The sequence below is a fragment of the Lytechinus variegatus genome, chromosome 15 (genome assembly GCF_018143015.1).
Source record: "Lytechinus variegatus isolate NC3 chromosome 15, Lvar_3.0, whole genome shotgun sequence".
Taxonomy (NCBI): domain Eukaryota; kingdom Metazoa; phylum Echinodermata; class Echinoidea; order Temnopleuroida; family Toxopneustidae; genus Lytechinus; species Lytechinus variegatus.
In genome coordinates this window covers 4,798,851-4,870,939 of record NC_054754.1, presented here as the reverse complement: position 1 = coordinate 4,870,939, position 72,089 = coordinate 4,798,851, and the positions used below count along the sequence as shown (strand labels likewise).

General features: G+C 36.8%; 1 protein-coding gene across 1 annotated transcript; it reads right to left on the bottom strand.

Moving 5' to 3' along the window:
• Positions 1 to 18,993: 18,993 nt before the first annotated feature.
• On the bottom strand, positions 18,994 to 48,381 carry LOC121428981 (ZP domain-containing protein-like). Its single transcript, XM_041625877.1, has 9 exons — positions 48,375 to 48,381; positions 47,363 to 47,398; positions 44,553 to 44,861; positions 39,796 to 39,974; positions 39,072 to 39,251; positions 38,208 to 38,425; positions 36,902 to 37,001; positions 19,704 to 19,899; positions 18,994 to 19,148 (listed from the first exon to the last, which is right to left on the bottom strand). Exons 1-9 carry the CDS (start codon positions 48,379 to 48,381, stop codon positions 18,994 to 18,996), a joined length of 1,380 nt encoding a protein of 459 aa, XP_041481811.1.
• Between the last annotated feature and the right edge of the window lie 23,708 nt (positions 48,382 to 72,089).

Sequence of the window (72,089 nt, the reverse complement as noted above, 5' to 3'; positions counted from 1 at the left end):
ATAGGATTTTAAGCAATTATAAATCATGGCTGTAGGCATCGGGGAGGGGGGGGGGCAGTTGCCCCCCAGAAATTTAGAAAATGTACATTTTTTACTAGAAATTTTCACAAAAGTCACAAAGAGTATGCGCCAACTAAATCCTTCAATTTAACTTGACAAAATGCAAAAGCGCCCCCAAACAAGCCTGTATTTCAATCGATTAAAGTTTCAATCGATTAAATCTTTATTCATGAAATGTGTCTTGCGTAAAAGTCATTGGATGGAATATTTAAGTACTGCTCATATTCCATCCGATACAATGCACAGGCTTAATTCCGGTCCGTCTAATGGCTTCAGATCAAGGTTATTGGTGAGTAATACACATGATTTATAAACATGATAAATGAAATGGACAGCTATTTCCCGTTATAAATCTTCATTGAAAACGACATCATCTCGTTTTTGTAGTATATAATTTTAGAACGATTATCAGTCGGTATCATTCTAATTTGGCAGGTGATTACTACAAGAATCGGTAAAAACGAAACATTTTCTGAGAGAAAGGGAAAGAAGGGGAAAGGGAGAGAAACTGAGAGGGTGAGAAAGAGAGATAAATTCAGATCATGAGATTTCTTACCTTGATGAGATGGTGGACACTGTACAAGAAGATATAGGAAAATGGAAAACAACATCACCGCCATTTTTAATTCGGTGCCTAATGGACCTGCTATCTGAAGACAATATGTAGAAGAATACTGCTGATCACCTCGGATGCCACAACTATCCTGATGAAATTGAGCGAGTGAATGAAAATAGAGGCTATAGTGTGATATTGTTATTAATCGCACGCCGAAATGTTAACAAACACTATGATGCAGAAATGAAGCTCTATTGTCTAGTTAACAGCACCCCAAACGGTGTTATTGGACAATTGACAGTGTTTGTTTAACCGTTTGTACATTACGTGTGCAATCGCAGTAAATAGGCATACTTCAATTCAACGTTTGTTTTAAATGAACTTACTATTGATAATGTCTTTGTTGATAATAATTATCAAAATAATGGAAAAAAGACATTGATAGGGCTATCACCGCTAAGTACTGTAATTGCATTTGTCATTTGAGTTAAACGATTTAAATGATTCATTATTTCATGTTTATATTGCATGAAGCGATATTACGTTATCTCTTTTCCGAAAACGACAAGACATAATTGCCCCCAATAAAGCACAGCCAATCTAAAGTGTATATGCATGATCCATATATCATACACCACGGGTCCACGACGAGCACGAACGGAAATAGTTAATGGACAAGTCAACCCCAAGAAAAAGATGATATTAATAAAAAGAGAAAATCCAACCTGCATAATACTGAAAATTTCATCAAAATTGGATGTAAAATAACAGGATACCAAGATCCATCAGGGTAGCAGTATAGCAAGCCATTCGGCATGCCAACCGGTGTGTGTTGCTCCTCACAGCTGAGCTCCAGCGGTTCGTAAGTCTCATAAGTTGATTTCTCAGGTTCAATGATGATTGCATAAGGATTCGTAAACACGGGTCTAGAACATGCTAAACGAGATGTAAAAAAAAGTTAATTTCATGCCTCTATCAAAATCAGTGTGAGACTGCTTATTAGATAACCTCCAAAATATTAAAGATAAAATCAGGGAATTCGATACAAATGACTATGCATGTTATGAGAAAGAGAATGCCATGCTATGACGTTTGTTACGATCTTATAAGTGAATCGTGCTTATCGTGTAACTCGCCGGGTATTAAGTTCGCGGAAAAGTGTTCTATTGCAAATATACTGTACGCGCGCACATTGAATGGGAAGTACATGCGAGAAAATCACTTCAGAACACAGCACCAATTTTCCAAAATACGTGAGTATTATTGATAGAATCGTACTTTACTCGGTTATGTAATGTTAGGGAGTAATTACGGTATATAATTACGGGCGTGAATTATACAATCTATATGCACTTCATTCGATATTCGTATATCGCCAACAAATAATGGATCCTATGCGTGCATCCGGTGCGTTCGTGTAGAAACAAATGGCACCAAACAACACAGTGGCAGTGGGCGCACACACTGGACACATTTAGCGAGTTACTCTATAGCAGGAGTTTACAGTTTAAGACCGTAACAGACGTTGTAGGGCACGCAAGAGTCACTCAGACGCCCACTGACTTCCGTTAAATATCGCAACCATTCGTAAGTAGTAGGCTATCATTTTTTCTTATTTAAAGCAACCCTTCTAGAGTTTCGTTTTTTATTCACCGAGAAGAATAGATTCCACAGTACAACAAATATACTGCGTCAATTGTTTATCATTGCAGCTTAACGAATCGGACCTAAAAGAAGAATAAAATAATTTTGGTCGGTTCCGAGAAAAACCGAAAATCCAGACTTCTAAGCCTCCGAATTTCGAGGACGGACATCTGTGATAAATCCATGTAAAAACACAAGTTGATAGATAATTTAAAGCAATGAAATAATATAAAAGTATAAATATAAATCTAACGTCTGCTAGAAATTAATTTGCTAAATTACCGTGTATCCTTACACTACAGTAAACTATTTAATCATTCAATTCTATTTTTGGAAATCAAGAATTAAATTTTTCATATGCATATACAGAAATTGTTAACAAAACAAACTCATTTTCTGACATCAGGAAATTAATTCTTGGTCACAGGAATAAGAGTTCTTGATAATAAAATTAATTCTTAGTATTTTATAAATAAATAGAATTCTTGAGAAACGACTTGCCATATACGTACGTCGGTAAACACTGGCTAAACTATCAATGTGAGACAGGGTAAAAACCCGACGTCATTTTTTGTGTTCTTTTCCCCCTTTATCTGGTTCCTTTTCGCTCGTATCTATTTCGTCTTTCCACTTCCCCTTCGTGATCTTTCCACTCTAATCTTCAAATTATTTTCTTCGTCTGGACATATCTTGGCGGAAAGTATGGGTGCTATGGTAATGAAAGATAGGATTTTAAGCAATTATGAATCATGGCCGTAGGCATCGGGGAGGGGGGGGGCAGTTGCCCCCCAGAAATTTAGAAAATGTACATTTTTTACTAGAAATTTTCACAAAAGTCACAAAGAGTATGCGCCAACTAAATCCTTCAATTTAACTTGACAAAATGCAAAAGCGCCCCCAAACAAGCCTGTATTTCAATCGATTAAAGTTTCAATCGATTAAATCTTTATTCATGAAATGTGTCTTGCGTAAAAGTCATTGGATGGAATATTTAAGTACTGCTCATATTCCATCCGATACAATGCACAGGCTTAATTCCGGTCCGTCTAATGGCTTCAGATCAAGGTTATTGGTGAGTAATACACATGATTTATAAACATGATAAATGAAATGGACAGCTATTTCCCGTTATAAATCTTCATTGAAAACGACATCATCTCGTTTTTGGAGTATATAATTTTAGAACGATTATCAGTCGGTATCATTCTAATTTGGCAGGTGATTACTACAAGAATCGGTAAAAACGAAACATTTTCTGAGAGAAAGGGAAAGAAGGGGAAAGGGAGAGAAACTAAGAGGGTGAGAAAGAGAGATAAATTCAGTTCATGAGATTTATTACCTTGATGAGATGGTGGACACTGTACAAGAAGATATAGGAAAATGGAAAACAACATCACCGCCATTTTTAATTCGGTGCCTAATGGACCTGCTATCTGAAGACAATATGTAGAAGAATACTGCTGATCACCTCGGATGCCACAACTATCCTGATGAAATTGAGCGAGTGAATGAAAATAGAGGCTATAGTGTGATATTGTTATTAATCGCACGCCGAAATGTTAACAAACACTATGATGCAGAAATGAAGCTCTATTGTCTAGTTAACAGCACCCCAAACGGTGTTATTGGACAATTGACAGTGTTTGTTTAACCGTTTGTACATTACGTGTGCAATCGCAGTAATTAGGCATACTTCAATTCAACGTTTGTTTTAAATGAACTTACTATTGATAATGTCTTTGTTGATAATAATTATCAAAATAATGGAAAAAAGACATTGATAGGGCTATCACCGCTAAGTACTGTAATTGCATTTGATATTTGAGTTAAACGATTTAAATGATTCATTATTTCATGTTTATATTGCATGAAGCGATATTACGTTATCTCTTTTCCGAAAACGACAAGACATAATTGCCCCCAATAAAGCACAGCCAATCTAAAGTGTATATGCATGATCCATATATCATACACCACGGTTCCACGACGAGCACGAACGGAAATAGTTAATGGACAAGTCAACCCCAAGAAAAAGATGATTTTAATAAAAAGAGAAAACCTGCATGATATTGAAAATTTCATCAAAATTGGATATAAAATAACAAAGTTATTACACTTCAAAGTTTCGCTTAATTTCACAAAACAGTTATATGCACATCCTGATAAGTATGCAAATGAAGAGACTGATGACGTCATTCACTCACTATTTCGTTTGTATTTTATTAAAATTTTCTCATTGTCAAGTGAAACAACGATCAGTTCCTCCCTGAACATGTGAAATTAGCATCAGAGGCGGCAGAGTGAAGTTGAAAGTGGGGGGGGGGGGATTTTCACAGGAAAAAGGGTATCTTTTCTTTCGAAAAGGGCACTATCCTCATAAATAGCCGTATTCATATTTTTTTAGGTGGGATGGGGCAGCACACGTGAACTTTTTGGTAAAAACTCGAAAGCGAGGGCGTGAAGCGACAAAGCTCATCATTGAGGCGCTCTTGTATTTATTCCATCGGGCACGAAAATTTTTATTCAGGACAACTAATATCTGATATTAAGAACAGGTACCTATAAGAAGGCAAAAGGGCACTCGTTCACACATAACAGGTCCTTCTCAGGTCTAAAGGACACAGAACACGTTCGTGTGGAACATTTTTCTTAGATAAAAAGGGACTCTGATACAAGTAAGGAGCATGAAGGCAAAGGGCATTTGCTAACGGCATAAAGCGGGTCCTTCTCAGGTGAAAGGGGCGCAGAACACGTTCGTGAGGAGGAATATTTTGGTAAAATTTGGCACTGATACGAGATGTGGCACTTGCTAACACATACAACGGGTCCTTCTCAGGTGAAAAGGGCACAGCACCATTAAATGATAAAGGCGTCAATCACAATAATCTTTATGGTTCATATTTTAATGACAATGTACCTCTACACAGAGCTGGCCGGATAAGGGCCGGTGACAACGATTCGCATGTGTAACATATACAACACTGCCCGACAGATGAGGGCAGCAATCGACAATGGCGTGACCACTTTTTCTTTCCCTCTACTAACTTCTTTAACTTTCTCTTCTATTAACTTTCTAAATTACTGCAATTACCCATCTGACATCCAAATAGCTTGTTAATTTTAAAATCAAATTTAAACCATATCATCACATCTAAGCTATGAAAAACTCAACTCAACTGTTAAAATATAAAGCAATACAACTATTTAAACAATAACAGTAACAGTGATGCAAACTGGCCTTCACATAAAATCCACTAAATTCAAATGGAGACATGCTCAACAGTAAACATTTTGACTCTGCTAATAATCATTGTCTTATCAATTACTCAAAGTGCCTGTAACACTAATACCAACTATAGTGTACATACCAGTTCTCCTACATGAATAATGATAGTCTTAATGATAATTCAAAGTACATGTATCACTATAAATAATCATTGTCTTATCACTAATACAAATTACCTGTAACGTATCATCAACTACACAGTACATACCAGTTCACCAACATAAACGACATACAACTAAATTGAAATAGCACCATAATTACTTTCTCCACCTATTATCCCCCTATTATCCCATCAAAATACACAACATGTCATAGACAGATAACAGCTTACCATGGCAACCTTTTTTCTTTCTTTTTAACATAATAGGGAACTGAATAAAAGCCTACTTCTTTAAACAATGAACAAGCTATATAAATACAGCAACTGATGATAAAAATCAATTTCCACCAATGCAAAGCATTACCCATATAAATCAGCCTAAGTTGTTGGTAAAACGCACAAGGCAAAATATAAGAGTCTCGACACCATGAACTAAAATCAAAAGAATAAGCATTTCCTTTATACAAATTCTTGAAATAAAAACTGTACAAGGGGCATGCAAACTGCTTCCTATCAATCTCTAAACATAATTACAGTAATAAGTCCAAAACTTACCAAATGCTGTAACATATATATAAGTCAAATAAAATCACTATAAAATCATGAATGTACTGCAACTTTTGACATGTATATAAAAATGATAAACAGATAAATAAGTAGAAATCACCAAAACATACACACATTTGTACATAATTTCCTACCTGCAACGTTAAAAAACAGATACACAGATAAGAAATAAGACAAAAGTCTAAATTGGACAGCTGATAAATGACATAAAAATAAGTATTAACTGATAGGATAATATACAAAATGACCACTCTCAATAAACCATCAGCCAAAAGGAAAAAAAATATTCAAAACTACAGTCCAAGCAATTCACAATAAACAATGCATAAATAGCTAGCGTCATATAGCTGCAAAACATAGCAATCCTAACCAGACCAAACAAAATTAAGGGCATTAACTGGGGGGGGGGGGGGGGAGGGGTACAACAATAAAGGCTTATCAATGCAAAATACATGTATCATACAACAATGTCATCTGCATGCTATACAGTGCGTATCAAAAAAAAGTTTACACTTAGAAAAAATCCTGTAAAATTATATATTTGTAATATCCTGAGGATTTTTCCACATTTTAAGATTGGTACAGATCCAATTAAGCAAATGACGATATAACTGTCGAAAAATATTTCCGCTTGAGTGAGCACCACTTACTTTTGAAAAGTTGGTGAAAAATGATTTGCGCAGAACTTTGAAATAGTTATGCGAATAAAAGTAGACCTTAATCATGAAGAGCACGTGGAAATTAGCAAGTAAAATTGATATGAAGATATCTTTTACCTTTTTAAACTTGTTTCCTTGCCCAAAACACTTCGAAGAGTGCATTGCGCCCCATCCCACTCCCCCACACACCGAGTCCATCGTGACGATATTTGCTTTACACTGAGCTGTGATTTACATGAAATGGCTTAGGCTTGATTTTCATTTTGTTAATCATTGCCAAGCTTGGGAAAAGTGTGGAGAAACAAGTATTAAATGAAAATGAAATGTAAACCAACTTTAAATGATAAAAACTTAGTGAAAAATGCCGGAGAAGTCTGATATAAACTTTTGTTCAGATTCAGTTATGTCCTCAGATCCAGCTGGCACAAAAAGGGTAAAGGTTGTGCTTACTAAGTGTTGAAATTTCAAATTTGGGCGGCAAAATTGTTACAAAATGCTTGAATGTATCCGTTTTATTTCAATTGGCTAAAAGTGCTAGGGAAATTTACGAGAAATGCTTCGCAGGGTAAGTTTGATTTCACCCTTTCCCCTTGACACAGCGTGAAAACAAGCATTTCTGCACAAACAGATTTCTGCGAGCTTTACAAAAATGGACAGTGCTCACTCAAGTGTAACATTCTGTCAAAACTTTTACCTTCATTGGATAGATGAGACCCAAACCCATAATTATATGTGAAAAAATTACCCACATGTTGTATATTTATTAATTCCCAGGGCATTTTCAAAGTGTAAACTTTTTTTTGATACGCACTGTATAAAGTTCAAATAAATGAAACAATCTTATACACCCAAATTAATTTCAGCAAAAACAAAGGGAAAACAGGCATTTATGAAAACACACCCATGCCCATGCATAGCAAGCATCTGTTAAAAATCACACTACATACAAGATCATACACATGTCTCATAACTACAAGCAGCCATCAAACCAGTTTAAGTAGTACATCACTACACAAAATACTAAATAAACAACAATACATGAATAAGAAAACCATATTCATATAACAATGTTTAATTAGCAGGGTCATTCTGAGCACAAAACAAGTAGTCCATACAAACAAAAGTATAAAAACATTTAAAAAATACATAAGGCCATCAAGTATACAATAATATCAATGAGATCAAATTTCGATCAAAAAACAAGTGTCCATGATGACATCAAAATTTATGAAAAACCAATTAAGCTGTCCAGTATTTGCAAAACAGAAGCAACCAAATCCGAGGTAAAGGCTTAGAGTCAATAGTTCATCCATCATGGTACATGTGAATAACATGGTCCAAAAAGTCCAGAGACTCAATCATGGGTAGCGGTTATAAATGTAGTCCGGGGGCGTCCATGAGGGGGTCCCAATCTCAAGCTGAAAGGGAGACCTGGCCGAGTACGAGCGATCAATGGAAGGGGCATGGCAAACCTTCTTACGTCAGACACCATGGGTGAGATAGAGACCATCCTGGAGTGCACATGGGCAGGGATGGAGGCAAACGGTCCAAGGGTAGTACAAGGAGTCCTATCAGGGGGGCGTCCAGGAGGGTACTCAACCTTCAAGGAACAGCGATGGTTTGGTTCGCCATTGAAGTTGGTGACCAAGCAATCCACAGGCTTATGAGTAGAGGACGCATCTGCCAGAGAATCACCAAGGTGGCACTGGTCGGCATTTGATGATGGTACTTGGGAGGACTGACCACCGGATTGAGGTTCCGGTTGGACTTTGGTGATCTCGCTATCAGGATTGACTTCAAGAGCAGTGGAGGAACCATCAGGGATGTACGTTCGGGGTATCTTAGAACAAACAGCATCCTGACGGGCATCCACAGTGACTTGATTATTGGTAAGTATTGGCTTGACGTGTATGCAAGCTTTTTCATTGACGTTGAAGCTGGAGGAATTTGTCTCCACATTGGCTGCAGGATCAGTGTGAGGTACCTGAGATGTAATGCTATGTTCGCCAATGGGAGGAACGACTGACGAGACGACAACTGAGAGCGCTGTATCGAAACGCGCAGGGGCCGGCGCTGGGCCATAGGTGTAAGAGGACCCATTAGCAATCGTGACCGAACGCCGAGAAGGACGAACAGAGATATCATTCACCTCTAAGAAAGGGATACCAGCTCGGGCTAATTCGGTATCAGCATCGACGACTAAGCCTTCAAAGATGAATTCATTATCATCCCTTGTAAGTACGAGCTGCGTCTCTCCAACAATTACATAAGGCAGGCTTGAACTATCAACATGACACATACCCGAGGACGTGTCAAAGATAACAGCACCAAGACTCAGAGCAGTTGAGTAACCTATGAAATTCTGTGATGACCCACTGACCAAGATGACCCACTGACCAAGGTGACCCGGACACACTGCTGACCATGATACAGGTCAATAAATGGAAGTATCTTGGCCTGCTTAGGCAACATAGACGAGTCAGCCACTGGACAATGTGGCAACGAATGGTATCCTTGATGTAATCCATCAGACTTTGATGAATCAGCATTGTCATTAGTACCGCCGAGAGCAACTTCAAGAATTAGAGGCGACTCATCTGACTCCGACGAGTCAACAAGGCAACTAAGAGGACTGTCACAATAAACATGTGACTGATGACTGATTCCAGAAACATCTGAATCTGTTGTTGGAGCACTACCAGGAACTTTGACACAATCAATAGTTGATAAATTGTCAAAATCACTATCATAATCTAAATCACTGTCACAATCTGACAAATTCTTGTCAGACTCATACTTTTCATAACAATCATTCACTGTAAGTTTTCGAGTGTATCCTAGTAGACTTGCTGCTTGGCGAGCTTGCGCAATGATATTATTCTCATGTTGAGGGAGGTATTCACAGTCACCGATGTGGTGGTGACTCGGGCGCTTAGCTGCTAAACATAAAGGGCAACTATATGGATCTACTGGTACTAGACCTATCGGACCTAGACTTACATTTGGCCTACTGTTGTTACTAGTAGTATGTAAAACCTAAACTGAGGGAGGACGATTGTTAGGAATAGGATTGTCCCATATGGGCTCATCATCAAACTCATACTCATTGTGATTGTGATCAAACTCGGACTCATTACGATTGTCAAACTCAACTAACTCAGACTCCATCTCCGAAATCTCTCTACAATCATTTAACTTCTCACTCTCAGCATAATCATCAAAATCATCATAATCAAGACTGTTACATTCATTCGCATTCTCAGTCACTCTTTCATTCTTTTGATTTGTATTAATGTGTAAGTTATAGTGATTTAAGAAATCTACGTGAGGGCGGCCGCGGGTTGGGGCCTGGGGGCGAGGTTGAGGGTGCAACCTCTCATGGGTAAAGCCATAGCTGAGATTACCTATCACGACCACTTTTGGCCGACCGACTGACTGCTATTTTGAGCAAATGCCATCATAAACAGACAATGACAGGGCTGATCCCAACTGCCACCACACCATTAAATGATAAAGGCGTCAATCACAATAATCTTTATGGTTCATATTTTAATGACAATGTACCTCTACACAGAGCTGGCCGGATAAGGGCCGATGACAACGATTCGCATGTGTAACATATACAACACTGCCCGACAGAGGGCAGCAATCCACAATGGCGCATAACACGTCCGTGAGGGGACATTTTTGGAAAAAAATGCACATATACGAGAAAGGGGACTTGGTAACACTTAAATAGGACCCTCTTCCGATGAAAGTTTCTGTCACTGATCCCTGTAATGAGAGAGGATTTAGATTAACATTTTCTGCGCGAATCGTTTCTGATGGCCTCAACATTTGTTGATTCTGTATATATACAGTGCGTGGCATAATTGTACTTGATGCCCCCAGGGGACATAAACGTTTTTACCTTGTGATACTCCTTGATTTCCCGATGATTCTTCGTTTCCAAAATGTAAACATTTCTTTTATCTCGCTTACAAAAAAAAAATAGAAAGTAGTTCCGGTTTGCGCTAGCGCAAATGCGCAAACAGGTGCATCTAGATGAGCGCGCATCCTTGCCTCCTCATCTATCCTCTTATATTACTTGCACTTGATGCCCCCAAAATTGATGAAAGCGGTGATCCGGCAAGTAATCCTAGTCGTGATTGACAGAATTAACCTTGATAGCTAGAGAATATACTCTCTATTATTACTTGTACTTGATGCCTCCAAATTTTCCGTCATAACATCGTCGAATCAAATTAACCTTGTTGGCTAAATTAACCTTGATAGCTAGAGAATAATCTCTCTATTATTACTTGTACTTGATGCCCCCAAAAATTTCAACAAAATTAACCTTGTAACCAAATTTAACCTTGTTGGCAAAATTAACCTTGAAAGCTAATGTAACCTTGAGAGCTATAGCTCGTCTCTCTTATATTACTTGTACTTGATGCCCCCAAATTTTCCAGTTATTCAGCACGTTTATTCAGAAGTTTACATTCCACTAACCCCATTTTCCCCTCTTTTTCTATTTTCTAGCCGCGCAAGCCTTCATAACATCGTCGAATCAAATTAACCTTGTTGGCTAAATTAACCTTGATAGCTAGAGAATTAACTCTCTTATATTACTTGTACTTGATGCCCCCAAATTTTCCCGTTATTCAGCACGTTTATTCAGAAGTTTACATTCCACTAACCCCATTTTCTCCTCTTTTTCTATTTTCTAGCCGCGCAAGCCTTCATAACATCGTCGAATCAAATTAACCTTGTTGGCTAAATTAACCTTGATAGCTAGAGAATAATCTCTCTTATATTACTTGTACTTGATGCCCCCAAATTTTCCCGTTATTCAGCACGTTTATTCAGAAGTTTACATTCCACTAACCCCATTTCCCCTCTTTTTCTATTTTCTAGCCGCGCAAGCCTTCATAACATCGTCGAAATGAATTAACCTTGTTGGCTAAATTAACCTTGATAGCTAGAGAATTAACTCTCTTATATTACTTGTACTTGATGCCCCCCAAAATTTCAATAAAATTAACCTAGCAACCAAAATTAACCTTGTTGGCAAAATTAACCTTGAAAGCTAAGGTAACCTTGAGAGCTATAGCTCGTCTCTCTTATATTACTTGCACTTGATGTCCCCAATTACTTTATTTGTTGCGCGATCAACCGAATGGATATCAACTCGCTGATGGTAAACAAGGTCGGGTCGAGGATCCACGCGATCGAATCAAGGTAAAACGTTGATGTTCTTTGGGGGCATCAAGTACACCAAAAGGAAACCCGTATTCAGAGATAGATTTCACCATTAAAAGACACGTTTTTACTGTGAATTAATTTGATACTTCATTCATTTCTTTAACATATTTAAGCACAAGAATTGCCAAAGATGTTGCACATGTATAATTTCTCATATATATATATATATATATATATATATATATATATATATATATATTCATACATAATACACACATACATAAATCTGAAAAGCATGTTTAGCCGGATTGAAAAGTGGTTATCTATGGTACAGAAAGAGAAAAGGAAGAAAGAGTCGTATGAGAAAAGTCCTTCACTTTCATCTCCTAAAACAAGAAGCTTATGGAGCTATGCTAGAAAGAAAAAAATCAGCCCTAAAATCAACGGCATGTCCTATATCATGTATATTAAAAGCAAATTGTTTTGGTTTCAATTCAAAGCTAAATTTTATTCGAAACGCCGTATTACGCTCGCGATTTTGGGACCAATGCGAACAACCCCTATAAACACACACACACAGTGACACACACATACCCCGACACCCTCACAAACTATGAACTAAACGTACAACAGGGCTGCCAACGTTCTAAAATACGATACGTCGGGGACAGCTTATTCAGAAGTAATTGGTGTAAATATCTTACGAAATATCTTAAAACCTATTGGCACGTATTCTGAAGTTGGGTTTAACTTAAACTCAGAATTAAAGTTTTGGTTTAAGTATGGATAGCCAATTGTTAAATAAATCACTTACGGTAGATATATCATATTTCAACTCATTTGGCTCTCAAATGATTCATATTGTCTAGGAAGTATAAATAGATAAATAGATGATTGTCTTCACCATCGATGAATCAGGAAAGAGCAAATTAAACATAAGAAACATACAACATAATAATAATAATAATAATGGGTATTAAGAGGCGCTAAAAACAAAAAGTACCATAGCGCGTACAAAAGTAGGAAACATTTAATATTTGCAATGATTACAATACAATATTTAAAAAAAAAGGAAAATAATAATTATTGAGGAAAAAGGTATGTCTTAAGGGATGATTTGAAGCCAAGAACACTGGAAACATTTCTTATTGAAAGAGGGATAGCATTCCAAGTCTTGGCAGCTGCTACGGCAAACCGTTTTTCGGCAGAGGAGAGTTTTGACAAGGGAATGCAAAGTCTGCATGTGTCAGTGATTGAACGAAGATTACGAGAGGGTGTGTATAATTTGATGGTATTATTAAGATATTCAGGTGCTAATTGATTTAGAGTTTTGTATACATATAAACAGACTTTAAACTGAATGCGTTGGAATAGAGGTAACCAGTGGAGTTCCTTAAGTAGGGGTGTAGTATGAGTTCGGGATCCAAAGCCAAAAATTAAACGAGCGGCACGATTCTGTATAACCTCAAGTTTTCTTCTATCTCTAGCTGACAAAACAGTATATAAACTATTACAGTAATCTAACCGAGAAAGGATAAGTGCTCGCACAGCATGGTGACATGTCTTATGATCAATAAATCTACGGATCCTCCACAAATTGCTGAGATGATAATTACAATTACGGACAACCTGATTTACTTGAGCAGACAGTGTGAACATGTTATCAATGCATACTCCAAGAACAGTAGTTTTAGTGGAGATGGGGATGCATTGACCATTAACATTAAGCTGAATATGTGATATTGATTGCAGATGGCGGGCAGAAGAACAAAGAGCTATGAATTCAGTTTTGCTATTATTCAGCTGGAGATAATTAGATGACATCCACCTACTAATTTCTGAAATACAAAGAGAGGTTTTCGCAAGTGTTTCATTTATATTTTCAAAAGAGCGCGGGTCAAAGGAACAATACAGTTGTATATCATCTGCATAACAAATATACTGTAGACCATGTTTATTAATAATGTCAGAGATGGGAGTGATATACAAACTAAACAGAATCGGCCCGAGAACTGACCCTTGGGGTACCCCAAACTCAGTGACCCACGGGTCAGACAACTCCCCGGCTATGCTTACCCTAGATGACCAACCAGTCAGGTAAGACTTAAACCATTTAAGAGCTAGACCAGATATGTGAAATCGAGATTTTAAGCGATTCAGTAGTATGGTATGATCCACGGTGTCAAAAGCTGCACTTAGGTCCAATGAGACTAAGAAAACACACTTATGCTGATCGAAAAATGACAGAACGCCATTCTGCAATTTCAAAAGGGCTGTCTCATTGCTGAAATAGGATCTATATGCTGACTGCATTGGATCGTATAAGCCATTATCATTTACGTGTTCTGTTAGTTGAATTGATACTACCTTTTCTATCACTTTAGCAATATGTGAAATATTAGTAACAGGCCTGTAATTACATAATGTGTCTTTATTCAGATTGTTTCTCTTCATTATTGGTGTAACTATAGCCTGATGAACACCATCTGGAAATGTACCCGATGATAATGAGCTGTTTACAATAGAGGTCAGAGTGGGAATATTGCAATTGACAAGTTTTTTCAAAAGCCAAGTAGGTTGAGAATCTGATAAAGAAGTGGCATTAGACATATTGCTCACAATGCGTTTGATATTATCCTCACTGACAACCTCAAAACAATTCAGCATACTTTCATGAAAAGAACTGACCTGATTTTCTACACTTCTAGGTTCAGATGTATTTGTGACATTGTTGCGGATATCACTTATCTTCTTGACAAAGAACAAAGAAAAACGATTTGCTAGATCAAGAGGATTATCATACTCAGGGAGAAACTTAACATTCTTGTGGAGCAGATTATTAACAACATTAAAAACTGTTTTGACATTGGCTTTACATAGTAACTCCGTATAGTATTTTTGCTTAGCCTTAACTATGAGGTCGTTAACATGCTTGTTAGCTAGCTTAAAAGATGTGTGATCAGTGTCAGAAGAACTTTTGATCCATTTCCGTTCAATCCGTCTTCTTTCTCGACGGGCAGTAAGGATTTCCTCATTGAACCAAGGATTGCGAACCCTTGTGGAGCGGAGACATGATTTCTTTGGAGCAAACTCATTAACGCAGGCTGCAACAGATGTGTTATACGCAGTAAGAACTGAATCAACATCACCCGCCGAGGACAAGTCATTAAGTTTGTCAATCAGTGCCTCACTAAATCCTTCAATGTCCATTTCCTTGAAGTTCCTGAAAGTCTGCTTAACTTTCTTAACCACCGGCCGAGGATACCAGAGTACAAACCGGATGCAGTGATGATCAGACATGAGACTCTGATGAATGACAATGTCTTCAATCATGCAGCCATGACGGGTAGGACTGATGTCTGCAGAGTATTGTCCTTGACGATTACTCTCATCTCTGGTCATTACAAGGTCCAAAGTGTGACCCATGTTATGGGTAGCTCCGATGACATGTTGAACCAAGTTAGCAGATTCTATGATGGATAGGAACTGAGCTACATCAGACTTTGAAGGTTTATCGACGTGAATGTTAAAGTCCCCAAGAAGAAGAACACGCCCAGCCAATCGTGATATCTCAGCAGTAAGGTCATCGAATTCTCGAAGAAAGTCCGCTGTACGGAGCTGATTCTGCACAGAAGGTGGTGGTCGGTAGACTACAAAGAAATGCACTTGACCTGCATTGCTAACAACGTGTGCAAGCTCAAATGTAGAATAGGTCATAGAGTTGTCCATTTTTATAAAACATAATAAAACTTTTGACACTTTTGGCTTCCCATAATTTTAGCATAGAGTTATGGTATGGTCTAAGTTAAACCTGACTTCAGAATACGGGCCATTGTGATTTAAATTTGATTGATATAATAATGCGCATGTGAGTAGCAATATATTTTTGTTATATATTTTGGAAGAGTAATACAGTGATAAACGCCTTAAAGATTAAATTGTTTAGATTGGAATAATTCTTCACCTGTTAAATTTGAGCCTAATCACAACCAAAGCCCAATTTCTAAAAGTTATTTTTATTATATGATTGCAGCAGACAAGAAAAACAACATATTCGATGAGCGTGAAGCTTACCAAAAGCATTCAATCATGGTGAACGAATATGAAAGGCTCACGAGAGGCACAAAATAGTCATCCGACATAATCAACGATAACTGTTATAACACTTCACCATAATATTGAAATACACACTTATCACAAAAGAACACTGTCAAATTTTCGACCTATTCTCTTTACAGAATGGAAAGGAATAAAAGAAATATGAAGGACGATATTCAATCATTTCATAATAAGATATACGAATTTAACCCATCTGGATGACAATCCTGCAATTGACCGTGTCATGATGTGATTAATAATTTATACAGTTCGTAGACGAGTTCTTTGTCCGATTGATTCAAGTATGTATCAACTGATAATTTTGAGCGTGTTTTGAACAATGTTTCTTTCTCGATGGTGAGTGGGCCAAAATATATATAAGATTGGAAATATGAATTACAGCAAATCCTAAATGGTTCAAAATATTTTTAGTATGGGTACTAGAATTCGACGCATATCTTAAACGATGAAAAAAAAAACTCAGCACGTTTGGTACCTGAAGTATTATCTACTATCCAGGTGGGTGTTTTTTAAAATGATACGAACGGCTTTAGAACTGACTGATGACCCCTGTGGTAAATGGTATTCCATAAAATATAAACGTCGGAGCCCCTATATGTGGGGTCTTCATGAAATTTTCTGTCTCTAATTTCTTGTTCTTTTGACAGTCTGTAATGTTCTCAAAGGACCATGACTTGGTCTATTTATGAAGTGAAGTAGACTCGAGAAAAATGGGGGTCGGACGTCCAAAAAGGTTGATTATTTTATGGAATTGCCGACTAGACACTAGATTTTTAAGAGTCGCCAGTCGTTCGTTAAGTCGCTCGTGAAATGCGATCTGCTATATGAAACGCCAACCAGGAATATTAATAATAGTCCTCGCAATTGAAGCATAAAAGCAAAAAATAGCACAGTGAACATTGAACACTTCGTATGGACTCCCCAAAGATCTATTACCTTCCCAAATTTTCACAACTTTGGGCCATGGCATTGATTCAGACTTCAGAATACGGGCTAATTTAATTTCAGTTTCAATCCTACATCTTGGAAATTCTGGGAATAACGGTTGCCAAGAATGAATTTAAGTGTTTATAGAAGCCAATTTTGGTCGATAGACTGAAATCCTAAGTGCCAAGCTGGTCTAAAAATGGTAAAATAAGATGAAATATTGCTTCGATATGGGTATATTGGCTTAAAACCAAATCCATAAAAACATTTAGCAATCCCGTTAATGGGCAAAATAAAACATGTTGCTGCGTAAATTGAAGAAAAGATTAGTTTAAGTACACTACATAATTCCTATTTAAATGGACTGCAAGAGGAGAAAGAAAACATCCATACGCATTCACCAACAGAATAGTATATTGCACTGATCCTAATACGTATAAAATACAGATTTACCTTCTAAATCTTACCCATAATTTCAGTTTTCATATTCAGAAAGTTCCACAATATCTAACACGATTGCCTGTATTAATTGAAATAAAATTGAAATGCAATTTAAGATCAAGCTAGATGATATTTGACTATTGCCCGGTGACAATAAGTTAAAATCCTTTAACATGTAACCATCGTAACTGTAAACGTATCACCAACCAGCTGTTTAGAAAAATTACAATTGATAGTAAAATGTCAAATGCATTGTTTTTAAGTTAATGATAGATATATAGGCATTTATATAGCGCTTTCTAGAAATATTCTATTCCGAGGCGCATTGTTATTATTTTTATTATTACCCCGGCTTTAGCTCGAGCTGCCTTTAAGTGCTCATGTATTCAAGGAATTAATCCCACCAGGTACCCATTCACTTCACCTAGGTTGAGTGCAGCACGTTGTAGATAAATTTCTTGCTGAAGGAAATTATGCCATGGCTGGGATTCAGAAGACTAATCCCACTGGGCCACAACGCTCCACACAAGGTATACATCTCAGATTACATAGAATTCGACAAGTGTCATTTTTATTCCACTCAAATTGAATACTATCATTTGTGGCACATTTGACATATATGACTACACATTAACACAGCAAATGACATAAAGAACTTTCTTGCTTATAATCACATGTTATAACGAGAGAAGAAAGAAATGAGGAAAATCTAATAGTATCTTGGTTTACGATTTGAACAGTCATGATAGTCATGGGTATGTGAACTAGTGATTTTTTCTATGTATTCAAACATTGTTGCTACAATTCTACTTATTTAGGCATACTCTCTTCTATGTTTACATTTATGGACGATTACAATATATGTGCTTATGTGAGCAGAATTATCTCCAGAAGTAAATATACTACAAACCAAAAGCTTTGTTTTAATTGCCAACGTGAAGAAAAGTTGAAACGCGAAGTTCTTGATATTGGTTTTGCCATTAGGAATGTAAACTAACACCAAGAAGAAGACAAATTGATAGTGACCAGGCCACTACTGGATTTATCTCGAATCCTAACGATTTATCTCTCAATCTTACAGAATTTGAATTCAAATGTTTATATTTGATAACAAAAAAATTAATGAATAAATATAAACATGTCTTCACTTATGTATGAACGGCATATTCGAATTAAAAAAATATGCTGTAACTTTCTAGGGGGGGGGGGGCACACCTGTGTAAGAACAATATATATTTACATTATAAAAAAATATTATGGCTCTCAAAAGGAGGGCACGGGCCGGATACCCCCCCCCCCCCCCTCCCCTGGATTCGCCATTGGTCTTGCCAATTTTTTTCAGATCTATGATGATTGTACATTTAAAGAATCAGAGATATGCCATCCTTCATTATTACTTTGACATAATAGTCCAAGTAATTTATTTCCATTGTAAATCTTCATGATCCTACTCGGTAGTATCCACCCTCTGATAGCCAATTAGTTCAGGACGACGATGACGACGCATGCGCACAATCACAAGCGCCATGATGACGGTCAGGGAGAAGATAACACAGAGGGCGCTCACTGAGACGATCATCAGAGGGTCATGATATTCGGGTCCTAGATGTTTAAAATAGAATTTCAAATAATAAGGCATGAGCTAAGAAAAGGTTACAATGTCGGTTTGCAAGGTTATAAAAGGTGTAAATTTTTCTTTTTAGTGTTAATGATGAACGGTTGGCAGGTATGTGTTAAGACAGGCTTTAATCTTATCTTTAACGTATAATCTTGTTCTTCTGACAAGAAACGAAACGTTCTGCTGTTTGAGTAAAATGCATTGCTGTTGTTTGTTGAAACTTAATAGCGACCAGTCATATTTGACTATACCGCCAACTCGTTAGGCCAACTGTTATTTTTTTTCGACGTGTCTTTGAGTAAAATGCAAACGTGCGTGAGCCAATAGACTTCAATTAGATTCTGTGTGCGCGCAACACAAAGTCGAAGACGAGCTCAGCGCGGTCAAGCGGGTCACATTGTTTGGACTTTGCCTATTTATTATTCTTTGATGACTTCTTGTTTAGATCATGTAGTAGGCCAAGCAACTCTCCAGCATGAATATTCAGGACGCAATAATGGTGACAAGCTGACATTAATAGAAGGAAAGAAGCTACTCACCGTCATCGGCGGTATCAAGCAACATAACCTTGTTGGAACGCGAGGCATCAGAAAGAGGACCGCTGGTGATGGTATGGGGTTTGGACCGGTAGCCGGCGGGCTGGAGATCTCGGCGAGATCGCGAGAGGCACCCCTGCGTGCAGCGGGAGCCCGAGTCGTTGTTGTCACAGGTCAGGATTGAGCAGTGGACGTAGACCTGAAACGAGAAAATACACCAGGAATCACTATGATTTATTACTTTGAGTTTTGATATCCTGATATAAGACACTTGTCCTCATATAACCAAGGAGATATCACCTCCTTGATATAACAATGAATTATGAAATCCGAAAGTAAAGTAATACCTAGGCCTTGCCATGTTTTTAACGAATACTAATATGGATATCGTGGCTGGATCGTGGGCGCACGCATGGTACTTTGGGTCGTGACCTCTATAACCCTATAGTGCCGCGACGGACCGTGCGTGCGACCACGACATGAGCATATAAATACCCCGATCTCCGAGTTTTCCAGTTAGTTTTCCAAGTCAGTTGTTTGTTCCAGTCAGTCAGTAAGAGTACAGTCAGTAATGAGCACGTCGAGTCAATGGACATCTAGTGGTAGCCATCGCCCGCATCGATCGGTCATCATCAGCAGCTTCGTTGGAGACTTCGAGGACATTACCAGACGCGGATCCTAAGAAGGACTGATCAAGGTAAACCCTCGTCTCCTTAACTATACCTAAGGCGGGCAGAAGGTTACTACAAATTGGCGCTGCGTCTAAATTCGAACCTGCGCTGGTTTAATAATTTTATAAAAGTAATTCAGCGCTTAAAATAGCTTTCCTAAACGTAGATTTAAGTATACATCACTTCCAAAAAGGAAAGGAGAGGAAGGAAATATCGTAGGTTTATAAGATAATCGTAGATTACACATATGTCATTTTCGGTAGGACCCGCCGCCTCCGTAAACGTTTTATCTTTTTACACAACTATACCAAAAAGATTAGTGTTTTAGGGTTTTCATTTGCCGTTTTGTGCGCAGTTTTTACCCTTACACAATTCCCTTAAACCAAAATTGGGTGTGTCGAGACGCCACGTAAGGCACGCGGAGTTTAACAATCCATGCATATTTTCTTTTGTCCGCCGCTCCCCGCGTCTATTGTTCGTTAGTTGGGAGCGCATGCCTTGCCAGATTGTTGCTTAATTGTAGCTGATTGCGGTAGATAAATCTACCCACCCCCATTTTCACTGACCCTTTTCTTGAATAGTTAGGGTCTTATTAAAATAGTAGTTAGGATTTAATTGAATGAACTTTAGAACCGCAGTAAAACTAAATCAATAGCTGACTTTTGCTGTTGGTGATTTTATAGACTCTCGGTGAAGGATTCATTGCTTTTACCTTGTCCGTATATTTTTCTCCAAAATTGGCTGGCGATATAGGATTTTATTGCAAGCTGAATATATCTCGATGGATAAAAATTCGCGCGGATATTCCAAACATACTTAATTGCTTCCTTTAACTTTTACGATTGGAGATTAGTTCCCGAGCGACAGCGAGTTTGTATTTGTACATTTAATATTTGTTTTTGGCGCCGTATACTGTTGCCAATCTGAAGAGTAGGGAGAGGGATCTCTAATTGTTTATTATATTGTGAAGGATTTGTTTTTGTGCTATACGGCTACCAAAAAAATATTGCAGTGCAAATAGTTGATCTTATATATTTATCGTTATTCCCATCCCGTTCGCATTACTTTTCTGATTTCAGTAACTAATTCGCCCTGAATTATTTAATTTGTTACATTTTGGAAAGTTGGTTGACTAAAACAGTGTTGCCCTCTTGCAAATATATAAGACGGGTTTCTCGCGCCAGATAATTTATTAACTCATTTTCTTCTGTAATTAGTTAGGAGTTGGTATTTTTCATATTCAGTCACTCATAGTTCCCATATGCAAGCGTCTCTCTACCATTTTATCTAGAAAAAATAGAAAAGGGGGGGAGTGGAGTGAGTCAGAATTATTTGTTATATCGAAAGGTCTTAGAAATTGAATAGTTTATTGACTTGTTCCAGTTTAGTTTGATTTGCCCCTGAGTGTAAGGGTGGGCATTTCACTCTAGTTGGACTTCTTAAATTCGCAGACTCTCAACCAATCATATTAAATTTCCCTCGAATTAAAATTATTGAGCATGCTTTAGTGAATGAATTGATTAGGGATTTGTTTCATACTAAATATTGCTTTAGTGTTTAAACTTGTTCGTGAATTAAATCTTCATACTTGCCTCTCTACATTGATAGCTGTAGGCTCCAACTCACGATAGCAAGTTGGAAATAGTATAGTTATCATAGCCATAACTGAGTAATTACAAGTTGGAATTGGGGATTGTCCACTGAATTATTATAGTCTAGGAGCCAGGGGGCTTTATTCAGAATTTTTGGTGGGGAAGGTTTGACAAGCTTATCCGGGGTAAAATTGTGCGCTGATTTCAAAAATGCCACTCTTATTGACCGTACTCACGCCATTTTGGTTATTTTGGCCAAATTTTGGCCAAAAATGACCATTTTGACCACTCTTTGGAAAATGGTCCCTTAACAGACTGCTTTTGTAGCCACATGCAATTAAAAGGGTCTATCTTAAGTAAAAATGCACGCAGATTCCAGATAAAGTGCTTTCATTTGCCAAATCACAATAGCAGTGGTCATTGTGGCCATAATTTGGCCAAAAATGACAATTTTCATGATTTTTTTGGCCGAAATGTGTTACAAATATTGATCAGAGCTTCGACTGGATGTTTTTAGAAATCCACATTTATTTTCAAAATGTGCGCTGTCTCATAACCATCAACCTCATGTAATTTATTCCGTCAGTTTTGACCTATGAGGGTCATTTTGGGTACTTTAGACATAACTGACCATTCGCACAATTTGCATTATTAACTGTTCAAATAGGCAGGAAATTGAGGTCTTCAGCATGTTTTTTCTTCTTCCCTTATAAAATGAGAATGCATTTAAATGTCCTTCATGTGTAAAATTTTATGCTGATTCCAAATATATCAGTCTAAATGACCATATTTAACAGCTTTAGGTCATTTTGGTCACTTATGACCCTTAAAATGACCAATGACATCAGTTCAATTTATCCAAAAATACTGTGAATGTTACCAGAATCGTTACAAGGGCATACTGTGACACCTAACATTGGTGTATTAATCCTTGAAATTGAACATCTCAAAAGTATTTTGACCTCATGCAATTTATTCCATCAGTTTTGACCTATGAGGGTTACTTGGCGTACTTTAGCCACAACTGACCATTCACGCAGTTTTGCATATAATAAACTGCACATAGACAGGAATTTCAGGTCTTCAGCGTGTTTTATCTTCTTCCCATATAAAAGGAAATGCATTCAAAAGTTCATCTTATGTAAAATGTGATGCTGATTCCAATTATATCAGTCTTAATGACCCTATTTAACAGCTTTAGGTTATTTTGGCCACTTATGGCCCTTAAAATGGCCAATAACATCAGTTCAATTTATCCAGAAATACTTCGAATGTTACCAGAATCTTAACAAGGGTGTGCTGTAATACCCAACACTGGTGAATGAATCCTTGAAATTGAACATCTCAAAAGTATTTTGACCTCATGCAATTTATTCCATCAGTTTTGACCTATGAGGGTTACTTGGCGTACTTTAGCCACAACTGACCATTCACGCAGTTTTGCATATAATAAACTGCACATAGACAGGAATTTCAGGTCTTCAGTGTGTTTTATCTTCTTCCCATATAAAAGGAAATGCATTCAAAAGTTCATCTTATGTAAAATGTGATGCTGATTCCAATTATATCAGTCTTAATGACCCTATTTAACAGCTTTAGGTCATTTTGGCCACTTATGACCCTCAAAATGACCAATGACATCAGTTCAATTTATCCAAAAATACTTTGAATGTTACCAGAATCGTTACAAGGGCATACTGTGACACCTAACATTGGTGTATTAATCCTTGAAATTGAACATCTCAAAAGTATTTTGACCTCATGCAATTTATTCCATCAGTTTTGACCTATGAGGGTTACTTGGCGTACTTTAGCCACAACTGACCATTCACGCAGTTTTGCATATAATAAACTGCACATAGACAGGAATTTCAGGTCTTCAGCGTGTTTTATCTTCTTCCCATATAAAAGGAAATGCATTCAAAAGTTCATCTTATGTAAAATGTGATGCTGATTCCAATTATATCAGTCTTAATGACCCTATTTAACAGCTTTATTCTGGCCACTTATGGCCCTTAAAATGGCCAATAACATCAGTTCAATTTATCCAGAAATACTTTGAATGTTACCAGAATCTTAACAAGGGTGTGCTGTAATACCCAACACTGGTGAATGAATCCTTAAAATTGAGCATCCCCAAAGTTGACTACCTTGGTCATTTTGGCCACCTTGACCCCCCCCCCCCCCCGGCCAGCCCTGCTCATTGTGTATGTTAATTCAGGTGATATCGAACATGGTGAGGAGAAATTTTGGATTGCGTTAATATTAGCATCAATTATTGTTAAATGGGGAAGTTTGAAAGCTTCTTGGTGGAAATCAATGAAATTATTCCACACAGACCATAACTATTGGACCCTGTGGTCATTTTGACCACGTTTCCCTCAATATTGACCAGTGACCATGGACCCTAGGAATCTCCAATTAGTGGAGAGATCAGCTAAGAGAGAGACCTTGCATGCTTTGATGAGTCAAAAAGGGCTCAAATGCTGGTCAGTATCATGCAGCATGAGCTACCAATAATCGGTGAAGAGTGTCGATAATTGTGATAAAATCCTTTACATCGTGCATACATAAGGTTGTTTGACCATGGCACTGTGGTCATTTACATGATTTTAGCCACCTTGACCACACAGTAAATGTTTATGGAAACCTCACATATATGGGGCAGTAAATTCAGGAATGAGACACTTTAGCATCATTTACATGTTATTTTAAGACACTTTTCTAGATTAATGTAGATTAATGATTCCAAATATATTAGTCTTAATGACCATTTATGAGCTAGTCGTCATTTTGGTCGCTTTTGGTCCCGATAATGACCAATCACATTTGCATGTATCAAAGAGGATTCAAATGTTGTTGTCGCTCCGTATTATTAATAAGATGTATTATATCAATTATTGATTTCAATATGATATGACTAATAGCACATTATCAAAATTTTGAAACCAATTTGGCCATTTTGACTATCTATCGCATGTATGACTTTTGTAAATAAACATGACAGGAGCAATTGTGGAAATGCGTTCAATCCCTTTCGATTGGAAATATTAAAAGCTCACCTTGAGTAAAAAAAAATGTGCCAAATACCTCACCATTTGGTCATTGTGTGGTCATTGAGTAGCCATAACATCATTCCCTCCTTTTTTATTTAAATTATACAGATAACTATATTCTAGATCTAGAGGAAGGCACTAATCCTGAACTCAAAGGTGCGTCATTACAAAGCTATTGGTCAAAGTGGATTTCACGAATAGATTTAACCATGGTGCATTTTTAAAACCTTTGCCATTTTGTGTAATGCTTCACAAACCTCACATTGGCATGGTTGGTAAAGTTGAAAGTGAAAAACTTGCCCTAAATTGTTAGAGTGACCAAAATTCGGCAGAGTATAATTTCATATAGAGAATGTATTTTATTACCCAGTACGTCTTCAAAAGAATTAAGGGTAAGTTTGCTGCTCACCAATCATGCCAATGTGAGCTTTGTGAATCACTATACAAGAAAAAACAAAGATTGTAAAAATGAATGATAGTCAAAACTCTTTGTGAACTTCACTGTGACCTATTTTGCTTTGTAATGATTCTCAGTACAATTTGACTTTAAAGAAGGAAAATAATTCTGGCTATTTAGGAACATACAGTGATCAAAGGGGCCACAGTAGACAGTCACATGATATTTGGCACAATTTTTACTCAAGGTGAGCCTTTAATATTTCCCATGAAAAAGGATTGAACGCATTTCATCATGTTCATAGACCTACAATTGCTGCTAAGTCATGTTTATTTCAAAATTCACACATTGGATAAACGGTCAAAGTGGCCAAAGTGGTCACATTTTGATTATGTACTATTAGTAATATCATATTGAATTAAATAATTTGTCATTGATTATGATTGATACAACAAATCTTACAAAAATATAGAGCAAGAACATTGGAATACTTTTGATACATGTAATTGTCATTGCTAATTGTAGGGACCAAAATGACCACTAAGTAGTCATTAAGACTGATATATTCTAAATCATTGTAATAATCTGGTGCAGAAAGTTTTTGTAATATGTCTTATCTAACATCATTCTTGAATTCGTTTCCATGAATTACAGAACGGTTAATGTGCCTAAAATCATGAAAATGACCAAAGTGCATGGTCAAACAACCTTATGTGTACTTGATGTAAAGGTTTTTATCACATTCATTAAACTCTTGATTATTGGTGTAGTAGCTCAAGCTGAAAATAATATTAAGCAATATTTGAGCTCTTTTTAAATCAAATAATGTGTGGTCACGAGAAATTATTGAGGAAAGGTGATCAAAATTACCACAAAGTCCAATAGTTCGGCCAATAACACTGATTTATATGGAATCATTGCATTGATTTTCACCCCAAAGCTTTCAAACTTTTCCAATTTAACAATAATTGATGCTAATATTAACACAATCCTGAATTGTCTCCTCACTATGTTCACTATAGGCTAATTTAGTATACACATTGGGCAGGGGACAATCTGGCCAAAATGACCAAGGTTGTCAAAAATATTTTTGGGACACTCAATTTAAATGATTAATACACCAGTGTTAGGTGTCACAGCACATGCACCCTTGTAACGATTATAGTAACATTCAAAGTATTTTTGGATAAATTGAAGTATTGAACAGATGGTATTGGTCATTTGGGGCCAAACAGTGGCCAAAATGACCATAATCTGTTAAATGGGGTCATTAAGACTGACATATTGGGAATCAGCTTGAAATTCTACACAAGAACGACATATGCATCATTCCCATTTTATAAAGGAGGAAGATAAAGCACACTGAAGACCTCAAATTCCTGCCGATTTGCACAGTTATTATGCAAAATTGCACGAATGGTCAGTTACCCAAAATGGTCAAAAGTCAAAACTAATGATATAAATTACATGAGATCAAAATACTTTTGAAATGTTCATTTTAAAGGATTAATACACCAATGTTCGATGTCACAGCACATCCTGGTAACGATTCTGGTAACATTGAGGTATTTTGGATAAATTGAACTGATGTTATTGGTCATTTTTATGGCCATAAGTGGCCAAAGTTACCATTAGGTGTTCAATAGGGTCATTAAGACTGATATATTTAGAGTCAGCATAATATTCTATACAAGATGGACATTTAGATGTATTCCCATTTTATAAGGGAAGAAGATAAAACACACTGAAGACCTCAAATTCCTGCCTATGTGCGAATGGTCAGTTATGTCTAAAGTACCCAAATAGACCCTCATAGGTCAAAACTGATGGAATGAGGTCAAAATAATTTTGAGATGTTCAATTTAAAGGATTAACACACCCCAATGTTAGGTGTCGCAACACACCCTTGTAACGATTCTGGTAACGTTCGAAGTATTTGGGGGTAAAATGATGTGATGTCATTGGTCATTTTAAGGGCCATAAGTGGCCAAAATAACCATAAGCTATTGAATAGGGTCAATAAGACTGATATATTTGGAATCTGCATAAAACTCTACACAAGATGGATTTTTGAACGCATTTGCATTTTATATTGGGAAGAAGATAAAACACGCTATGAGACCTCAAATTCCTGCCTTCATGTATAATTTTGTGCACTTTATTACACAAAACTTCGTAAAGGGTCAGTTATGTATAAAGTACCCCCAAATGACCCTCATAGGTCAAAACTGATGGAATAAATTACATAAGGTCAAAATACTTTGTGAGATGTTCAATTTAAAGGATTAACACACCAATGTTAGGTGTCGCAGCACACCTTGTAATGGTTCTGGTAACGTTCGAAGTATTTGGGGGTAAATGAACTGTCATTGGCCATTTTGAGGGCCATAAGTGGTCAAAATTACCACAAGCTATTAAAAAGGGTTATTATGAATGATATATTTGGAATCAGCATAAAATTTTACACTTGAAGGACATTTAAATGCATTCTCATTTTATTAGGGAAGAAGATAAAACACGCTGAAGCCCTGAAATTCCTGTCTATGTGCAGTTTATTATATGCAAAACTGTGTGAATGGTCAGTTGTGGCTAAAGTACGCCAAGTAACCCTCATAGGTCAAAACTGATGGAATAAATTGCATGAGGTCAAAATACTTTTGAGATGTTCAATTTCAAGGATTAATACACCAATGTTAGGTGTCACAGTATGCCCTTGTAACGATTCTGGTAACATTCACAGTATTTTTGGATAAATTGAACTGATGTCATTGGTCATTTTAAGGGTCATAAGTGACCAAAATGACCTTAAACTGTTAAATAGGGTCATTTAGACTGATATATTTGGAATCAGCATAAAATTTTACACATGAAGGACATTTAAATGCATTCTCATTTTATAAGGGAAGAAGAAAAAACATGCTGAAGACCTCAATTTCCTGCCTATTTGAACAGTTAAAGGTATTGTTTAACTTTGTGAGCAGCCGATTTAAAAAATTCTCAAACCAAGATGAAACATGTGTACAAGTGCATGTATTAGAACTAATAAACCCTGAAAACAACCATTGTTGAGAATGAAAAGCTAAGACTACAAGGCAAACCCTGATTTTGTAAATAGGTGTCTTATAGACGCCTAAATAGTACACATAACTGTATGGGATGAAATCAAGATGGTGTTTCCGGTCACTTTATATTTCAATTTTTTAAGCACTAAATAATGATTTTCGAATGCAATTTTTTCAGGGCTTCATTTTTGTAACATATCACAGACACAGGTGACAAGTGTGACCTTCTAGCTCAGATTTTTTTAAAAGTCAAACCAATGTTAACCAATCACTTTAATAATGCAAATTGCGCGAATGGTCAGTTACGTTTAAAGTACCCAAAATGACCCTCATAGGTCAAAACTGACGGAATAAATTACATGAGGTTGATGGTTATGATCCAGCGCACATTTTGAAAATAAATGTGGATTTCTAAAAACATCCAGTCGAAGCTCTGATCAATATTTGTAACACATTTCGGCCAAAAAAATCATGAAAATTGTCATTTTTGGCCAAATTATGGCCAAAATGACCACTGCTATTGTGATTTGGCAAATGAAAGTACTTTATCTGGAATCTGCGTGCATTTTTACTTAAGATAGACCCTTTTAATTGCATGAGGCTACAAAAGCAGTCTGTTAAGGGACCATTTTCCAAAGAGTGGTCAAAATGGTCATTTTTGGCCAAAATTTGGCCAAAATGACCAAAATGGCGTGAGTACGGTCAATAAGAGTGGCATTTTTGGAACCAGCGCACAATTTTACCCCGGATAAGCTTGTCAAACCTTCCCCACCAAAAATTCTGAATAAAGCCCCCTGGCTCCTAGACTATTAGGGCATAATAGCGTATTTCTTAATTATTTTCAGTTTGGACCTAGTTCAATTTCAATTATAGTCAATTCATGCGGTGACACTTTTAATATCGTAAGACCTACATGTATTTTCCACTGTTTTATGGATGATCGCCTTATATAATTTCACGAAGTCTAACAAGTGTTAAGAATTAATTATTCACCTTCTTATTGGGATCACAATTGGCTCCATAGCTCTCACTCCCCAACTCCAATTGATATTTGAAATTAGGTATTTTTATTGAAGTTAATCAAGTATAGAAATTATCAGGATTTCTGTCGGTGAATATTTGTTTTGTATTTTAAATTTCAGGATCCTTTTTGTAATTTAATTCTGAAAGTGATATGCGACAAATTGACAAGTGTTATTGCTGCACTGCTTAGGTATCTCGGCAGCAATAAAAGTGTTTATTTGTTCAATAAAAGTATTCATTTGTTATACTGTTATACAGTCAAGTAGACTAAGTGTTTAATATTTACGACTTATTTGGCGAAAAGACGCCTGACACAAAGCCAAGTGTGCTCCTTGAATCTGTTTAGTTCAGTTTATTATTGCTGTCTTTGACAAGCAAGAGCTCATTGTTTATATCTGTGCAACTTGTAAATATATATATCAAAATTCGTACCTTTAATGTAAGAGGGTGTACGGGCTTTCAATAAGTGGTTATTGTACGTTCATGCCTTCACTCAAGGGCGCCGGAAGCGGGGGGGGGGGGGGCAGGGGGGGGGGCTCTTGCCCCCCCAAATAAAATTTTTGGGGGCAAAACGAGATTTCCCCCCCCAATGTGCCCCCCTGAAAGTAGAAAAAAAATAAATTATTGAAGGACAAAAGTAAACGAAGGCACTTTTCTGCCTGAAATTTGTCATTTCCATTGTCAAAAATAATTTTTTTTTGCCCCTGACGGGGCAAATACATTATCATAGTAAGCCTTGCATCTTTTGACGAACAGTTCCTCTGTGAAACATACCTTTGATAAGCCCCTTTTCCATCTTATTACAGTGTGAAAAACGTTTAACCTTTATTGAATACATTTCAGACTAAAAGCGAATGGCCAATTGATAGAAGTCCACCAATTATAAGGTTTATAGCTCTATGATGCTGGCTGTGTCGTCTAACAAACGCGCGGTCGCCCAGAAACGCTCAGACCGGACCCGATATCACTAACACGCGTGAACACTAATTACTCGAGCCACATATGGAATCTATGTGATTGGTGATTGATTGATTGGTGGTGATTTTTTACCTGATTGCTAAGAAAGCATGAATGCTTGTAAGCAAGAAAAATAAAAATGTAAATAAAGAATATAAAAGAAAAAAAATAAGCGTTACAGTACTGCTCTACTATAAAAAAAATATCTTAAGATATTTTCACAGCCCCGTATTTTCCTCTATTCCTTTTCATTGGCATGATTGGAAGGCGTTTTGTCTGATACTATTTCAGCTCATATGATATAGCACTTATATGTATTTTAGATTCCAAAACTTCTTCCCATTATCTGTTACTAATAAAATCGAGATGGCAGCTATGTTCTCTGGTTCATCCCAGCTTTTGTTATTCATGGACGTTTGCAAAAATAAAAAAAAACAATCCGGGAGTGGGTGGGGCTGCAAGACCTAAATTTTCGAAGAAACTTAAGAGCGAGGGGGTTTGTGATGGGGGAGCTTTTGCATTTTCTAGAATAAAATTGAAGGATTTCGTTCACATTTTTGGTGAATTTTTGTGAATTTTTCCCTCTCGATTGACGGCCCCCGGCTGCGTACGGTCATGTTTGTCACAGGTCTTTAAAAGGCCTATATTGCATTGGTTTGAAACAATTTCGTTTGCAATAAGGCTCGTTATTTACTGGAACTGGGACCCTGATCATAAAGAAACACCATTCTGGGTCAGAATTAGGAAACAGAAGGAGCAAAAAACTCCAAGACTGTTTAATTCTAAATAAATTTATTTTTGGATGCTCTTAGAAATGCAACTTTTATACTCAATTTTTACACAAAGTCCTTACCGGGGGGGGGGGGGGTCCCACAGCCTCTCCTGCTCGATCGCTTCAGTATCACTATCTCACGCTGTCAAAAATATTGTGCCCCCTTCGGGATTTTGCCTCCCCAAAACTGAAAGTGTTCCGGCGCGCCTGCCTTCACTTATCGCTTATTATCTGTGCATGAATAAATTATCAATTGTAACTTTGTTTACAAATTGATATTTTGGGTTGTGCACTTGTACAAACGGGATCCTATAATTATTCAGCATCCCGATTGCTAATTATTACATTTAAAATATTGTCTTTGTAAATATTTTCAGATTCTTATTGTATGCATGAGTACATCTATATAGCGCCCAAATTGCGTGCGTTTGTCCAAATTTGATCGCCCAAAATTTACTTATCTGAGTTTCAGGTTTGTAAGCTTATTTACGCGACGCGCGTTGCATAAACTATAAGCATTTCAAGTATTAATGTTATTGTGTACTCAAATTCACAAGTTGGACATAATATTTGTAAATTTGTATATATTACAATTTGTGACTTGTGAATTTCCTTTTGCGAATTGTATCTATTCAATACAATTCGTAAACAATTTGCGCCTTGTATTTTTCCAATTCGCAGGTTGTCCATTTGAACTCCTGGTAACTTATCCTATAGTTTGTAGAGTACACTGTATAATATATCGTAGTGTAGGTATATCAGTAGTATTGTAGGTGTAATTGTAATCTGTACACCTTATCTCCGAGAGACTTAAATTATCTTTTATATGTCCCTCCTATTATTCGTGTAATCATTTTGAATGATAATTGAAATATGTCTGGGACACGGGACTATGAATATTATAGTTCAAGTTCCTCCAGCGATGAATCTTCCCATACAATTGACAGGTACCATCGCTGGCGGAGTGAACGTAAAGTCTCTCGTAGATACAATAATCGTTTGGATTCCTCTGAAAGAAGGAATCCTAGGTTGATGGAAGATCGTGATCATTCCCCTCAACGTTCACGGCATTACCGCAATGCTCGTGGCAATGCAGTAAGTCGTGACGACAGGCAAGGGGAAGAAAATAATCATAACCGAAATAGGGATTATATTGACAGATCCCATTCGCGCCGCAATCGGAGAGATCGCTCTATTTCCCCACGACTCGATTATAGGGGAAATAATTGCTATTCTAGCGAGACTCCATTGCGAGGCGAATGCGGTCGTCATCGCTATGACTCATCAAGAAGCGATCATCATCATAGGTCTCCCCTCCGTCGCAGTGGTAGGTCACGTCGAGAGTCCCCACAAAAATATCAGGACATTCATTACTATTATGATAATCAATACAATTCTCCACTGCGAGGCCGAGGTGATTACCATGATTATGATTACCGAAGACACGATCCATCTCCTCCACGTCGTGGGAGACGTTATGAATCCCCACACTACTATATAGATGATTATGATTATTACGATCGTAACGAATCTCCAATCCGACGTAGGGGCGATGATCGCGAATCCCATTCACATAGATACCGAAATCGATCTCCATCACCTTATGAAGAAAGACGGAGGGGTGAAGGTTATAGGCGGGATCCCCCGAGAGAATCATTTCATGATTCAAGGATGCGAGGATGGGATACTCGCTCCCCTTCACCTATTCGTCGCTCTCGATCACCATATGAAGAACGGAAGGATGACGGTTTTAGTCGGTATCCTCCTCGAGAATCCTTTTATGATTCAAGTAGGTGGGATGCTCGCTCTCCTTCATCCGTTCGTTACTCAGAATGGAAGGGTAAAGACCACAGGCAGTCTTCCCCTCGAAGATCATTTCGTGATCCTCATCGGCGGAATACTCCCTCTCCTTCACCCGTCCATTCTCGAGTAAGCACACCTTATTCCCGGGTAAGATCGAAAGGTGAAGGAAACCATAGTTCACCCCCTCGATCCTCTCACGATCATCGAAGGCGTGAGTCTTGGTCCCCTTCATTTTCTCATCATTCAGACAGCGATGGGTACTCAAGTGTTTCTTCATCTTCTGAAGAATGGACAATTGAAGATTATAAACGGCTAACCCCGCAATCATTCCATGAGCGTTCGAGGGATACTCGTTCATCTTCATCTGTCCATCTTCAAGATAATAATGATGGATACCAGAGTGATAGTTGCAGATTAGTGGCATCCTCTCCAACATATGAAAATTGTGAAACCATAGAAAATAATATGCCCTCTGCCACTAATACTTTCTCACTGAAGCATATCAGGGTTACCCCAGATTCAGTAGAATATAAGGGACCGAGTGGGTTTAACTTTCCCCCTCCCTTTAAGGCTCCTACCAAAGTTACTGAGGAATCTGAAGTAGCAGTTACTACTCAATCTCTTAAAAATAGGTCAATTGAACAACGAATTCATGTTTTGGAAGACAAGATGGACTTCGTGCTTAATCGCCTACAAATCCTTATTAAATGCACTGGAGTCCTCTGTCGAAGACCTCGCCACTCAGATTTCAAAACTTGAGCAACTAACACGAACTTCACAAGAATCAAGGGGTCCCCTTAGAACTACTCCTGAGTCTATAAAGAATCAGACCTCTCTCAGCCAACCTAACTCCTCCCCAGTCTTGACAAAATCCTCAGAGGAGAGTATTTCATGTAATGGATGTGAGAGACTTGATTCTAATGAACTCGGTGACCTATATGCTAATAGATTAGTATCCATCGAAACTGAAGAATATCAGGGAAACGATCTGGGATCGGAGGAATGGGTCCTACCCCGATCCCAATATGTAAGGACCAACATCAACTCTCTCCCCCTGTTTCAAGTTCACACCAGATAAGATCTGTCCAAAATAATAATTCTTCCTGTTCAGGTAGAAGCTTTGATCTATCATTTCTATCGGTTGATTGTGATGAGTTGAAACAGTTGGGCCATCAGACGGCTAGGGATGCACTGGGCAAACCCCCATATCACGAGGAAGGGACTCCTCTGCATGTCCATCTAATCTCCTATGGAGATACTCCGTCATTTATGTGCACCCCTTGGCTGCTTCCTCCTTGGCCTCCACCTTAAAAAAAAGGAGGTGAGAGGGAGAGGGTGAAGTAAAGTAGACAGGGAGTTCATTGCAATATTGTATAATTATTGTATTATGCTGCCACTTATTTTTGTATTTGTGCTCAAAGTTATATGAATTACATTATTTATATATTTGAAGTCTGTCAAATTCTGGTACATACATATTTCATAAAACTTCCCTCATGCCACAAACACCAGAATACAGTGTACGAGGAAGGTTATTAAGATTATCAATTTATGTTACAGATTCATGACTCTATAATTTATGTAATTCATAGTAAACATTTCAAGATTCTTATATACACAGATGCCTCTTTGTAATTAATGTAATTCATAGGAAACATTTGAAATGTTGCAGAGAGATTCCTAACTCACTTTATACAGAAATATGCAGTAATATGCTGATTTTGTAAATAAGGACTTGCCGTTTGTTGTGGCAACAATATTGTCAGCAATATAATCTGTTTACTTGGGATTGGACTTTATATACAATATGCAGATTCATCCTTTTATCAAACAGTCATACTTTCATCTTCAACAGTCACAAAAAAAGTGTTTAAATTATATTATGAACGATGTGCATTTGCAGCAATGACAGATTGTCCCAACTCTTTACAATAAAGAATACTGAAACAAAGAGTTTGCCAACAATTTATATATAATAATATTTATAAACCATGTTGTGAAATCCAGTCTGACAGCACGTTTGATTCCAAGAGGTTATGGGTCGTCTGTTCAAGTGCATCCTCTGTAGTTTCGATCTTTTTAATACGAACCTGCTTGACAAGAGGAGAACAGGGTTCGATTTGCTGAATTTGCATGTATATAATAAAAGTCCTTTCTCCGTTTTTACATTCATTTTAGTGCAGGTTTACCCTACGAGGTTCACTGTTCAAGTCATATTGCCCTTCTGGTATTCTCAAAACATCCGGGCAAAACATGAATTGCGATAAGTTGGAATCGTATTGGAGAGGTTTTCATGGAACTATGTTAATCTGACAGAATTAAAATAGGTAGTGGCTTTTGGAAAAATATTGTATCTAGCAGCATTAGCATAGTTCCCAAACAGTGGCTTTTGGAAAATATAATTTTCATTTATGTAACCGTTGTTGAACCTCATTGGGTAATCCCAGGTAACATCGTAGGCTTTCATATACTGTCCATCTGCAACTATTATCCACTCGATTATGATGCCCTCCAGTGAGATTATGGAACATCTACTTGTACTGGGGCATATACATACTTTACTAATATACTGACAGATACCTAATTATGTTTCCGTCAGTCAAGAATTTATTCAGATAGACGCATTATGTACATGCCCAATTGAATAAGAGGTCTTTGTGGATGACACCGTTTTTATACTTTTTTTTAATACCTTTTTAAAAACTAAATTTGGTGTGTTTTTTTTTAATCGGGGGTCTTTATTGGCATCATTAATTTGTAACAAGCCAAGACAAAGGTGATGCTTAATTCCCATTTTCTAATCTTTTAATCTCTCCTTGGTTTTTTATGGTTGGGAGGAATACGGAGATCGTGGGCGCACGCATGGTACGTTGGGTCGTGACCTCTATAGTGCCGCGACGGACCATGCGTGCGACCACGACCATGACGACATAAGCATATAAATACCCCGATCTCCGAGAGTTTTCCAGTTAGTTTTCCAAGTCAGTTGTTTGTTCCAGTCAGTCAGTAAGAGTACAGTCAGCAAGAGCACGTCGAGTCAATGGACATCTAGTGGTAGCCATCGCCCGCATCGAACCCAGAATATATACATAAAGAGTGAATCAACAACTATCATGGAATCATTACATCTACATCAAGTTATTCAGTGTAAGGGTCGATCATTAGGGCCAAATCGTCATATTAAAAATTCAACTACTAATGTAGACTATTCAATCAAAAACGAAATCAATTTGCTCATAATCTCACGAATTCGCCTTTTGTAATTTTATTTTATTTTAAGTTTCCCATGTAAGGAATTATTTGTTTTTGCAAAAAAGTCATAAAACTTATAAAAATCTTACAATATCAGTATTTTATAGACTAAATAAATCATTATTTTGATGGGCAGATACTGAACTTGTTACACGCATTTGTTATTAAAAGCAATACTTAATAACATGCATGTGCATATTAGTAATATTTTAGCAGGTAAACACGTCAGGGGCCCGTTGCAGAAAAAGTTGTGTTTAAACGCAAGTAAAAAATCAATCGCAAGTCCCAAACGCGCGCTGTTGATTGGTTGAAAAACTGAATTGCGCACGATTTTTAAGGTTGCGGTTGATTGCAACTCTTTCTTCAATGGGCCCCCAGAAGTTAGTAATGTGGCGTAATAGTGACACGACATTTGCTCCGGCGACAATTGCTCGGGGTTTTATTTCGTCTAAGATATAGGCTTAGGATTGAAAGAGGGTTGTGTGTTAGGTATAGGATAGGGTATAGTATTAGACCCAGGGTTGAAGTTGGTCATTCCATTACTGTGTGGAATTTTCAGCGGAGCAATTGTCGCCGGAGCAAATGTCATGGAACCGGCGTAATAGCGTATGCTCACCCTATCGTAATCACCAATGAAAGCGAAAGCAGCGATAGTGAATGCCTTGAACGTTGCAGGGAACCCTGCATATATGTACGTTGTGCTGTCAACGGCACACCTAAAAGACAAACGAAAATAAATAAGTGAACAAGCGTCTTAGTTTAATCAGAATGTTAAGATTGGTGATTTGAACAATAAACTTATGTTGTATACACATCATTTACCCATCAGAGCAAAATGTAACGAAGTCCATGGCAAATATACTGACAGTAATCCTGGCAATACATACATCAAACTGCAATTCCTTACGTCTACACTCAGTATAGAGGATTGGTGAAAATAGTGTGTTGGTGAATGTCCATTTGACCCAAAATGTTCAATAGTATTTATTTACAAAGCCTCTAGAATTTTGGTAATTTTAACCATTTCCTTTTTCCAAAGGGTATAGCAGAGAGCCAGAGACATGCTGTTTTTCTTTTCCTGGTACACATTCCTGTATTACACGGGTCCCTGACAAATAATGGGAATATTAAGTAAATCACTGGAGTAAAAAAAAGGTAGAAACAACGAATGTACTTAAATTATTGCAATCCAATTTTCCGGCAAAATAAGACAAAGAATGATAAAAAATGATAACAGTATTTGGCTGAGCTGAGCCAAACTTCACTATGATTTTCTTTCTTCAAGTTTTATCAGGAGGGGCCTGGGACAATTTTTAAATGGGTGATGCTGGTTTGTTGAAAAAAGTTTTACACGGAAAAAAGGAAGGGATTCCCCCAAATTGAAGGTAATTTGAGTCAAACCTCTACATTATCACAAACCAAACTAATTTCCACCAAATTCTTACGGCCATAGCAGTAAGCAGGTTAAATACTGAACAGGTCCACCCCAGAAACTAGTTTTGAATCAATAGGAAAAAAACAAGTCAAGCATAACGCTGATCAAAATCAGATGTAATTTTTCACAAAACAGTTATATGCAGATCTCAGTTATGCAAATGAGAGAGTAGATGATGTTCCTCACTATGTCGATTTTTATTGCAATATTTCATTAAAAAAACAGAATTGACAATAAGGACCAACATTACTGAACAATTAAATATGGAATAGTGGTAAATTTACATGTGCAGGGAGGAATGAACTTTGTTCTACATGACAATGAGAATATTTTATAATCCTTGTATTTCTGCACCGATCAGGACGAGAATGTAACTGTTAAAATTCCTATTTTAAATCCGATTTTAATGAATTTTTCGTTTTATTCAAATAAAATTTTGTTTGGGCAGACATGTCCTTCTTAATAAAAAACCAGGAATGCGAAGTACCCGTTTTCAATAATGTCATAGCGATGATCATCCATTGGGTCAGATGATCCTGTTGCCCAACATGACTCGATGAGAAGGGTGAGGTTTGTTACCGAAGCCAGGTGGATACCAAAGTATAAGGGCGTGCGGAGCGTCACTAGTCCGGAGTCGTTGGCAAGTGTTTGGAAGTTGGAGCTCGTATACCGCTCCATGCGGAGTGAAAACTCACCATACCCTTCCTGGAGATAGAATATGCATATAAGTGAGAGATTTTGGATATGCTTTAGTTGAATTTCTTGGGGTTTAATACGGAATCCTTTACCAAGAATGTGGGGGAAGTAACCCTGGTGAAAGTGACACTTTTTAGAGACCTAACTTCTATGTGGCGCATCTTATTTGTCGTATTAATGCAAAAACACAAAACATATACAGGGGAAAATCAATTGATATGTCTATTAAAATGAAACACACGCCAACAACACCAAGAAACACTTTTTGATACTTGCAGCCGTAACAATTGCATGAATATATATAGGTGGGTCACCTGGAAAACTTCCGTGACCGTTGACAGCGTTGGTCCGTTTCTTTGTGGTTTTGTGTTCTAATGAGTCTAACAAAGTATGCGGGTATGCCAGTTTTCTAAGTGTGGGAGGAATTCGGGAGAGCTAAAATAAAAGGGGGAACCAATTAGTGAATTTATCACACATGAAAATGAAAAAAGTCAATTCCTTGACAAAAAGACGTTGGAAAAAAAACCCCGCCAATCCTCCGATTGAAAGTCAAGTCACTGAACAATTTATATACCCATTGTCTATATTCCTCGACCAGATCAAACCTTAAATTATTAACTTGATTAAGAAATCACCGATAATGTATTGAACTCACCTCGTCGAATACATATTCCTCCGTCTTGGGCAGGAATGACTCGCCAAGGACTTGTGTCCTCTTAAGGTTACAAGTCACAGGGATGTGAAGATAGTGTCCTCTGGTGATTATGTTTCCGTTTTCTGGACTTGGCTTGTAAAACGTCACCGTGTTGGTAAATATTACATTCTCTTCATCTTCCTAGATGGTGCAATAGGTTTGAAGGAAACATGGAACAATGTCAATAGATATCCTGCTTTATACCCCCACTACTCCCTTTAATAACTTTACCTTTATCAAGGGTATTTTAAACTTGGTGGATATATCAAATAATGGACAACTGTAACGTAACCTGATGACTGTTTTATCAACTAAAAAAGATACATACTTTAACTTCGGAATATGACCATGTACATTATGATACAATTTTTGATTAAAATCAGTTTGACATGGCACACTGCAATTTTGCAAAAGATCTCAAGGGGCCATACGCCACTGGTGTCAATGACCCACGTGAGGCAATGCGTCTACTTGCTCCACTCCCTTCAACGACACCAACACGATTACCTGTCTCTAGAGCTTTTGTCCCAAGACATGCAAGAGGGAGGCCAAGTCGTCCCTGAATCAAGTTAAATACCAAGGTTCATGGACATGGTGGAGAGGGGGTATATAACCATCCCTCGAAGGAAACAATTATGTTCAAAAGTAGGTCTGGCAGGACTGTATGAAGACTCGATCATCATACCTCTTGTTTTGTGCCACATCTGTTGTACATGGTGGTGATCGCAACATGCTGACTGTCGTGATCGTATCCAACACAAGACTCGTCAATGAAATGGACATCGCGGGCGTTGTCGCCGATCTCTAGAAGTGATCTGTCCATGATGAGCGTCATTGATACGCTGTCGCAGATCAGTTCAGCTTCTGCAATTAGAAAAAAAACTATTTCTTGTATTTCATGGACACCATATCTGTTTGTAGAGAATCAATATATTTTCTCCTGGGTCTCCTCTTGTTTGCCTTCCCATGAAGAGGCCCTCACGAAAGAACACAGTGGAGTGGCAGCTAAAGATGCCCGAGGCATTCAATACAATATCTGCGCACAGGATTTCTTAACCCCGGACTATCGCTAACCCCGTACTATCCTTAACCCAGTACTATTTTTTTTCCTTTTCACACATGCCAAATTGTTATTGCTAACCCCGGATAAGGAATGCTTGCTTTTTACACACGAAACTCGCTAACCCCGGACTAGTGGTTTTTCGTCGATCATTCGTAGTACAAGTGCTTCACTCGTACACTTTTTACACACGCTACAATTTCCTTAACCCCGTACTATAGGTGGGGCAAAATTGCCATTTAGCCCCACCTATAGTACGGGGTTAAGCTTAGCCCACTTTCGTTTTACACATGCGATCTTAACCCCGTACTATTGCTCTTAGCACCGCAATTGGTGGGATAACCCTGCTTTTTTGCAGGGCCAAATAATCCCGTACTATAGGTGGGGTTAGCCCACTTTGCAAAAACGCTGTGTAAAACGAAAGTGGGCTAAGCTTAACCCCGTACTATAGGTGGGGCTAAATTGCCATTTAGCCCCACCAATAGTACGGGTTTAACCTATCATTTTGTGCTGAAGAGGGGTGGAGGGGGTTGTTTCCGTCTCGATATTAAGTATGTTACATTACATGTGTACTGAGCTAACCTCTGTATTGCTTTGATTTTATTGTTTACTTCTGCAATTACATCATTCGTATATAATACATTTTCCATAACATAACAAACATAATATATTGAGAACTTTTTTGGCATGAATCATAACTCAGTGAACTAAAATTATCATAACAAACAAAACTGATCTCATACCAAATTAGTTAACATTTACAATTTGCAGGAGAAGGATTGTCATCATAAGCAGATTGCTTGAAAAAATGACAACCCCAGGTTAAAACTCATTGATTAATATAATACATTAATACAGCAGAATCGATATACAGTACATTTCATGAAAAACAGCAGTAATGTAATTTGAGCAATGAAGATGGAGATGATAAGGATGAAGATGATGGTAAAATGGTAAAGATGAAGGCGAGGGAGAGGATGATGATGGTGATGATGCTTTAATGATGACACATCGACACAGAAATTTTACTTCAAATATTCTGATATCAACATAGATTTAACGTTTGCCTTAAATGAGTAAAGAGACGTGGATCTTTTTATAGATTCTGGTAGAGAGTTCCACAAATCAGGACCATGGTGTCTTATGGATCTCTGCGCAATAAGCAATTTGGGGTTGATTAAATGGAAATTAGAAGAGTTCCGCGTAGGGTATGAATGGATGGATGTGTTCATAGTATAAAAATAGTGTAATGAAGGTGGGAGCATGTTATTTACGTATTTGAACATAAGCAGTAAGCTTTGAAATGAATTTATGTCAAAAATAGTCTTTAGTTTATGGACTGATGGATTTGTGTGTGATAAATATTGCGAATTAGTATAAATTCGAATTGTTTTTTTCTGTAATAAGTATATTGTATTAATTTTAGTTTTTGCACACGTTGCCCAAACGATATTGCAGTACGATATATATGGCAATATTAATGAATAGTATAGTAAAACAAGTGTAGTATGATGAATTATGTTTTTCATTTTGTAAAGTACACCTACGTTTCTGGAGATGTTAGTAGTTATACAACGTATATGTTCATTCCAATTTAAATTTTCATCTATTGTGACACCTAAAAACTTTGTTTCTTTTTTTCCTTTTGAGAGGAATATTATCTATGCTTATGTCGTATGGAAACTCAGTAATATGTGAACTTGTATGCTTAAAATACATAAAGTTTGTTTTGTTTATATTAAGTGAGAGCCTATTACATTTAAACCACAAAGATAGTTTAGGTAATTCACGATTAAATGTATCTACTAAAGTTTCTAAGCTAGTGTTTGAACAAAAAATGTTTGTGTCATCGGCAAATAATACAAATGATAATAAAGGCGTTACAGTAGTCAAATCATTAATATATATAAGGAAAAGTAAGGGGCCAAGGATCGATCCTTGTGGAACTCCGCATTTTATTGACTGAAAGTTAGAAGAAATATTATTGTGAGTGACATATTGTTTTCTATCAGACAAATAACTCTCAAACCATGATAGTGTGATTCCCAGAATTCCATAATTTTCAAGTTTTTTAAGTAAAATCTGCTGGTCAAGAGTGTCGAATGCTTTGCTTCGGTCCATGAATACTCCTATTATGTGTTCTTTATTTGTCATTGCATTTGTAATTTCATCGTATATTTGTATTATAGCCTGATCAGTTGAATGCCCTTTCCTGAATCCATATTGGTTTGAATTTAGAAAATGAAAAGTATCTAGGAACTTATAAAGTCTTTTGTAAATAATCTTCTCTAATATTTTGGATATGCTGGGGAGAATAGAAATAGGCCTATAATTTGTTATTTCGTGTGGATTGTCTTTTTTTAAAACAGGATTTACCTTGGCAATTTTTAGGGAATCTGGACATTTACCGGTGCTGATCGACAGATTAAAAATATGACACAATGGAGAGACAATATAATGTATGATCTGCTTAAGAAGGAAAGTACTAATTCTATCATATCCCTGTGATTTGCTGGATTTGAGATTTTTTGTTATTTCAATTATTTCCTGAACATTTGTGGGGTTAAAGAATAGGGAAGAATTGATGGGTGTGGGGAGAAATTTTGCAAAACTTTGGTTTGGTCTGGCAAGGTTGTTTGCCAAAGAGGGTCCTATTTTATCTGAATTTATTGCAGCAGCATGAACTGTGAAATTGTCTTTAGGTAATACTTTGGGTTTCTTGCCAATCAAATCATTGATTATCTCCCATGTGGCTTTCATGTTTGATTTAACTTTGTTAAGTTTCTGGGAATAAAACAATTTGCGAGAAGCCCGAATTATATTGGTTAGTCTATTTCTATAAGTTTTATATTTATTTTTGTTTTGAATGGAAGGGTTCTTTAAAAATGTCTTGTATAGTTTATTTCGGGTATGTATGGATCGTAGAATTGCTTTAGTAATCCATGGCATTTTTGCTTTTCTTTTTTTGATAGGTGATAAAGGAAATTTTTTATCGTAATATTTCTGCAATTTTTGGTTAAAATTTGTGTAAGCAACATCTGAATTTGACTCATTAAATACATCTAACCATTCCTCAATCGCAAGATCACTTTTAAACGATTCAATATTGATTGGCGATTGTTTACTATACATTGTAGATTTAGGTGAATTTTCTTTTGAAATATCATTATCACATAATAAAAAAACCGGTAAATGATCAGCTATATAAGATATTATTAATCCGCTGGAAGTATCTCTGTTTAGTATGTTTGAAAATATGTTGTCGATAAGTGTTGATGAATGGCTATCAATTCTGGTCGGTTGATCTATGTGGGGATAATAACCAAATGAATGCATAGTGTGTAGGAAATAAATCGTTTTCATTATTTTGGGATAACAGGTTAATGTTAAAATCACCCATTAAATATATTTGTTTATCTTCTTTTGTTATGGTATGAAGGCATATTTCACGCTCTTCGCAAAATAAATTTGCATTGCCATGAGGGGGTCTGTAAACTGACCCAATAATTATATTTTTGCCTTACGGCTTCATGATTTCTAAGAATAAAGTTTCACTTTGTTTTAATGATATTTCTTTTCTCATTTTAAACTGCAAATGTTCATTGATGTAAAATGCTACACCACCTCCTCATTGATCTTCACGATCTCGCCTTATAAGATTATAGTTTTGCAAGTTGAATATGTAAGGTGAATTATTATGAAGCCATGTTTCCGTGACACCAATAATGGAGAATTTTAAATTATTTAGAGTAAAGAATAATGATTCCAATGATTTAAAGTTTTTGTTCAAACTTCGGGCATTAACGTGAAGCAAACTGAATTTGTGTTCTGTGTCTCTAAATTTAGAAGTAAAATCTTCAGTTGAGTAATATTTATTACATGATGTATTGTTTGTATTGAAAATAGAAAAAAATGTCTGTCATTACTCGTGAAGAAAAAATGATATTACCAAGATTTTAAGATCGAAGATATGGTAACTGGTTTGTAGGTAAATTTTCTGTGCCGTAACAGTATAATGACGGTGGTAATGGTGATGATGATACTGGTGGTGGTGGTGGTGATGATGATGATGATGGTGGTGGTGGAGGTGGTGGTGATGATGATGATGATGATGGTGGTGGTGGTGATGACAATGATAGCAAATCATACGGGAGGTCAATGAAGTCATGACCTGCGAAGTATTACCCTGGATTGTCATTTTTTTTCTTTGGAGGGGGTTGTTCATGTTAACCTTTTTTGACATGTCTGTGCAGGTTAAGAAAATCAGTTTTGTTATGCAGGCCTAGTTGATAATCCTGCAGAGGACTGATAAAAAGATACTACGGATGCCAGAATGAATTAATTGAATACGGTAGTACAATGGAGCCATAAGATGTACTTACGATCAGGTATGCAAATAACACTGGCATCTTCGCCATGGTTACAGTTATGATTTCCGAAACCATTATGCGGACAATCGAAAATGTGTTCCTCATAGCCCGCACAGTGAACGTTATCCATCCAAATAGGGCCATTGCCATATCCAAAATGGGCATGTCTAGGGGCTGAGCTGGCATCACTATAGCCCAGGCTTCTGCAGACAACATGTGCATCTACCATGTCCCAGAAATCGTCACATACGGTTCCCCAAAGTCCATCGTGGTACACTTCTACTCTACCTTCGTGCGCCCCGCCACCATTCACAAGACGAACTGAGAATGTAGAACATATACAAGGATAAGGTTGAGCAGCTTAGTATTTCAGAGACATTTACAAACGATGACCAATGGATTGAACCAAGGTTCAACTCAATGACTCAATAACTCAATGACAAAAAAGCAAGAAATCACGTACTTTGTATACAGTAAATATTATGTTAAAGAGGAGTCCATCCTTGGACTTAAAATGTGTTGGAAATGAGAAAAAAAGTGAGAGGAATTGGAAAGCAATGAGAAAGTTATGGCTGCTTTAAACTTGAGATCCCCGAGACTGTAAATTTCAATTGGGGAAGTAAATTACGACAATGGACAAGGACAATCTTGTGATTTTTCTCTTAAGTGCATATTCCCCTGGGGCAGTAATGAAATTATAACCTAGGTAGCATATAGTTTTATGTCCCCATGAAAAAAAATTATAATTTGAAGAAAAAATTCTGGAAAATACATTTTAACCATCTTTAATACATGTAATATTAGAGTAAGTAGAAGAGTAGTGCTGCCTTATATCACTATGACACCACAAATGCAGCCAATTTGAAGTTTCCGTGGATATTGTGATCACCGATTTTTACAACTTGTAAAAATTCATGACTTTCTTATTGTTTGCCCAATATTCAAACTTTCACGTATCAACTTGACTGATTTTTCAGTCGGGAGAGCTTAAAAATTGAGCTTATCTAAAATTTCAAAATAATTTGTGATCGAGCTGAATCATGAGATCTCTGGATTGCATAAAACCCATGTTCTGCAGATAACTATTTTTTGAAAATAGGCGAAATTTTGAAATGGCATTACTTTCCGATTTTATATTCGATTCTGACAAAAAAAAATCAGCATTATGCTTTTTTCTCGCTCTTTTTTTAAAATTCAAATAGACTTTTTGCTGGAAATGATTTGAAATTTAAAGCGGCGTCGAAGGTCTTCATATAATGTTTATGTGTGTGTGTGTGTGGGGGGGGGGGGTGATTCCATTCAAAATCGTGTATGTGCGTGGGTAGCTGAGTATGTAGGTATATTACGTATCAATGAACATGTAGACATATATAGGTTTGTGTGTGGCGACGTTTTGAGGAGTGCAGAACATGGTATATGGGGCAAAATAATTATCTTAAAAGAAGACAATAATGTTTCCAACATGAAAACAATGAAAGTCTATGACAGATTATCTTTATAGAAAACAACCCATTTTATCGTTTTTGCTTTGCAATACCGGTGTGTTAGCTCAGTTGGTAGAGCGTCCGTCTCACAACCGCCGGGGAGATCGGGTGTTCGAACCCCGGCCGCGTCAGACCAAAAGACGTTAAAAAAATAGGAGTATCTGCTACCCTGATTTGCGTTCAATGATTAAAGGGATAGAGCCTCGTCGATCTGGCGCTGTACAGTGGCTGCCGGGCCCACGATCAATTGGGCAAAACAAATTTCCGGATTATTTCATTTCATGTCTATTCCGAACAATAAATCATGCATTTTTCCTTTTCCTTTTTCCTCTTTTCTTTGTTCTTTGACTCCAAGTCCCCGTCAATACATCGGTTTGTTGTGCGTGTAAACATGTAAGCATGATTATGCACCTATATGAATGGTTGTACAAATAACCTCGTTATTTTTTTTATAACAGAATACCAAATGACTTGAGGCATACACACACAAAAATCACTTTTCGAAATTGATTTCACCGTATTTTGATTATGATAATGATAGTTATGATGATAATGATAACTGTAAACTAAGTTGATAAAAAGAATATCACTCCATTTTAAAAAAAGTTCGAATCCTGGGGGTTGGCGACTATGCCGCACAGCCCCCCCCCCCCACCTGTAAAGTCGGCGGGGGGGGGATGGACGCATCCCCACCTCTGGCTATCTGCGACCCCTGGATGGACAATCAATAGCAAGATAATATATCAAATTGTATCAAGAGGCAGGTTATAGGGAATTTCCTTCACAACTCTGTGAACACATGGGGCAACCGATTTTCGAAGAAACCCGGTTAGGAAAAAGAAAAATGGTTTGAATCACTTTTTATTACTACAGGTTTGAATGTATGACAAATATTCTGGAATAGCCCCTCTTGCACAATAAAACCATGGAGTAGCACACATACGTACCTCCTTCGAAGGGCACAGGTGTAGTCCATATGTATGGTGTACTTGCTGAAAAAGAAAATAATGTGTTCAATATCAATACTAACCCTGTGTAGCTGATATTGTCTGAATACAATGTACCTAATTGAATCCAAGAAAAATAATGTGCACACTATCATTCCGCGACTGGATTTGATTTTGATTCATTTTAATTACTCCAATCTATACTGTACAACGTAAACAATTATAACATTACAAATATACATATGGACTTGGGACACGTTCATTAACTGCTGGAAATGAATTTTATTGGAAGTGAAATACATCGAGCTGCAGAACGAACAGCGAAACAACTATATAGGCGGAGTGTTGTCTGCATTGATGTGGTCTGAATTTAATAATTAATCTTACGTACCTGTCGTAGTAATGGGAGGGGGTTCGGTTGTTACTCCTGAAAGTAGATAATTAGAAATCTATGAATATGAAAAATCTGCTTGGCTTCTGGAGAATACAAGAATAATGATTGGTACTAGGATGCCAAAGATTCTACTACAAATCGTCATTCTTATGCATGTATATATTATATGTACATATGTACCGTGTGAGTAAAAAAAAAATTCAGATGTCAATGATGTCGTAATACCACAAGAGTTTCATTAAAATCCATTTTGAAACACCTTTTCAGTAATTCACATAATTAGTATAAATAAAGTATCGATTCCATTGAAAAATGAATTTGCAAATATGTTTACAAACTCAAGTAGGATTATGACATCATTGGCACCTGGGGTTCATTCATTGCAGGCATTCCTTACTTTGGCGCAAATCAAAATTTACATCACTGCAAAGAATACATCCTGATCATCTAAACGTTGACACATACCACATAAATATGGTATCACATTCTTGGGAGAAAATACTCTTTCCAGTCAAATAAAATGATTATGCGCTCGTTACACATTTTTTCCTTAAACTGGTGATTTGTGAGGTGTCATTTTTTTTCATTCACAAGGTATATACAAATTACATGTGGTAAAATATGGTTCGCCCTCTAACACTCATTCTAGGAAGGAAAATCACCGAACTTCCTTTGTCCAAATGAGAAGGAAATGTGACTGCTGAACAAATATGGCTATTTTACAGTTTCATGTGATGAATGGGATTTCGTCACAAGATGTTCTCATAAATGCCAATTTATTTTCAAAATGGACATGTTCTATCCACTGCTAGTAAACGCAAGTCTCTCTGATTTCATCTTTTTTGCGATTTTTTTAAAGTGCTGTTTCAATACATATCAACACACATGTCTATGGGGGAATGTTAAAACAGGAAACGGCTTATTCATAGTAAAAGATACACACCCTCACACACAAACACTTAAATGGAACTAATATGCGCTAAAAGAAACGGTTGGCACCTCTGTATACCGTACATTTTTAACACAATTTAAGTGAGTATACTCATTCTCATAAGAACAAGCAGTGTGCATTCTGTCCTGAGCGACTCGCTTTCTTTCCCTATTATGACCAGTGACCCTTGTGATCTCATGTACATTACTGAAACTTCTTAAATGTTATGTTTAACAACCCTGACTTGGGATTATGAATAACCGCCATATGACCCAAAAAGTGCATTGTGAATAACGACTCTGATCTCATTTTAAATTTGCGCACGTTGTGAATGATCATGATTACGGTTCTTATAGAATAGGACCCCTTCCCGTTTTAAGAATAATTGTTTTTTCCCAATTAAAGAATAAGAAATATCAAAACAAGGTCGATTTCTGCATAATATTGCTTAAATAAAAGAATAGATACCAACTTCCTTTAATACGAATGAAAACATTGACTAGTACATTGACCTTTATTTGTAAGTACTTCAAAGATATAATCTAGACATTATTCCTGCATTGTTTTAACAAAGATTTTACATAATCATTCTGTAAATTATTAAAACAGGAATCCTTCTTTCTGTCATGGATAAATATAGCGATTTTAGAGTTTATTTTTTTTCTCATTTTAAGTTTTCGGCAATCACGTTGAACATTGCAATTTAAACTGCGTATAAGCGACCATAGCACAATGTAAACTCTAATAATAAAACCCGCTGTGCGTTGAGCATGAAAACAGAGGCCAAGAAAAGTAGATCCTGTGACTAACTGGCATTTAATATTTTATTTACGGAAAACCCAAGGAAACCCATCAACATTTCTTTAATATTAATTCAATGTACATGTAAACAAAATAGTGTGAGCGCGATCCTATCCAGGTACTAATGTGGGACCAAAGTGTTAAAGTGTGTCACGATATCATTAATAATTATGGCCCACATTGCACCCATTGATATGTCATATTCTGTTTAATATGTTTGAAAATATGTTGTCGATAAGTGTTGATGAATGGCTATTAATTCTGGTCGGTTGATCTATGTGGGGATAATAACCAAATGAATGCATAGTGTGTAGGAATAAATCGTTTTCATTATTTTGGGACAACAGGTTAATGTTAAAATCACCCATTAAATATATTTGTTTATCTTCTTTTGTTATGATATGAAGGCATATTTCTAGCTCTTCGCAAAATAAATTTGCATTACCATGAGGGGGTCTGTAAACTGACCCAATAATTATATTTTTGCCTTTCGGCTTCATGATTTCTAAGAATAAAGTTTCACTTTGTTATAATGATATTTCTTTTAAACTGCAAATGTTCATTGATGTAAAATGCTACACCACCTCCTCATTGATCTTCACGATCTCGCCTTATAAGATTATAGTTTTGCAAGTTGAATATGTAAGGTGAATTATTATGAAGCCATGTTTCCGTGACACCAATAATGGAGAATTTGAAATTATTTAGAGTAAAGAGTAATGATTCCAATGATTCAAAGTTTTTGTTCAAACTTCGGGCATTAACGTGAAGCAAACTGAATTTGTGTTCTGTGTCTCTAAATTTAGAAGTAAAATCTTCAGTTGAGTAATATTTATTACATGATGTATTGTTTGTATTGAAAATAGAAAAAAATGTCTATGTCATTACTCGTGAAGAAAAAATGATATTACCAAGATCATGAAGATTTTTAGATCGAAGATATGATAACTGGTTTGTATGTAAATTTTCTGTGCCGTAACAGTATGATGACGGTGGTAATGGTGATGATGATGGTGGTGGTGGTGATGATGATGATGGTGGTGGTGATGATGATGGTGGTGATGATGATGACAATGATAGCAAATCATACGGGAGGTCAATGAAGTCATGACCTGCGAAGTATTACCCCTGGATTGTCATTTTTTTTCTTTGGAGTGGGTTGTTCATTTTAATCATCTTTGACATGTCTGTGCAGGTTAAGAAAATCAGTTTTGTTATGCAGGCCTAGTTGATAATCCTGCAGAGGACTGATAAAAAGATACTACGGATGCCAGAATGAATTAACTGAATTCGGTAGTACAATGGAGCCATAAGATGTACTTACGATCAGGTATGCAAATAACACTGGCATCTTCGCCATGGTTACAGTTATGATTTCCGAAACCATTATGCGGACAATCGAAAATGTGTCCCTCATGGCCCGAGCACCGAACGTCATCCATCCAAATGGGGTCATTGCCATATCCAAATTGGGCATGTCCAGGGGCTGAGCTGGCGTCACTATAGCCCAGGCTTCTGCAGACAACACGTGCATCTGCCATGTCCCAAGAATCGTCACATACGGTTCCCCAAAGTCCATCGTGGTACACTTCTACTCTACCTTCGTGCGCCCCGCCACCATTCACAAGACGAACTGAGAATGTAGAACATATACAAGGATAAGGTTGGGCAGCTTAATATTTCATAGACGAGGGTGGAAAAAATCTGTTTTTACCAGATCTTAGAAACAAAGAATAATGAGGATATTACGCCGTCCAAGATCCATGCCATCAGTCAATGCAAACGACAGTACTGCCATACTCTTGGCTTTTTATTTGGCGGCAGATTCTCTATGCTAAGGTTTAGAGGTTACGCCTAGCCCGAGACTTCAATGGGCAATTCTAGAAATATCGTTCATACATCTTTTATGTATTATGAATTTGAATAGTGAAAAAACGCCTCGGTGGACAAGGAAGTTATGTAGAAGATGGTGTTCAGATAAGCCATGGTTGAATACAGTAGAAACAATGAACTTTTGTCCAGAAGACTCAAATTCCAAATTATAAAATGGAAGTTGAGTGAAGTCCAGTACATTTGATTACCAATAGTATGATTTTACACGACTTACCTGTCGAAATTGGTGTATCAGTAACGCCAGGCGGGGGTGGGTTAGTTGTGGGATCTTTTAAAGTAGTGAAGAAAAATCGGTAAGATTAATGTATATCTTTATTTGGGCTGCATTATATAAAACTATGAAAGATGATAATGCGAACTGCTTCTACGAACACATATCATGCCAAGTAAAACGAATGTTTCTCATGATAAGTTATTAAATATAACATTAACTAATAGCTAGGGGTCATAGAACCCGAGGGAAGGGTTCTACTTGCAGTAACCATGGTAAAAAAATAATAAGCACACTTTTTGCATTGCATCAAATCGAATTTGGCTCAACAAGCCTACCATCCTCAGATTATGATAACTAATCGCATAACATTCTGCAGGAATTTGTCTCATTGTGTCATTCATTATTATGATGTGCGTTCTAACTTGTATACCTTCAATTGCATAAACGGCACTCAATCGAAGCTGAAATCCTTTGTCAGTAACAGATGAATCAGTAGTGAATAGCATCCAACTTTTTGTGGAGTTTATCCTGAAAGAAAATATTGCGTCAAGAATATTTACAAAAAAAGTTTCGGGGTTAAGAATATGAATAAGAATGCGGTATTTCTTATTATCAGTAGTTGTACAATATTAAACCCCCCCTGATTTTACAGAAAAAGAGAAGATTTTGCAGAAAGCAATAACAGAATCATTGTGTAAATTCATAAAACAGGAATTTTTCTGCAATTGAACAGACCAGTTCTGTTTAAAAAGGGGAAAAGGGTGTTTTATTAAAGGAAATCTGTAAGGTTCCATACACCAAATACCAATTTTCTGTAAGATTACGCAATCTGGTAAGGTTTCAGGTGTTCTCGAGACTCTGGTGCAGGAACTTCTTTTATTTAATTTCTAACAGTGTAGTAACATAATTGTATGAATGTTACTTATACTATTTTTGTTCTAGTAAAAGTATGCTGTAATATTTTATAATAATCAGAATTCTTTTTTAAATTAGAAGCAGGCTGAAATATGAGATAACATGCATGATACCTATAAACCCCCTGTTTATTTCCTTTTTACACTGCTGTATAAACTTAGCAGTTAGTTGTTGAACAGTTTTAAGACGGACAGTAAACCTGCCAGAAACGTTTTTACTGTGTGTGATAGCAAAAACAAAATTATCAGAATATATCTCCTTTTTGTTTTACACCAAATAACTTGATCCTTTGTATGCTCGATATATGAAATATAATTCGATATCACTCAATATGATTTAAAATAACTTGTTCTCGAACCTAATATTTGTTTATGAATCAAAGTAATTGGTTTGCCACTCTCGACCCAGGTGCTAAATGGGTACCCGGTAAAATGCGAAATATATTGTATGTTTGATTTTGCCAGCGCCATTATGTGGCTGCGACGAATGCAAGGAATGCTCCCCAAGGAGGGGAAATTGTGCATTTTTCGAGCTTGATTGAAATGAATCCAATGACCGGGGTAATAATATGCTGTAACGCGCTTTGGGCCATTCTGGAAAATGCGCTTTATAAAAATTGGCTATTATTATTATTAATAAATCGATTCACCCATTCATTCATTTTTTTATTTACCTAATATATATTCTCAAGAGCTGAGTTTATTTGCCGAAAATGTTAACTTCCCCAAAACACCAGAAGTTTCAGTCTATGTGTCCAAATAGATATGTGATAAATTTCCTTTCTAGATTCGTTCTGATTGCAGATGAATAAAATCTAGGGCTAAAATCTTCGCCTGCTTCCTTTTGATAATAACAACAAAATGCAGTTTATCAGGCGCAGTATTCATCTCGCAAGAGATGCTCAAGGCGCTCAAGTGAAGGGGGACCAAACAAAATAACAAAAAAAAAGAAAAAGAACCTTTTCCCCGGCACTCACTTTTGGAATACATATATATATATACATATATTCTTTGTTACTAGTACTAGCAGCAATTACCCGTGGCAGCACAGGGGGTAGGAGTCATTTTTCTTTATCAAAGTGTGTGGGGGAGGGGAGGGGGTGACATTCTTGTATGTACAGCTAGACTACCTAATTAACCTATTTACTCTGAAAGCCGAGCAGTTTATTGATGAAATATATTTAGACAACTGATCATAGCAGACTTCTCTTTCAATATAGATAGGAGGTTCAATTAAGTTAAGCATCTTTGGTTGAACTGGAGGAAATCCAAATCTAACTATAAAATGGAAAAATGTATTAGAACACGGTGTATTCAGTAAGCAGTCAAGAGGCAATTATTGTAATATAGAAATGTTATGATTACATGTATTGGTTCGGAAATAAATATGTAAGTACATTGCACATGTACCTTACAATGCACATTAGACTGCAGTTGTTTGTAATTTTTAAATTAAAGGTTGCTCAATCATATATAAGTATGGCAGAATGTCGAAAAGAAGTGAGAGTGAGAGAAAGGGGGGGGGGGTGATAAAATGAGTGAGACAGAAACAGTGGTGGGAAAAAATGAGTCAGACAGACAGTGAGGAAAATGAGAGACAGAGAATGGGAAAAATGAGAGACAGAGGGGAAAATGAATGACAGAGAGACAGAGGGGAAAATGAAAGAGACCCACACAGGGAAAATGAATGAGAGAGAGAGATAGTGGGGAAAATCAGAGAGACAGTGGGAAAATCAGAGAGATGAAGAGAGAGATAGAGAAATTAAAGAATACAAAAGAGCGAGAGAGAGAGAGAGAGAGAAAGGATTTTAGATGTTAATTGTGATAAAAAGATAAGATTTGTATGGCTTACATGGGCATTTTATTTTTTTAGAGGTTTTAGATATCTTTTTTTTACTGGTGGATCAAATAGTTATGCATTGAAATAATTGATAAAAATCTTAGAAAGTACACTGTAAATGTAGTATGGAATTATTGTGTCTTTTAAAAGTTATATGGGCTATATCTTCACTGATTATAATTTCATTCAAATAAATAACAATATTGATACGTGTATGTTAGATTATGTCTTTTTTCATAAGAATATCATGTTAATTAAAGGCAAGATATGCTACAACATTATACAGATGAAAAGATCATAATATTTGAGATGGCATAATGCATAAGGTCCCATATGTCTGTTATACACGGTATTGGCTGTTGAAGCGATAAACCATTTTTACACTGTATTATTCATATCTACATTTTCAATAAACACATATGTACAACAGAGTTTTGTAGAATACATGTCAAACAAAATATGTGTAGCAAAAAAAAATGTCAGTGTTGCCAATTTGCAGAAGAAAATCTGATCAAATTTGCCTTTAAGTAAAAGGGTTAATAGCAAATCTATTTAAGACAATTTTAATTTTGGGTTTGGAACTTAGCACTGAGTTGATTATCTGACTCAACCAAATAACTTCATCATATGTTGGAAATTAGATTTACTGCGGCATCAATCATTCAATATAAATATTACATTTTACGTCAAAATACTAACCATGCACTGTTCAACTGTGTACAACAGAGCACTTGCACAGTTTTGAAGCGTTGAGTAGCAGGTAGCCCAATCTGTTAAAATATAGGATTAAATACAAAGGATGTGTTAATGAAACTGGGCAGAAACATTAGATGTAGACCCTCACCCCCCAGCAAACCCCCAGTCAACACTTGTTTTCAAAAAGCCAAGTCAGAATAGGGTTAACCTCTGTGTGACAACTGCTCACATTTTGTACGGTAACCACTGAGGACATCGGCCGATTACGGTATGGGGTTTACGTTTCAGCAGCGCTACACATGCATGTATACATGCAGCCAGCGCATGAGTGTAAGTACGTATCGTATACACTGATCTCTCCCCTAAGAGATCAGTGACCGTATAGACCAATTTCACGGCCGGTTTATGTATTTGGCCCTCTATCGGCGACGCCATTGCTGCGGTGGGCAAGTGCGCTGACCGCGATTGGCTCTGTGTACAAATTCAATGAAAGATTACAGATAAGCTCTGATATTGTGTCATTAACTTCATCATAAATCAATAAAATAAAGCATGGACACCTGGGTAGACGATGTAAGACAATGGCCATATCTGACCGATGAAGGTATGATGAATTTTTGCACTTTGGCTACTTTTCCCCCTTAGTTTTGTCAGTAAAAGTGAGTTGATGATGACCAAGAATCGCTGTTGGTTTTCATCAGGGAGCTCACTTCTTGTTGCTAGTAAATTGTGTTAGAGTAGCGGGAGAGTGAACGAGACATAGAGTGAGAGAGAGAGAGGGGAGAGGGGGGAGAGAGTATGTGTGAGAGGAGGGGGATAGTGAGAGGGGAGAGGGGAATAGTGAGAAGGGGGGTAGTGAGAGAGAGGGGGGTGGGCTAGCGAGAGAGTGTGTGAGAGAGGGATAGTGTAGAACAGAGAAGGGGATAGTGAGAGGGAGAGAGAGAGAGGGATAGTGTGAGATAGAGAGGGAGAGAGAGAGAGGGGGACTGATATTTCCATCTAAGCATGATCAAATAAATCCCCCCGTCCTCCCCCCCACAAAAAAAAACACCACCACCACATTTTATGCAGGCCTATAAGTATCCAAAAGGAGGGGGCAAGGCAAGAGAATAAAACAGAGAGGAAGGAGAAAGGAGGAAGGGGAAGAGAGGGCCAGGGCCCTGTTTCATAAAAAGTTGTTATGATAGCAACTCCTGCTGGAATGTTAACTACCATGGTAACAGTGAGAATGCCCATTTCATAAAAAAAGTTATGATAGCAACTCTTGCTGGAATGGCAATTTTTATTATAAAAGCCAATCAGGAAGCAGAATTCTCAATTTTTGCCATGGTAGTTACCATTCCAGCAGGAGTTGCTATCATAACAACTTATGCAGGGAGTACGGCTTCACACACAAACAGGCTTCACGAGTCCAAGGCGAGTGAATTTCACATTCACTTTGCTTCCAATCCTGAAGCTTTCTCCAATTGTTGTGGCAATTGAACACAGCACAGCTGCGACCTGAACTTCTCCGATTAATGCTCATTGTGAATCTTACAAGAAATCTGCTCAATTGGTCCAAAATAAAAAAAATCGAACGAATGTACCAAATACCCTATTGACTTGTGTACTATAAAAGTTGATTCGCCCACCGCAGCATGGCGACCAGTCTGCTGCCCTCTCACGTTGTGAAATTGGTCTATACCGTGCTTTGTATTTCGCTGACCCGAGAGAGGTAAAAGGGACTGGGAATTTCGAAGCTATACTCAGGCCGGCGAAAAGGAATGCCAAAAAGTTACGAAATGTAAAAAAAACTTTAAATAATGCGACCAAAATACCACAAACAACCCCCGTCATGACAATCTGTGAACAATTTAACCATGTTTAGAAAAAATTCCAGCTCGATTGAGTGGAAAACCACGGAGAAAACGTGCTTCAAACAAACGGAAGGACACACAAGATTAGCCAAATTATAGTAAGGATTTCATACGGACCTAATATATCCTGGATGGGATGTTCCCGTTAACGCAGCCAGCATAACACTTCCAGGGGATGATTGTGATTCTCCAGTCCCGATTATAAGGTAATCCCAACCGGACTTAATATCAAACACCAGGAATTCAACAAGAACGTCATATCCTGAAGGAGCCGTAATATACCAATTATAGTGGAAGTTGTTTGGGTAATTCCAGGGGAAATTTGGAGACGCGATGATCTGCGGATGCCCAACAGCGAGAGCCACATGTTCTTCTGTAAAACGATTCAGAAAAAAACAAATTGGTAAGACTCCATTTCCGATGAATAATTACTTAACAGATCGTATGACATTATGCTTAGCCGTCAATGGTAAATATTTAAGAACGATGACCAATGGATTGAACCATGGTTCAACTCGATGGCTCAATAACTCAATGACAGAAAAGCAAGAAATCACATACTTTATATACAGTAAACATTATGTTAAAGGGGAATCCAACCTTGGACTTAAAATGTGTTTGGAATGAGAAAAAAGTGAGAGGAATTGGAAAGCAATGAGAAAGTTATGGTTGCTTTAAAATTGAGATCCCTAAGACTGTAAACTTCAAATTGGCAACTGGGAAGTAAATTACGACAATGGACAAGGACAATCTTGTGATTTTTCTCTTAAGTGCATATTCCCCTTGGGCAGTAATGAAATTATCGCATACATTCGTAATTCCGAAGGTTCGGTTATTCCGAAGGTTCGTTTTTTCGAAGGTTTGTAATTCCGAAGGTTCGTCAATCCGAAAACGAAATAAGGTTCGTAATTCCGAAGGTTTGTCAATCCGAAAACGAAATAAGGTTCGTAATTCTGAAGGTTCGTTAATCCGAAAACGATATAAGGTTCGTAATTCCGAAGGTTCGTCAATCCGAAAACGATATACGGTTCGTTAATCCGAAAACGAAATAAGGTTCGTTAATCCGAAAACGAAATAAGGTTCGTAATTCCGAAGGTTCGTTAATCCGAAAACGAAATAAGGTTCGTTAATCCGAAAATTAAATAAGGTTCGTATTTCCGAAAATGAAAAATTATTCATTTTGGTAACAAAAACGGTGTTGTCATTACAAGATTACACGATATTATGCAATGACGATCGATAATACATGCATGTGTTGTGGACAAAAGCATGCATTTTATTAAGAATAGGCGCCCTGATCAAGCATAGGCTATAATTTCGATTTTGTCTGAGACATTGCTGCCTAAGCAAATGGTTTAAAGATGCAGGGGATCAAGTGTGTTGGTCGCGTGCGAGTAACCTCTAGATAATAGGATTTGTATTGGAGGGGATGTCATTTTTAATAACAGCTTCTGCTGGTAATAAAAATAAAAATAATACTATAATAATGATCCTTGTGAGATGTTGAAAGCGCGAATCGCAAGCTCAAACTAGTAGACATTTCATGTAACAAGACGTGAACTTAAACATTCTGAGCAGTTTTTTTAATCGTAAGATGTGTATCTTTCTAAGAATTAACTCGAGGGCGAGCTGTAATTTGTTTATATACTGACCTGTAATCTTTTGAGGACTGCATTAAGTGACTCATGAATAGAATATATATCTCACGAACTAAATAATGAGAGCGCGAACCGCAAGCTTAAAATTTGTGATATTCCACCTGAAAACTGGACATTTTATATTTTTTTGTAACCAGGAATAGAATGAGTTCCTCAATAAACAATACTTGATGCGAGCGAGAAACGTGAGCCAAAATTTTCCGATTTTCCAACCTGAAAACTGGACATTCTAAGCATTCTTGTAAAAATAATAACAGCTGGGAGAACAGTTTTCAAAACTGAAGTGGCTTCCCTGGGTAAATAATATCTATATCATTATTATCATTCTAGGCCTACATAAAATTTCCAAAAGTTTGAGCACGTATTTCGCTCGCAACATCTCACAAGGATGCCCTTTTTAATTGACCAAAAAGGCGAATTTTACATCTTCAGATTTGATTTCTTTCCCCCCAAACCGCTTGCTCGCTACGCTCGCAGAAATGAAACGTAAATATATAATTTATCAATCAGTGATCACTTAATTTTTTTGCTCAATTCAATTACTACAAAACACACAACCTCTTTACACAGATGATAATCTCATGGTGAAAATATACGTTTGCACCAAATTGCCCCTATTGGCCCCTTTTTTTGCTTTGCCCCCCCAGGAAAATATATTCCGCCGCCACTGGTTGAAACACGTATCGTCTTCATGGCTAACTGCAAAAAGTTCTTTAAATTTCCCCTTTAGATGAGGTCAGAGCTTATATATTTAAAATTTCTGTTTGCGATCTTGCTCGCGGTTATTGTATATATATATATATATAAAGCTCGCGCTCGCATTATTTAAAAAGGGTTTGTCTTGTTATATATTTACTTTATTTTATAAGTATTAAGCTAATTATTGACTGCTAGGACGACCCTTTCAAAGAAACAAACAAAAATCAACTTTAAGCTGCCGATCGAGGAAAATGTGGCTGAAAAAAATATTGACGAAAGTTGGATCCGCCGGGAGGGAGGCAGGGGGCACTTGCACCCCAAAAATGAAATAAAAAATAGGGAAATTAATATTTTCCAAAATGGGAAAGTTCCTTTTTCAAAAGTAAATATGCCGTTTTTCGTGTTTTTTCGAAATAAAATACACTTTTTAAAGTATACAAGTTAAGTTTTCAGGCTGGAATATTGCAAATTTTCAGCTTGCGCTTCGCACTCTCATTCGATTGGACATGCATCCTAAAGAGATCACTAAATGCTTTCTTTAACAGGTTCCTTTTCTGGTCAGTATGTTTAAGCTGCGTTTTGCGCTCGTGTTATTTTTTTAGTTAGATGCACATCTTTTTAATGACAGCAGAAATCTGCTCGGATTTTTAAAAACTTATTTTCTTTTTTTATTGAAATACCCTAAAGTTTTGGCTTGTGATTCACGCTCGCAATTATGCCATTTTAAGAATATTTGACCCCCAAAACGTTTTAAAACTTCACCTTTAAATTTGTTTTACCAAGCCGCTCGCTCATTACACTCTCTCCCGAAAAATAAAGCCTAAACATACGTTTTGCCATAATAAGAAATCACTTCAAAAAAAGGTTTTTCTCTACTTAATCACTATCAAACACACAATGACTTCAAGCAGATGATAATCTTAAGGGGAAAATATCACCAAAGTGTCCATTTTGACGTATGAGTTTCATTTTTTGGCTTTACCCCTCAAACGAAAATTCGTTCGGCCGCCCTTGCCTTCCCATCCTCATAACGATTGAACGGCAACAGTGTCCCCCGCCCCCCCCCCCCCCCCCCCTCCACCTTGCCTCTGCCTCTGCTTTCCCGGTTTTCATTTTTCGGATTAACGAACCTTATTTTGTTTTCGGATTAACGAACCTTATTTCGTTTTCGGATTAACGAACCTTCGGAAAAACGAACCTTATTTCGTTTTCGGATTAACGAACCTTATTTCGTTTTCGGATTAACGAATCTTATTTCGTTTTCGGATTAACGAACCATTGGAACAACGAACCTTATTTCGTTTTCGGATTAACGAACCTTCGGAACAACGAACCTTATTTCGTTTTCGGATTATCGAACCTTCGGAATAACGAACCGTCGGAATAACGCCACAAATGTTCGGATTAACGAACCCTTTTTCGTTTTCGGATTAACGAACATCGAGGTATAGGCAATTTACGTGTTCCGGAATTACGAACCTTCGGAATAAAGAACCTACGGAATTACGAAGCTTCGGAATTACGTAGTGTAACCGAAATTATGACCTAGGTAGCATATAGTTTTATGTCCTCGTGAAATAAAATTATGATTTGAAGAAAAAATTCTGAAAAAAATACATTTTAGCCATCTTTTTTTATTAGAGTAAGTAGAAAAGTAGTGCTGCCTTATATCACTATGACACCACAAATGCGGTCAAATTGAAGTCTCCGTGGATATAGTGATCACCGATTTTTACAACTTTTAAAAATTCATTAATTTTCTTATTGTTTGCCCGATATTCAAACTTTCACGTATCAACTTGACTGATTTTTCAGTCGGCAGAGCTTAAAAGTTGAGCTAATCTAAAATTTCAAAATAATTTGTGATAGAGCTGAATCATCAGATCTCTGCAGGGTTGGCATATTTCCCGCTTCGGATGCTTATTTCCCGGATGCCTCCAATATCATCAAAACTCAAGTTGTAAGAAAAACAACAAATTTTGTAATATATCTGTGATTAAGATGTGCAGAGGGTAAACAAATCCCATCCTGCAGTCACTCATATACATGTAGTGTTCACTTTGGATGTTGTGTGTTTTTGCCTAGTTATTTACTCTATTCAGATCAGTTAAATCTGTCATTTATGTACATTTCTTTTGAGAAAACATATATATTTATTGTCAATTTCAAATAGTACTCAGGTAACTACATTCGCCGTATATCTCATTTTTAGGGGGAGGAATTGATAAAGCACATTTTTTCAGGGGAAGGGGACATTCATCATAGAGTCACAGTTGCAATGTGTGAAAAATTGCGTAGACTCAATGTTATTCAACTTAATAGCAACTTTAAATATGGGATTTTTTCGGGCCCCTCCTTTAGAAAAAAGTGTAAATTCCCCCAAATGACAATGAAATAAATAAATATTATCATAAACATTTGGGACCCTATTTTCATTGTCAAATTCTCTAATATCTTTGGCATTCTCATTTATGTCACTGTCTCTGCTATATCCTTTTTCGTCATACATGTACGGTATATCGAGGATATCCTTGTCTCAATGTGCACCAGACGTTCTTTTGAAATTTTGTTGATCTCACTATGACTGATTAAAAGAGAAGCTATTGTAAAGGGAATCAATGGAGAGTGCTCCAAGATTGATTTGTTTACAATAGCTTTCAATCAATATGAATAAACAAGACATAAGGCAAACTGTACAAGTCATTTATTTTACATTTCCCATGAAACATTCAGTAGCTAAAGTATGTCAATTATGTTGTTATTGTATTCATTTTATATTTCTTAAAGGAAACAACTTTGACATCTCAATGTGGAGGTGCCGTGGCCGAGTGGTCTAAGGCGCCTGGTTATACATGGAAAGTCCGGAGTTGATCCCCGGCCGCGGCACCTACATGTATGCCCGTGAGCAAGGCATTCAATCTACAATGCTCTTTTATCCTGCTTTCAAATAAATGGAAATGCTATTTGCATTATTGGTAATTAGGTGTGCACTTTTTAAAAAAAGAAAAAAAAACTTGGACACCTCTTTCCACTTTTGTGTACATTTGTATAAGTTTTGCTTTTTACTTTTTGTGTCTGTTTTGTTTGTTAAACTTTTTAAAAAAGTTATCTTTAAAGAATTGCAACATTAAAAATGGCATAATCCGTGTTGTGTAACTTTTTAGGCTACAAAAAGACATTTTTCTGTAAGCAATAACAAAATTCAAAACCAGCAACCACTAGTTTACACTGATACATGTACACACTAAAACTCCTTACATACAGTAGAATACCGAGCTTTATCACACTGTAAAACAAAAATCATATTGTAATAAGATACAATGGTATGTAAAAAGTTAAACCCCGGGAGAAATATTTGTTTATGTTTTAATATGATTATTCAATTTCCAGGAACATGATTTGAGTTTGTGTGGACTAAGATCCTATGTGTGTTTGGGTATGTACATGTATGCAGTATGGATTTTATCTGTTTGTGTGTTTCCACTATGAGTTCTTTTATTCTAATTATTTCAGAACACTATTTTCATTTGTTGAAGTTGAATACTAAAATCATTGAAAAGAAATAATTGTTAATCATATTTCCCGTATTTGACATATTTACCGGACGCCCATCTTATTTACCGGACGGTATTTACCACCGGTAATTACCGCTACCGGTATTTACCGTCCAACCCTGGATCTCCGGATTGCATGAAACCCATGTGCTGCAGATAACTGTTTTATGAAAAAAGGCGAAATTTTGAAATGGCATTACTTTCCGATTTCATATTCGATTCTGACAAAATTTTCAGCATTATGCTTTTTTTCTTGCTCTCTTTTAAAAATTCAAATCGACTTTTTGCTGGAAATGATTTGAAATTTAAAGCGGCGTCGAAGGTCTTCATAAGTTCATAAGTTCATTTATTACAGTCCATTTGTATGGAAATTTGCTTTCCACCAGCATTACAAACAAATAAAACACAATATACACAAGCTGTGAGTACATATACATAAGGACAGACAGCAAATGCAAAATAGACAACAGAAATATGATTCCACATTAGAGGTCGTGACATGTTGAGAACGGATTCTCATTTAACTGTGATCATTATTTGTTCTGATGTAACAGGAATGTTTTATGTAATTTCCCTTGTACTATTCATTGTTATCATTATTATTATTATTTATTTATTTTTTAGATTATTGTTATCCATTAGATGTAACGTACATTGGTAGGTGAAGCTGTTTTAAGAAGATTCATATAATGTGTGTGTGTGTGGGGGGGAAGATTCCATTAAAAATCGTGTATGTGCGTGGGTAGCTGAGTATGTAGGTATATTACGTATCAATGAATATGTAGGCATAAATGGGTTTGTGTGTAGCGACGTTTCAGGAGTGCAGAACATGGTACACTCTAAAAAATGAAGTGCTAATTCAGCTCTTAAAGAGCGTTTATAGTGACTGCACTTCAGAGTGCTGATTTTTCCCGTTCAAATTAGACAAATCAGCACTCCTAAGTGCAGTCATTATACACGCTCTTTAAGAGCTGAATTAGCACTTCATTTTTTAGAGTGTATATGGGGCAAAATAATTGTCTTAAAAGAAGAAAATAATGTTTCCAACATGAAAACAATGAAAGTCTATGACTGATTATCTTTATAGAAAACAACCCATGTTATCGTTTTTGCTTTGCACTTTTCTTTGTTCGTCGTCGAACTCCAAGTCCCCCGTCAATAAATCGGTTTGTGTATGTGTGTATACATGTAAGCATGATTATGCACCTATTGAATGGTTGTACAAATAACCTCGTTATTTTTTTATATAACAGGTTACCAAATGACGCGAGGCACACACACAAAAAATCACTCTTCGAAATGGATTTCACCGTATTCTGATTATGATAATGATAGTTATGATGATAATGATAACTGTAAACTAAGTTGATAGAAAGAATATCAGTACATTAAAAAAAGTTCGAAGCCCGTGGGTTGGCGACTTTGCCGCACAGCCCCCCCCCCCCCCCCACCTGTAAAGGCCGAGCGTTGTTGGAGCGGTCGTTGAGCGGTAGGGAAAGAGGGTCGAATTTCGCTCTCAAAATTGGGGGAAAAATCGATAACAAACATCGAAAACAAATTTCAAAACAACAATCGAAATCGAAAATGGTAAACGGTAGCGAGCGGTGATTTTTTTTCTCTCCGCTCCATCAACGCTCGGGCGGTGTGACCATGCCTTAAAGTCGGCAGGGGGGGGGGGAGGACGCATCCCCATCTCTGGCTATCTGCGACCGCTAGATGGACAATCAAGAGCAAGATAATATATCAAATTGTATCAAGAGGGAGGTTATTTGGAATTTCCTTCCCAACTCTATGAACACATGGGACATTCAATTTTCGAAGAAACCCGGTAAGGAAAAAGTGAAGATGGTTTGAATGACTTTTTATTGCTACAGGTTTGAATGTATGACAAATATTCTGGAATAGCCCCTCTTGCACAATAAAGCCATGCAGTAAGCCATGCAGTATTACGTACCTCTTTCGAAGGGCACAGATGGAGTCCATATGTCCCAATATGGTGTACTTGCTGAAAAAGAAAATGTGTTCAATAACAATACTAACCCTGTGTAGCTGATATTGTCTAAACACAATGTACCTTATTGAATTCAAGAAAAATAATGTTCACACTATCATTCCGCGACTGGATTTGATTTTGATTCATTTTAATTACTCCAATCTATACTGTACAACGAAAACAATTATAACACTAGAATTTTAATTGGTCATGAGGACGAATTAGGTGATCTGTCTCTGATTTTATGAACACGAAGACAATCAGCATGTTTATTGAGATAAATATGATCATCATGATGAAAACTGAACTTTTCTTACGAAAAGAATATGTTGAATACTCTTGAAAAAGAGGGAAATGAGAATATGTGAAATACATGTAGGTGTAGGCGATACACATTGTACATGTTATAGGCTTATTAAAAACGATTTTAATCTACTTAATTGTGCGATATTTGAACTTATATACCTTGTAATGGTGATTAAGGAACATTTGCGAAATGTTGAAAATAAAAAAAATTAAGAAAGAAATTATGTCCACTTTTGGGTTCGAACCGGGGACCCTAAGGACGCAAGTCTGATGCCTTACCCATTGAGCTACACGCTTCCCATAGACTTAACACATAAGCAAAACGAGAAGATCTGAAATCAAATTTTGCAAGTGAAATACGGGCATGATCCCGGCATCGACCGGAAAATTGAGACAACATTTGCGATAGCTTACAATCTCAGCTACAACATACTTAAAGCTCAGAGAAAACCAACAAACAGAAATGGAGATATGGCTCGCGAAATAGAGGAATGTAAAATCCAGTTTTGAGAAAAAGTCATTTCCCATAGAGATTGCACACAAAATGAGCGAAAATGACATGCCTCTATAACTTGCCATTTTTCAGGATGATCCATTCCTTTAAAAGTGAATTAAGCCATCAAATTAAGAAGAGCATGTTCTCAGCTACAACATATTGAAAACTGAGCGAAAATTGACAAATATTTACAGACTTAGAGTCAAATTTGCATAATTATGATGACGTCATAAGTAGCAAAATGGGAATTTTGAGTTCCGACACCATTTTGATGACGTCAAGATAAAATTTCGGGTCAAATGAGACATGAAATCACATCTCCCATCCATACTCTATTCGAATATGAAAAAATGGGGGTCAACGGACTACCTTAAGAGCTATAATGAATTTTGTATAGGCATGTTTTTGCACATATATTGTCTATGGTTAGTGCGCGCGCGCGCGCGTGCTGTAAACTTTGATGGAGGCTAATTCCTTTATTACTTGTCGTAGAAGGTTGATCAAGGTATCAAATTGTTCAGAATTATATTATCGGTGCATTGATATGAAAAAAAATGGCGATCCTATGTTTTATAGTGCCGTTACGTGCGGGAACGCGCGCGTAACCGTGCGCGCGCGCAAATTTTTGAAATGCTTAAAATCACCTGAAACATACTCTACTTTGGTCAAAAAGCGATTTTGAGCATTTTAAAATTTTGACGCGCGCGTACGCGCACGTCGTGACCTTTACATGACCTTTGATGACATGGACAGTTGACCCTTGACCTGAAGTTAATGTGATGTAAATATGGTTAATTTTTGATAATTGATAATGAAGATACGATTGATAATGTGATTTTACAAAATGGCGTCTAGATGACGTCATGATGACCTTTTGACCTTGAACTTGTTTCGTTCACATGACATGATAAGTCCCCATATCTGATGATATTTTGAAGATAATTAATGATGTAGATGTAGATTTGGAGATTTTATAGTAACAAGAAAAGGGTGGAAAAATAAAAATTAAGAAATAAATAAAGAAAATTCTTACGAAATTAATAGTTGATCTGTCGATTGACAGATCACCTAATTACAAATATACATATGGACTTGGTACACGTTCATTAACTGCTGTAAATTGTTATTAGAAGTGAAATACATCGAGCTGCAGAACGAACAGCGAAACAACTATATAGGCAGAATGTTGTCTGCATTGATGTGGTCTGAATTTAATCATTAATCTTACGTACCTCTCGTAGTAATGGGAGGGGGGTGGGTTGTTGTTACTCCTGAAAGTAGAAAATTAGAAATTTATGAATATGAAAAATCTGCTTGGCTTCTGGAGAACACAAGAATAATGATTGGTATTAGAATGCCAAAGATTCTACTACAAATTGTCAATCTTATGCATGTTCATATTATATATACATATATACCGTGTGAGTAAAAAAATAATTCAGATGACAGTGATGTCGTAATTCCACAAGAGTTTCATTAAAATCTATTTCGAAATCTATCGAAACCCCTTGTCAGTAATTAACATTATAGTTGTTCAATAAACACCTTTTTAATATCAATTAGTATCAATAAAATATCAATTTCATTGAAAAAGGAATTTTCAAATATGTTTACAAACTCAGACAAGTAGGATTATGACATCATTGGCATCTGGGGTTTATTCATTGCAGTCAATAAAATGATTATGCGTTCGTTACATATTTTTTCCTTAAAATGGTGATTTGTGAGGTGTCAATTTTTTTTATTCACACGGTATATACAAATTACATGTGGTAAAAGTGTATGCATATGGTTCGCCTATGGTTAGTGCGCGCGCGCGTGCTGTAAACTTTGATGGAGGCTAATTCCTTTATTACTTGTCGTAGAAGGTTGATCAAGGTATCAAATTGTTCAGAATTACATTATCGGTGCATTGATATGAAAAAAAATGGCGATCCTATGTTTTATCGTGCCGTTACGCGCGGGAACGCGCGCGTAACCGTGCGCGCGCGCAAATTTTTGAAATGCTTAAAATCACCTGAAACATACTCTACTTTGGTCAAAAAGTGATTTTGAGCATTTTAAAATTTTGACGCGCGCGTACGCGCACGTCGTGACCTTTACATGACCTTTGATGACATGGACAGTTGACCCTTGACCTGAAGTTAATGTGATGTAAATATGGTTAATTTTTGATAATTGATAATGAAGTTACGATTAATAATGTGATTTTACAAAATGGCGTCTAGATGACGTCATGATGACCTTTTGACCTTGAACTTGTTTCGTTCACATGACATGATAAGTCTCCATATCTGGTGATATTTTGAAGATAATTGATGATGTAGATGTAGATTTGGAGATTTTATGGTAACAAGAAAAGGGTGGAAAAATAAAAATTAAGAAATAAATAAAAAAGAAAATTCTTACGAAATTAATAGTTGATCTGTCGATTGACAGATCACCTAATTACAAATATACATATGGACTTGGTACACGTTCATTAACTGCTGTAAATTGTTATTAGAAGTGAAATACATCGAGCTGCAGAACGAACAGCGAAACAACTATATAGGCAGAATGTTGTCTGCATTGATGTGGTCTGAATTTAATCATTAATCTTACGTACCTCTCGTAGTAATGGGAGGGGGGTGGGTTGTTGTTACTCCTGAAAGTAGAAAATTAGAAATTTATGAATATGAAAAATCTGCTTGGCTTCTGGAGAACACAAGAATAATGATTGGTATTAGAATGCCAAAGATTCTACTACAAATCGTCAATCTTATGCATGTTTATATTATATATACAGTGCGTATCAAAAAAAAGTTTACACTTTGAAAAAATCCTGTAAAATTATACATTTGTAATATCCTGAATTTTTTCCACATTTTAACATTGGTACAGCTCCACTTGAGCAAATGACAATATAACCGTCGAAAAATATTTCCGCTTGAATGAGCACCACTTACTTTTTAAAAAGTTAGTAAAAATGATTTGCGCAGAACTTTGAAATACTTATGCGAATTAAAGTAGACCTCAACCATGAAGAACACGTAGAATTTAGCTAGGAAAATTGACTTGAAGATATCTTTTACCTTTTTTGACTTGTTTCCTTGCCCAAAACACTTCAAAGACTACATTTGGCCCCACCCCATTTCCCCACACACCGAGGCCATCGTGACGATATTTGCTTTACACCGAGCTGTGATTTACATGGACTGGCTTAAGCTTGATTTTCATTTTTTTTAGTCATTTCTAAGCTTGGGAAAAGTGTGGAGAAACAATTATTAAATGAAAAATTAAATGTACACCCACTTTCAATGATAAAAACTTAGTGAAAAAATGCTGGAGATGTCTGATATAAACTTTTGTTCAAATTTAGTTATGTCCTCAGATCCAGCTGGCACAAAAAGGGTAAACATTGTGCTTACTAAGTGTTGAAATTTCAATTTGGGTGGCAAAATTGTTACAAAATGCTTGAATGTATTCGTTTTATTTCAATTGACTGGGAAGTGTATGAGAAATGTTTCGCATGGTGAGTTTGATTTCGCCCTTTCCCCTTGACACAGCGTAAAAACGAGCATTTCTGCGCAAACAGATTTCTGCGAGCTTTACAAAAATGGACAGTGCTCACTCAAGTGTAACATTCTGACAAAACTTTTACTTTCATTGGATAGATGAGACCCAAACCCAAGATTACATGTGAAAAAATTACCCTCATGTTGTATATTTTTTAATTCCCAGGGCTTTTTCAAAGTGTAAACTTTTTTTTGATACGCACTGTATATACATATATACCGTGTGAGTAAAAAAAATAATTCAGATGACAGTGATGTCGTAATTCCACAAGAGTTTCATTAAAATCTATTTCGAAATCTATGGAAACCCCTTGTCAGTAATTAACATTATAGTTGTTCAATAAACACCTTTTTAATATCAATTAGTATCAATAAAATATCAATTTCATTGAAAAAGGAATTTTCAAATATGTTTACAAGCTCAGACAAGTGGGATTATGACATCATTGGCATCTGGGGTTTATTCATTGCAGTCAAATAAAATGATTATGCGTTCGTTACATATTTTTTCCTTAAAATGGTGATTTGTGAGGTGTCAATTTTTTTTATTCACACGGTATATACAAATTACATGTGGTAAAAGTGTATGCATATGGTTCGCCTATGGTTAGTGCGCGCGCGCGCGCGTGCTGTAAAATCTGATGGAGGCTAATTCCTTTATTATTTGTCGTAGAAGGTTGATCAAGGTATCAAATTGTTCAGAATTACATTATCGGTGCATTGATATGAAAAAAATGGCGATCCTATGTTTTATCGTGCCGTTACTACTGATCTCTCCCCCACCTGGATGGGAACAATAACGCTGATTGGCCTATTCCGCGTTGAAGCACCGGAAGTTGGTACCTCCGCACGCCGCGCCGAGTTCCCCCCAAAAAGCCAAAATCGGAGTAGAGTCTGGTACACGGCAATAGTGTCAATTCTTAATTATACTTACCAAATCAACTCTTATAACAGCACTTTTCAATGTGAATTTATACCTGATACAAAGTTTAAGATGTCGTCCTGTGCCACGTATAATTGCACTTATTGTGACGACCGTGGAAACATAGAAAATGGAATTACTTTTCACAGATAAAACAAGCTGGTGAACTGCATAGTTGTAGACTTTATGTAGTCCCATGTGCTCAAATACATGTGTGGTAATTCTAAATTACCAGAGCAAGTTTCCAAAACTTAAAAACTCCGGGGGGGGGGGGGGTTATCGATTGTTGTGATTTCTCTGGAAGCGTGATGAATTCAAACCATGATTCAAATGAATATTCAGTTTATTAATATTCACAAATGTCACCAAGTTTTATGAGTTTATCAATCATGTTTGGACAGAAGAATATCACGACTGAGACACGAAAATACTGACCGTGTATAGCATGTATTGTGAAACTTAAGTTAAGACTAAAAATCTGCCGTTTCGGAGGAGTTAGAAATTTTTTTTGCAAGCATAGATCCTTACCGAAATAGACTGATTTTTGGGACAAGGACTGGATCTACACTGTATTCTGAAAATTATTTATCTTTTATTTGTGAAAGGACAATAAAATTTACAAGCTATAGGTACATGTATAGGACTAGGACTTTAGGGGGCTTATGTAACTTGTGGCATGTGAATTTGTGATATTTCTCTGTCAACAATAGATCGAATTATTTTTTCCAAGAACTCTTTTTTTAAGTACGTAAAAAAGACATTAAGCTACAGAGACGGATTTACAGACTTCAGAAATTTCACAGAACTTATTTTGAGATGCCGAATGTCTTCAAAGAAAAAAAATGTCTCGGTGGAACAAAAAAGGGGGGGGGGGGATTATCAACCAGAAATTTAGGGGGTGACGCAATAAAAATAATCTGACAAGCAAAAAAAGGTTATCAACCCAAAATTTAGGAAGGGATGCAAAACAAAAGAAATGATCTGACAAGCATCAAAAAAGGGTTATCAACCAGAATTTCAGGGCGGACCACAACGATTTTAGGGGGTCCACCTGAATTTAGGGGGGATGCAGGAAAAAAAATGACAAGTAAAAAGAACACAAAAAAAGTTGTCAACATAAATTTTGGGGGTCTGTCCCCCACCTAAAATTTAGGGGTACAGGACCCCCCCCCGCTTCCGCTGCCTACAGTGTATATGAACAAACTGGGTAGAGGATAATTGAAGAGAGTCGATCGATGTGACAGAAGGAAAGAGAGAGAGAAGGTCAAGTCCACCTCAGAAAAATGTTGATTTGAATCAATAGAGAAAAATCAGGCAAGCACAATGCTGAAAATTTCATTAAAATCTAATGTAAAACAAAAAGTTATGACATTTCAAAGTTTCGCTTATAAAAAAATAGTGATATGAACGAGCCAGTTACATCCAAATGAGAGAGTCAATGATTTTACTCACTATTTCTTTTGTGTTTTATAGTTTGAATTATACAATATTTCTATTTTTACGAATTTGACGTTTAGGACCTCCTTGCCGGAAGCACAAAATGTTAAAATAATGGAATACCAACCGAGATGTGCATATAACTGTTTTGTGAAATGAAGCGAAACTTTAAACTGCCATAACTTTCATATTACATCCGATTTTGATGAAATTTTCAGGGTTATGCTTGTTGATTTTTTTCTTTTTATTCAAATCAAGTTTTTGTTGGGTGGACTTGTTCTTTAAAGGGCGAGTCCACCTCATGAAAAATGATTATTTGAATAGAGAGAAAAACACACAATAGGCCTAATGCTCAAAATTTAATCAAAATCAGAAATAAAATATGAAAGTTATATTTTCAACGTTTGAAAACGATGAATTTTTGGGTGTTACACTTGTTTTATTTTTTTTTTTTTTTTTTTTGGGGGGGGTGGGGTAGACTTAGATTAAAGGGGGGGGGGGGGGGTTCAAGCCCAGTGTTATCAGCCTTCATAACCTAGAAAGTCCTCGCCATATCGATCCTAAGATGGTTATTTGGAAAACCTCCAAAATACCCCTAGACAAGTTAAGGATTTCATCCATTCTTCCGTAGGTGAGAAAAACACCAACCCCTTCAAAATTATGTTTCCGAATTGTATACTGGGAAAGTACCATAGTTTCAAGAAAATTGCGAATTCTGGCACCTTAAATATATGAAGTTTTGTATAAAAAGCAACGAGTGCTTCAGTGTGCAGACAGCTAGCGTATCGTTCACAATGCACATGCTAATGGAGCGATCGCGTTCCTTTTGTGGGAACTGGTATGGCGGACAATAGAACTCGCGGGCTTCAAACAAAGGACCCTCCCCGCATATCCAGTTAGGGGAGAGATCAGTGGCCGTTACGTGCGGGAACGCGCGCGTAACCGTGCGCGCGCGCA

Coding starts and splice junctions, on each gene's coding strand:
- LOC121428981 (XM_041625877.1), bottom strand. Junction 39,975..44,552: donor TGTTATTTGCATACCTGATC/GTAAGTACATCT, acceptor TTCTAATTGCAG/AAGCTGAACTGATCTGCGAC. Junction 19,149..19,703: donor GCTTGATACCGCCGATGACG/GTGAGTAGCTTC, acceptor TTAAACATCTAG/GACCCGAATATCATGACCCT.